General features: G+C 40.7%; 4 protein-coding genes and 2 long non-coding RNA genes across 6 annotated transcripts in view; 2 read left to right on the plus strand and 4 right to left on the minus strand.

Annotated features, from left to right (window-relative positions):
• Window positions 1-5,322: 5,322 nt before the first annotated feature.
• LOC105197317 lies at window positions 5,323-9,180 on the minus strand. The gene has a single exon (XM_039454821.1). The coding sequence runs from the start codon at window positions 9,178-9,180 to the stop codon at window positions 5,323-5,325; it is 3,858 nt and encodes a 1,285-aa protein (XP_039310755.1).
• Window positions 9,181-18,993: 9,813 nt separating this feature from the next.
• On the plus strand, window positions 18,994-20,241 carry LOC113004435. The gene has a single exon (XM_026137700.1). It carries the CDS (start codon window positions 18,994-18,996, stop codon window positions 20,239-20,241), a length of 1,248 nt encoding a protein of 415 aa, XP_025993485.1.
• A 134-nt stretch (window positions 20,242-20,375) lies between these two features.
• LOC120358936 lies at window positions 20,376-21,236 on the plus strand. Its single transcript, XM_039454822.1, has 3 exons — window positions 20,376-20,439; window positions 20,571-20,762; window positions 20,806-21,236. Exons 1-3 carry the CDS (start codon window positions 20,376-20,378, stop codon window positions 21,234-21,236), a joined length of 687 nt encoding a protein of 228 aa, XP_039310756.1.
• A 224-nt stretch (window positions 21,237-21,460) lies between these two features.
• On the minus strand, window positions 21,461-23,842 carry LOC113004438. The gene is made up of 6 exons (XR_003269037.2): window positions 23,619-23,842; window positions 23,133-23,347; window positions 22,720-22,908; window positions 22,001-22,222; window positions 21,830-21,911; window positions 21,461-21,741 (listed from the first exon to the last, which is right to left on the minus strand). It is a non-coding gene; the product is annotated as an uncharacterized LOC113004438 (long non-coding RNA).
• Window positions 23,843-36,393: 12,551 nt separating this feature from the next.
• LOC105202970 lies at window positions 36,394-37,557 on the minus strand. Its single transcript, XM_011171666.1, has one exon. It carries the CDS (start codon window positions 37,555-37,557, stop codon window positions 36,394-36,396), a length of 1,164 nt encoding a protein of 387 aa, XP_011169968.1.
• A 31,887-nt stretch (window positions 37,558-69,444) lies between these two features.
• Window positions 69,445-72,089, minus strand: part of LOC120358993 — a 3,118-nt gene continuing 473 nt past the window's right edge. Inside the window, exons 1-2 of the long non-coding RNA XR_005575896.1 lie at window positions 71,624-72,089; window positions 69,445-71,504 (exon numbers count right to left, since the gene is read on the minus strand). The exon at window positions 71,624-72,089 is cut by the window's right edge and continues 473 nt beyond it. This is a non-coding gene — a long non-coding RNA (uncharacterized LOC120358993). The remainder of the gene's footprint in view (window positions 71,505-71,623) is intronic.

Here is a 72,089-nt window from a genome sequence, read left to right on the forward strand (position 1 = left end):
AAATATACATACAAGGATAGAAAGAGAAACTAACATGTGTGAAACAAAGAAGGTAGATCCAGCATACCAACAGACTGACACTAAAGGCCTAGCTCTTGGAAAAGGCATCGTAAACCTTACATCAAGCTCTGCTCTGTGAGTATTCCGATAGAGCTCAGGTCTCGGAGTACACCTACTCTCCCTCGCATCGAGCCTAGCTCTGCGAGCAGTGTTGTTAGACGGGCTCGGTTTTTCGCGCATGCGTGACTACAGTCAGCGCTGTAACCGGTGTACCGAGAAATGGGCGCGTGGCGGGCTCGTCATATGATTAGGATTGGTTAAAGTAAATATACATCGGTTTGTTCACGTTGCTTGCACTCAATATCTTTTTTTTCGCACTCAATATCTTTGTTGTCTCCCTCTCCTATATATCTCTCTTATTTGCTTCAATATATATTTATTTTATTTTAAGTACAAGAATTTTTAAAGATTGCAACGCGAACAAACCTACTTATTTTAATATAGATTTATAAAATTTAGAGACAAAAGAAGTAATCAAAAAACGTCAGTTTGGAGACTTCCAAAATTTGTATGCGCTACCAAAGATCTCCTTTGTGTCACTAAGATATACTTTACTGAAGCCTCATTTGACGCGCATGCGCAAAAAACTGGGCCCGTCTAACAACATTGTCTGCGAGCGCGAGAGTCTTTTGGAACCGGCGGCTAGCCCGGCTCCGTGGAAGAAGCCAAAGACAAGCACGGCCGTGTTGAGCTCGACTTCACTAACTGGACCTCTAGGACTGCGTGGAAATTAATTGCGATACATCTACCTCCGGTGAGGCAAAACAAACCGCTGACCCCCTTCTTGGAGGAAAACGACCCAAGGCACGCACGACCAATTTCACCTTCCTGGTTGGTGCATTTTTCGGAGCAACCTCTTTCACCATTGGCCAACTCACCACTGTTTTCACCTCCAACAGTTCCAAATCACGAGCCGAAACTCGACAGGGCTACGCAGACCGACATCCACTACGCCACACGGGGTTGCCAAACTCCGGTAGAGTGGAACCAAACAGGGAAACACAACATCCGGGAGAATCGGCCTCCTAGAAGGAAGAGGCAACGAACAAGGAAACGCGGCCACCTCCTTGGATCCCTGAACCGTTGACCCGAAGTAACCGAAACTTGAAGAAACCAAACGGCCCTTTTCAGGACCCCCTCACTAAAAAACCTAACTGGAATCAAAACCGGAGACTCTATAACGACAATCTAAATTAGTGACTTTACAACTCAATCCTAAAATAACTAAGTGTTCTTTAAAAAATGCGTTTCTTAAAGGACTATTAGTTATCTTAAAGTTATTTGATGTGCCGTTTTAGATAATCTGTTGATTGGAAATGCAGAGAAACCGAAGAAAAAAGCAGTATTGCCATTTCTCTGTAATTTCTCTATTAATTTTTCTGCGATTTTATCACACATTTGTCTGTAATTTCTCTGTTAATTTTTCTGCAATTTTATCACACATTTGTTTGCAATTTCTGCGCAAAGCGGCCCAATTTTAGAACTTACAGTAGAAAAATATGCAGAGAAATTGTATAGAAATTTGCGTAGAAACAACAGAGAAATATTTTTGCCAGGAAAGGTATGGAATGTGTGAGTAATAATTTTTTGTAATCCAAGTCTTCTTATTTGTAAAATGTTGAAAAGAACAAATATTCTAGTCAAATCATGTAAACCAGTAAATAAATGTTTAACTTATATTAATTACATATTATTTTCTAAACAAAAAATTAATGTCTTACAACACCGTAATTGTTGTTATTCTTCAGTGTAGTGTCATTTTATTTTGTAGTAACCAAGAGAAATATTATCGCAAAGAAATTAAATGTCAAGGTAAAGAAGATATGAAAAATGTTCGAAGTAAGGTTAGTACATAATATAAACATATATCGTTAGAACAGTGAATAAAATGCTGTCGCTTTGCGAGCGTCAGTTTAGTATACTTAATGATTTTGTTGTGTATTAATTGCTACGAATTTGTAAGTATAATAATATTTTTAATATTTTTAATTTTTAAAAATTAAATAATTATTTTATTTCTTTAAATACTATCTATTACTTTCACAATACTTACTTTTTCATTAATTGGGATATTCACCTCATCTTTATTTGATATATTTTTATTACAGCTTTGCAGAGAAATATCTTGTGGAACTCTAATCTAACAGAATTTTTCTTTTCTGACAAAGAAAAACAATTTCAAAGTGTGTACAATATATACGATGTTTTATTACTTTAAGAGTGTAAATTAACTAAATGATCTTTAATATAAATAATATAATGTAAATTAATCAAGAAAATAGAGTGCGTAATTACCTTTTAAATGTAATTATTAGTTTTACTTTATGCACATATATGTTTATTATTTTTAGGTAAATTGCAATTCAATTCGAGAAACGTAATAATGCTACTAATAAGTGCTTCATTTTTAAATATGCCTTTAACTACTACTACCAAAAAAGAAATAGAAGTACAACGGAAAATAGAAAATTTGTTACAAAATATTTATGAAAATAAATTAGAAGTAGAAGAAGAAGAGTCTCTGGATTTTGAAAATTCATTTGACATTTCGGAAACAAACTTAATAACAGACAAAGAATGGAATGAAGCAGATCAACCTACGTACAATGTAAAGGAAATGACATGTGAAAATGACATGATTCCAATAAAATACAAAAGAAGAGCTGTTGAGTTTTGGAGACCTGATAGTTCAGTTAGGCCAAAATCATAAAATAATATCATTAACTGCTCTTTGTGTAACTCCGATAAAGTTAAAAAATTTAAATCCACCATTTTGAGTCCGCTATTTTGAATTTATAAATATTGAGTTCTGATTCAAAATCAGCGTCTCCAAAAACTTCTATGCGCGAGTGGAGTTGTAGGGAGAACGAGTGGCGGTAATAAGGAAGAGCGGCGGGAGGAGACAAAACCGTAGGCCCGAAATAAAACGTCGTGTTACTGAAGAACAAAGTTATTTTATTTTTACACTCCCCAATAGTGTAACAGTACAAATATAACGAGTCAGGAACGTTAACCGAAATCTTTGACCGAGAGAAGAATGCCGATTTGAATATAAACTCGTGTACGCGTTAGATACGCGTTAGATACGCGTCGATTAGAAGTCAGCTCTAAGTTACCTCGGAATGCGACTGCGAAGCGTGCGCGATAGTTGTGCCTTATATAAGCAACGATCCCCCTCGAAAGATCCGGGCAGGAATTCGGTAAATATCGACGGTTACCGATTTCCATAGATCTCTCGAGAAGGCTCGCTGTTATTGTTTGCCGAAAATGGAATTTGGCTACTTGGCAATAGCATAGATTTCCCGCTTGCAAGCAACGTTTCGCCGCGCGAGCGGGAAGAACGCGATCACGCGTTATAAGCGTGATGCGCTGGAATTCTGGTGATCTCGAACAACTTCTAAATACCAAATTTAACAGCAATTAAAGCATTTTTAGCATTTTTGTCCGCCTTGTTGAATTCGCCATTTTGAATTTCTAAATTTTGAGTTCGGATTTGAAATCAGTGACCTCAAAAACCCTTAGACACCGAGTTTTATGCCAATCCATCAACGTTTTGAATTTTGGCCAAGATTTCGGGTCGTCTGGCCCACTGTGGATTGGAGAAACTGAAAAAAATTTTATTGTATACGTTAAATAAATTCGAAGAAGCAGTACAGAACGGCATTATTATTCATGACATTGATATTGCTCGAAAGCACAACAGGAGGTTAACTGTTCAGGATTTACAGCATCATTTCAATGGGTATATAGATTTAAGATAGCACATCGTATTGTATCCCAAAAAGTTACAAAATTTATAACGAAGAGAACTCTACAATCAAAAGATAATCTAGAGGCAGAAGGTAATAGATTTATTGAAAACGTTAAATATTATATTAGGCGCTACGGATTCGAAAATATTTACAATTCGGACCAAAGCGGATTCTAATTAGAATTGCATGCCGGTCGTTTATTGGCAGTTGAAGGTACAAAAGAAATTGACCGCGTAGTACAATCGGTGTCTGCAACAACGCGTAGTTATACAATTCAACTAATAATTTCAGGCAATGGTAATTATCTCCTCTTTTTATAGTTTAAAAAAAACCAACCAGAACATTTGGTCCTAGAGTACAGGAAACAATGTTTAGAGAGAACAATATTTTTGTTTTGGCTTCTAAATTTGGCAAGTTAACATCATATCATTTTTAGATATGGTTAAGAGAAGTTTATTTTTCCAATGTTGGTCCAAAATCGGTTTTATAATTGAATTTGTGGACTGGCCATTGTCCTGATGTAATTGCAAGAAATAGGCCAAAAAATGCTGAGGATATTGTTTTTCTAACAATACCAGCGAAAACAACAGGTCAGAGACAACCAGACGTATATGGTTTCTGCTTATGGAAGAACTTTGTAAAACGTTTTTCGGATGTTGTCATGCTTCTGGATTTAGGAGTTAAACTACATTCACGAGATTCTATTTTAAAATTGCAATCACAAACACATTTCTAATTTTCATCACCAAGGCTTAGGAATTTGTTTAAATAGGCATGGTATAAAAGTGGATATATAGATATAAGGCCAGATGAATTTGAAACACCAGACTTTTGTTTCAAAACACATTCAAAAGCAACATGTGATATTTGCCGCGGGATTGTTGTAATAACTTGCGCGTGGTGTAAAAAGACCCTGTGTTTAAAACATTTTTTTCATGATCATCACCTTTGTTATAGTTATAAACCCTAAATTGTATAAATTGTATGAACCCTAAATTGTATCTTTATTTATGTAAATTTATTACATTAATGTATTATTACAAAATTTATCTTATAACTACATCTTATAACTAATAAAGAGATTTAATATAATGTTTATTTTGATTTAATAGAATAAATTTGTGTAAATGTTAAATCTTTTTTTCCTTCTTATTTTCCTCGTCCTTTGATATTTGAGCCAAATATTTCGGCACTGCAACGGCACGCGGAGTAGTGAGATAAGGCGAACTGAATACTGCTTGACTTGAATTTAGTTCTTTATTGAGGCCTTCAAAAAATTCGGCGATTTTACTTCGCCCGAAACAGCGCAACAACGCTGGCCTAGTTCTTCACGGCCTAATGAACACAACTTATTATAACTAACGCTACTATAGGACTAAGTACTATTATTATTATATGCAACGAGCTGCACAACTCTCTCAACAGGCGCGGTGCGAACAGAGGAGGGACCTTAAACAGGAGCGCACAATACAGCGAGCCTCCTCCGAATGCGACCTCTGAGTGAGCTCAGCTAAGCATGGCGCTGCGTACTCTCCTCGTCCGTCGGAAGAGGGACGAGCTTGATAACTGGCCGCCGAAGCTCCCCTGTAACTCCCCGAACGGTCACGACCCGCACCTCGCCATCATCACCCGGGTGGAGACGCGTGACACACACCAAGGGCCACCGCGTCGGTGGCGTTGTTTCCTGCTTCAGCAGGCAAAGCTGGCCCTCCTTCAAGCCACCCTCCGCACGCCACCACCTTGGTCGAGGGGTCAGCGTCTGGAGGTATTGCGACCATCGCTGCCAAAGATGGTCCCTCATTTGCTGGAGTAGCTTCCAGCGTGTCAGCTTACTGGGAGAAATCCCCGTCAGTGCTGGTTCGGGGATAGCCTTCAACGGAGCGCCAACGAGAAAATGACCCGGTGTCAACACATCCAACTCGTCGACGTCGTCCGAAAGCGCCTGTAACGGTCGAGAGTTGAGACACGCCTCTACTTCGGCCAAAAATGTAGCCATCTCCTCGTAAGTCAGTGTTGACTCGCCGATGACTCGGCGCAGATGGTATTTGAAGGCCTTGACCGCAGCTTCCCAGAGGCCCCCAAAGTGAGGGGCAGCGGGAGGGTTGAAGTGCCACTCCACACCCTCCTCCGCTAGCTTTCCTACGATACTCCGGCTACTTTCGCTCGCCATTCCCAAAAGACCGCGCAGCTGTCGATCCGCGCCCACGAAGTTAGTCCCGTAGTCACTGTACAGGTGCAAGCACAATCCTCTGCGGGACACGAAGCGCCGGAACGCTGCAAGAAAGGCATCAGCTGTGTAGTCGCTAACGACTTCGAGGTGGACGGCTTGCGAACTGAAACAAACAAAGACTGCCACAAAGGCCTTGTAGGCCCTGTGACCTCGACCCTTCGTGGTGCGCAGGAGGATCGGTCCAGCGTAGTCCAAGCCCGTATGAGTGAACGGTCGACTCGGAACGACTCTGGCTCGTGGGAGGCTGCCCATCCGTGGTTGGGGATTCGCCGCCCGCCATCGCAAGCATGGAAGACAACGATGAATGTAGTGCTTCACCAATTGCCGACCTCGCAATACCCAGTACCTCCTACGCAACGATGCGAGAGTTAATTGGGTGCCTCCATGAAGAACACGGTCGTGCTCGTCAGCGACCACCAGATAGGTGAGATGAGAACCCTGCGGAAGTATTATGGGATGACGCTGGTCCACACTCAACAGCGCGTGCTTCAGTCGACCACCCACGCGCAGCAGTCCCCTATCGTCGAGAAACGGACTCAACAACCGGAGTGGACCCCGAGAGCGCCCGATACGCCCCCTCGACAGAGCCTTAATCTCGTCCCTGAAGGCAATCCTCTGCGCGCATCGGATCCACATGGCCCGAGCGTCAGTCAGCTCAGTAGCCGAGAGCACTGCCCCCCGCGTCAAGTCGGCACGCGAAGTTGCCAACGTCAACCAGCGGCGCATCCAGGCGGTCACCCGAAGCAAACGGCGCAACGAGGAGAAGCGAGTCAGCTCCTCCGGTTCTTGCCCCTCGCAAGCGATGTGGACCCGAGCAGCTCGCTGCTCAGGCAGCCCACGACTCAAGGCCACCGCTGTCTCGGCCAGCCAAGCCGCAGAGCTCGCCCACAGGTACTGAGATCCTCGCCACCAGAGCTCGTGCGCTCGCAGCTCCAGGGGTGACATTCCCCGTGACGCACAATCGGCCGGATTGATCCGCCCCGGCACGTGATGCCAGTGCGCGTCCGGCAGTGTTCCTTGAACCTCGGCGACCCTGTTTGCCACGAAGGTTGTCCATCGCGTGGGATGTCCCTGAAGCCATCCCAGAACGACTGTGGAGTCCGTCCAAAGGTGAATCGCCGCTCCATCCAGTGCTAGGACGGAAGCGGTGTGAGCCGCGATCCGAGCCAACAGAGCAGCCGCGCAAAGCTCCAGTCGCGGAAGGGAGACCTGTCTGAGCGGCGCGACTCGCGTCTTGGCGATCAGCAGCGTCAGCCACGCCCTGCCGTCCGCGATTGTGCGGAGGTATAAAACCGCTCCGTAGGCGCGTTCCGACGCATCGGCGAAACCGTGCATCTCAATAAGCGCGCCCAGAGAATCCGCACGTGACCAGCGCGGGATGCGGATCTCCTCCAGGACGGGCAGCTCCGTCCGCAACCGTCGCCAGCACTCCACGTCTTCCGCAGCAAGGGGAGCATCCCAGTCAAGTCGCCGTAGCCAGGCCGCCTGAATGAGAAGTTTAGCATTTATTACGACCGGGGCGAGCCAGCCCAGCGGGTCGAAGAGACGCGCGGTTTGCCTCAACACCGTGCGCTTGGTGACCAGCTCCTCTGTCATGCTCTTGACAGTTGGAGCAAAGCTGTCCTCAGCGGGAAGCCAACGTATCCCCAGGACGTCGTGCTCCTCCGACGTCAACGCGACCGTCGACGGCAGCGACGACCGGTGCTCAGCGGGGATGTCGCGCAGCAGGTCTTCATGGTTGGCGACCCACTTGCGCAAGCGGAAGCCGCCCGCCAAGTACAACTGAGTCAGCTGCTCGCGCAGCTCGCAGGTCTCGAGCTGAGATGAAGCCCCAGACAGTACATCGTCCACATAGGTGTCCCGCGGCAGGGCCTCAGCGGCTCGAGGAAAGCGTTCACCCTCGTCCTCGGCAAGCTGACGCAACGTTCGAACAGCCAAGTAGGGTGCACTGGCCAGGCCGTAAGTAACCGTGTTAAGGTGGAACTCCTGGACTCGGCTGCCTATCCTCCAGTAAATCCGTTGAGGGTCACGGTCTTCCGGATGCACCCAAATCTGCCGGTATATCTTTTCGATGTCCGCAGCGAGAACAAACTGGTGTTTACGCCAGCGCATTATCACGTCGCAGAGCGTCGGCAACAAATTCGGCCCTGCAAGAAGTTCGCCATTTAAGGAGGATGTCCGTGAAGAACCGTTGAACACGACACGGATCCTAGCCTCCTCGCCGCCGCCCTTCCATACTCCGTGATGGGGCAGGTAACAGGCGCGTGAACAGTCCGCCGGTAAGGAAGACGCCGGCGTCATGTGGCCAAGCTCGAGGTACTCGGTCATGAATTGTGAGTACGCGTCGCGAAGAGCGACTTCCCTCCGGAAGCGGTGCTCGTTCGCCTGCAACACTCGCAGCGCGGTGAGTCGCGTGTCACGTAAGTCCGGCAGAGCCGAACGAGTCGCGAGTCGGACGACGTAACGTCCCGAGGCGTCCCGTGAATGCGACCGCAAGCAATGCTCCTCGCAAGCCGCGTCGCCCGGAGACAGGGGGAGTGTCGCCCGCGGCGGCTCCTCCAGTTCCCAAAATCGACGCACCAATGCGTTCAAATCGTCAACAGCGGAGCACTGCAACGAAGTCAAGGCTGTGGTCACCTGACAAGTGCTTACCGGACCCATGATGATCCATCCCAGAGCAGTCTGCTGCGCAATTGGTTCCTCATCACCTCCCAGCCGCATGCCTGATCGTGCCACCTTGGCGTAGACGTCGACACCGAGTAGCAGCTCGACTGGGTCCGTAGAACTGAAGTCAGGGTCAGCGAGATCAAGGCCGCGGATGTGCGACCATCCGCTGGAGTTAGCTTCCACGGAACCACCGTAAATCGAGAGTCTTGGCATCACCAAGGCGGAGATGGCAAATACCGCGTTTCCATTGCGCGAGGTCAGATTCATCGCGATTCGTCCCCGCGACACACCCGACCTCAACCCGCCCACTCCGTAAATTGCCACGGACGCCGGTGTCCGCGGCAGTCGCAGACGTTGGGCCAGCGATTCCGTGATCAACGAAGTCTCTGATCCCGGATCCATGAGGGCTCGAACCGCGTGTAAAGTTCCGAATTGATCCGTCACCAGAACGCGCGCGGTGGCGAGAAGCATCTGCGGAGGCTCGAAGTGAGGGTGCTGCGCGGCATGCACCGACGGCGAAGGTGCAACAACGGCTCCCGGAGCCGCCTCGTACGCGTCATGCAGGAGTGTGTTGTGGCGCGCGGCGCACCTAGCACACGCCTTCGGCGAAGAGCACGCGCTCACCTGATGTCGTCCCATGCAGTTGATGCACAGGCGATTGGCTGTCACCACCAACGCGGCTGTCCAACCGCTCCTTTGCAGGTTTCCGACGAAACTTCTCGCAGTTCATAATAAAGTGATTCTGCTTGCACACCACGCAGCTGCGCTCGGAGCCTCCGCTCTGCCTCCCGGTGTGATGAGCGGATCTTCCCGAGGAGGAGTCCCCCTTGACAGACCGCAGCGACTCGTGCGTCACAAGCTGTTCCTCGAGGAAGTTCTTGAACTCGTCAAACGACGGCGGGTCGCTTTTTTTCGCGATGGAATTTTCCCACTCGCGTCTTGTACCCGCGTCGAGCAACTCCACCATGAGATGCACGAGCAAGTGAGTGGTATTGGAAACGGGCTCACCGATACCTTCTAAAGCTTGGGTGGATGCTACCATGCCGTGGTAGATCCGTCGCAGGTCGGCTACGCAGTCCGCTTTTATTTTTGGCAACGATGTAATCGCGGACAAGTAAGCCTTGACTAACAACCTTTTTTTCTCATAATGACCTTTCAAGGTTGACCACGCGCGTTCATAATTCGCGTCCGTTGAGAGCAAGCCCCTCAGAAGCTGTTCCGCTCCTCCCTTGACCCTCGTCTTTAGATAGTGGAGCCTTTGGACGTCGGACAAATGCGGATCCTGACCGACGATGGAGTCGAACATATCACGGAATACCGGCCAGTCCTCGAACCTGCCGGAGAACGTTGGAAGCTCGAGCCGAGGAAGCGGGGCTCGCTGCGTGCTTTCGGCCCTGATCGTCGTCGAGACATTTCCTTCGGTCTTTGCCTTCAACGACCGCCCCAAGTCCATTAATGCAGCTCGTTGGCTGGTGTAGAGCATCTCTACCTCTTCGGTATGGTCGCTCGTATAGTACTCGGTTTTCCTTAACTCCTTCCCGTGAGCAAGCCCGAGCTTATCGTGGTTCTCCTCGAACTTTGCCCATCGCTTTTCCAAAATGGCCAAGGCCGCTTGGACGTGGTCGACGGTCAGGTGGTTCGCGACACCGGTCTTCTTGAGGTTTGTGACGACGCGAGAGATGCGTCCGCGGAGCTCAGATTGCTGCTCCAATAACGCCTCCATTCGGATAATTTGGAGGTCGGGCTCCACCACTCGGGCTCACTACAGCACTGGCACGTTTACTCCGCGAGAGGAAAATGTAGGCAGATATGCACCGGCCGCGACGCACGATCCGGCTCGAAGGACCAGAAAATGAGCCAAATATTTCGGCACTGCAACGGCACGCGGAGTAGTGAGATAAGGCAAACTGAATACTGCTTGACTTGAATTTAGTTCTTTATTGAGGCCTTCACAAAACGTCGACGACGCACCGAACGCGAGTACAGTCTCGAACCAAGTGCCCTTAATGGCACTGAACCGCCTATTTATAATGGGCGCAAGGAATGCTTCTAGAGGAATCCGTCGTCGTCAAAGCTGTTTTTCGACTTCTCTTGCTTATGCTTAGTCAGCAACGGCGATCCCGAATTCCTTCTAGAAGCTCGCGCAAACACCGGAAATCACGCTCTCTCCCGCTGCCGTTCACGCGTTGTCACGCCGCTGCTGGCTTGGTCGCGGCGCGAGAGCGAACAATTCGGCTTTCAAACATAGTTGGGTGCGATCCCGCACAATATTTTTATCTTTAATTAGCTACACTAGCGCCATAAAGGACACTTTCCTCTTCACAAGATAAAATTATTATTTTTTATTTTTCTTAATCTTTTTTCTTTCAAAGGTTTTTAACGATTTTTACGAGCTCGTTGACTTTCCCTCTCCCGCATATCTCGTATCGCTTAAATTGTATCCTCTTCCGTCACCGTGCCGTCTGAATTCGACAGCTGTAAGTTGATGAGTTCTTGAAGAATTTGTTTCATCGATAAGCGATCGTACCTTATTTACCGGGACACTTGCTTTACAAGTGTCGCATTTTGAAGGAGGCCACTATAGTAAATAATAAAATAAAAACAATAATAATAAAAAGTACATATAATTAATGTTATTTATGTAAATAATAAAAGAACTTACTAGAAGATTAGGTCGATAAAGCGCACCACATTTTGAACATGGTATCATCTTGCACAATTGAATAATATAATAAATTATGCAAAAAGTATTCCCCTTAATTATATAATGCAACAGAAGTTTACGTCACTTTAAATCATTTATACTTTTAATCTTCCACGTTTCGACACTATTGATATCTTTCGGCATTACAGATTCTATTTATATACTGATATGTCTAGTCGTGAAAATATTTTCCTCGATAATGCAATTCGAGGAAACTGCACATTTACATAACACTTGAGTGTGTTCATTATATTCGGATTGCATTATTCATCTAAGCTTTGCCTTTGCAAGTCAGAACCCGAAGAATGGAACTAATTATGATTAGTGTGTGTGTGTGTGTGTGTGTGTGTGCGCGCGCGTGCGCGCGCGTGCGTGCGTGCGTGCGTGCATGCGTGCGTGCGTGCGTGCGTGTGTGTGTACGCGCGCGCGCGCGTGCGCGTGCGTGAGTGCGTGTGTGCGTGCGTATGTACGTGTGTGCAAATGTGTTTCACAGGAGACATATAGACCCCGTGATTCGTCAATTCCACAGTAGTCAACGACTCCGAACCTGGTTTACTGTGTATGCGTACGTGCGTGCAAGACCGGGGGTGCGTGTAACCAACTAAGACAAGTGTCGGAAGGTTTATACAATCAATTGTTCAAAGTGTGCACCGTTAACTGTTTGACAACAGGCTATCTAATGATAAAAAGATGAAACGGCATTTTGAATATAATCATGAGGGATAAGAGCAGCTTGCTCCGGTTTCGTAATTCATTCAGATTTTGTGGTTTCGTTTCGTAAACTTTCTTTGAGGTAACTCCACAGAAAGTAGTCGAGAGGTGATAGGTCAGGCGATCTAGGCCATTCGATAGTTCCTTTCCTACCTATCCATCGCTCAGGAAACATTGTGCTAAAATAATGACATTCCGTCCGTAATGCGGCGCAGCATCTTGTTGAAACCGTGTATCTTCAAAATTGTCCTCCACGATTACCTGTATTGCTGGAATTATTTCATGTCTTAGCATATCCTTGTACTTCGCAGCTGTTAAATGTCCATCGATGAAACCAATAAGAGCATTATTGAGAATGCCTGCCCACATATTTAATTTTTGCGGATACTGTGTGTGTGTTTCTTCAATCCAGTGAAGATTTACGTTAGACCAGAATCTATAATTGTGCCAATTGACGTTGCCATTTATCTAAAATGTTGCTTTATTTGAGAAAACTTGGTTTGATAAAAAGTTAGGATCCTCGTCTATTCTTGCCATCATTAACTCACAAAATTCAATGCGTCTATAAAAATCATCTTCATTTAGCTCTTGCACAAGACGGGCTTTATAGAAAGAAAATTTATTATTTTTTAATGTTTTAAGAACAGACTATTTATCAATATTATTCTGCAGAGCTACTTTAAAACTTGAATCATGCAGATTTTCGATGATGGAACATCTAATAATTCCAGAATGTCTAATGATTTTTCTGGATTTGTTGCTGGCTTACCTAATATTAGACGATTTTTAACACTTCCAATTTTGTTGAAACGCCTAACCGTTCTATGAACTATAGATATTAAAATGGCAGTATCTTCATTGCAAAAAATTTCATTGAAAAGATGTCTCACATCATTGTATGGTCTCAATCGATTAACCCACCCTCTAATTATCAAAAGAGATATGTGTTCTCGTTCAGAAAGGCGTCATTGACTGAAAGGGTAAAAATAGGTCAAATTAAATAAACTAATACTTGAATACTCAAATGTTAAAAGTTATTGAAAAAACAGCAAAGAAATAATTACGTGATACACTAAACTGTAACAAATGTTTAATAAATTCATTCGAGAAGCAAAAATGGAATAGAACTTGAGTACGATCTAAGATTGAAATCAAACTGTCTTGTACTTGCAATGCGTATCGAGAGTAGTTGCCGCGGTTCGCGTAATTCAAGGAGCGGCATCCACCCTCTGATGATCCGTGCTCGCTTAATCGATCAACTGATAAATCAAAGCATGAATTATTCCCAAAATCTTAGAACTGCCGTTTGTCGATAGCGCACGTACTATCAGTTCTTCGTTTCCAGATTCTTGCTTGAAGTTTGGATCACAAATACGGTTGAAATTTATTTCAATGCTGCACATTGTGAAATTGATTTCATACGACCCCACATTACATTTAAGATTTTTTCGCCTCCCCCCTCTTCCCCCTCCCTAGGAATGGCAAAATGGGCATTTTTGATGTTATGTGTAGATTGTGTGATACCATTGTAACCCTATAAATTTCAATCAAAAGTTATTTTACATTAAATACTTTCCAAATTATGACGCTTGAAAGTTACAGTATACTGTAGCTTTCAAGCTTCACTGTTATTATAAAAGCTCAAACTACGATAAATCCTAAGATTTCCCAGTAAAACCTAAGATTTACCAACTTTTAATGGTAAAAATCCGAACAGTTCTGTGATTATTGTTCATTTCGAACTTTTACCACCATTTACTTAGTAAATCTTAAGATTTATCTCAAAGGTAAATGTTGAAAAAGACATGTCATAACGTATTCGGCGCATCGTCTCGTACTCGTGGGCAGTCTGCAGCCCCCCGCTTCCCGTACCAAAATAGGTAAGGATTTGATTCATTAGTAATATAAATGATTAATAATTACTCTCATATGATACATAAAAATATATAAGGTTTTGACTGATAGTTAATTGAAATAAATGATTAAGAAGCACTCATTGTTTTATTCCCAAAACCAACATTTACCAGCCGTCACTAGTAAAACCTAGCATGTACTAAATTCTAATGATAAAACCCGAAAAAATCGTCCCTTTTTTATAAATCCTTACATTTACCAACTCATGTCGGTAAATCCTAAGATTTACCAAGTGAATGCTGGTAAAAGTTCGAAATGAACGATGATCACAGAACTGTTTGGACTTTTACCATTAAGAGTTGGTAAATCTTAGGTTTTACTAGAAAATCTTAGGAGTTACCGTAGTTCGGCCTTTTACAGTAACATATATATATATACCGGGTGTCCCAGACCACCCGTCCCACCCGATTTTTTCGTAAACGCGACATTTTAAAGAAAAATGTTTCAGACAAAAGTTGTAGGGTTTTAAAAGATCTATTTACTGATTTTATCAGTTTGACCTTGGATGGCGTCGCCAAGGTCAGATCAAAATAACATTAACTTTTTTAAATAGGACACCTCATTTTTGGTTCCAGAATCTAATAGCTGGTGTCAAGACCTTTCCAAAACACTATAAGAAAGTTTATTTTTGTTGAGTACTTTCCGAGTTGTGAGGCTTGAAAGTTACGGTGTACTGTTACCTTCAAGCGTCATAAGGAAAGTCCTTAACCAAAATAAACTTATTTATAGTGTTTTGGAAAGCTCTCGAAATCGACTACAAGAAAATGCAATGAAAAATATACCTGTTTCAGACCACCCGTCCCACCCTTTTAAAACGTAGGGATGTGCTTGTACAAAAAAATGGCTCAGACAAAATTTGCATGATTTCGAGGGATCAACCTGATGATGATCTTGAATTCGACCTTGAGATCGATCTTGGGCATAAAGGTATAAGTCAAAGTAACATTTTTAAAATGTAAAAACGAAATAATCGGTGCCGCCTGTAGGTATTAGCGTTACCTAAGGTGTACCACGTGTAGGTAACAAGATCGTACTTACACCTTATCGGGGTGCTTTTTTAAGGTGGTTCCCCTCGCCGTCACCTTTGTCGGGGTGCTTTCATAAGGTGGTTCCCCTTGCCGTCACCTTTGTGCATACGCATGTTGTTCAGTCTCGATGTTCAAAATGTCCACCACGTGCATTTATACAGGCTGTTACCCTACTTTGGAAATCATCCGTCGCCCGACGAATTTCGTCAGTATCTAGAGACTGAATGACTTGTCGAATTCTGTTTTTCATATCTTCTGCAGTCGTAGGTCGTTCGCGGTATTTTATTCGTCCCCACAAATAGTAATCTAAAATTGTAAGGTCCGGTGATCGTGGTGGCCAATTATGTGGACCATGTTTACCTATCCATCGGCCGCGAAATATGCGGTTCAGTTGATGACGAGCAATGACAGACGTGTGGGCGGGACATCCATCCTGTTGAAACCACATATTTAGACGTAATTGGAGTGGAATATCTTCAAGTAAACGTGGAAGTTCGTTTTCGAGTAAATCGGCGTATAAAAAACGGTTTAAATTCTCTTGAAAGAAAAATGGTCCCACGATATGCGTATCAACAATTCCGCACCAAACATTGACTTTCCAGATACGTTGATGATCCATTTCTCGATACCAATGTGGATTCTCTTGTGCCCAATAACGAAAATTATGTGTGTTTATTTCGCCGTCACTTTTAAAGGTGCACTCATCAGAAAATAAAATACTTCTATGGAAATTAGGTAATTGTTGAGTAATCCAATTACAGAATATCAGTCTTTGTCTATGATCGTTCAATGTCATGGCCTGGTGAAGTGACATTCGATATGGATGGAATGAATTTTCACGAAAAATTCGACTGATCGTGCTTCGACTTATTCCACTATCTCCTGCTCGTCGCTTTAAAGAATCATTCGGGGTTACAAAGGCAGATGCAATTACATCAGGTGCTCTTACTGAACGAACTGATCGATGAATTTGCCTTCCCTCATTATGATCCGGCTGAACAATACCTTTTACAATTATTCGACGTTGTAAGCGACTGAAAACTTTGCGCTAATGTGGTGTATGATCGGGATATTCATTTCGCCACATTATTTCAGCTGCTCGAAAACTTCCAGCTCTACCCAAAACTGACATCATTAACGCAGCTTCTTCGTTCGGGTAAGGCATAACTACAAATTACGCTTACGACCGGGTTGCTTATTAGAAAACGTGAATTGGTGACGAGTTGCGTAATATTATGAATTCTAAGCAATGACTTTTAGGAGTGGTATGTAAGGGTGCTTTTTCGTGAAAATTACTTTATTGCTACAATAATCAACATTAAATGAAGATTAATATTAATAAATCAAGAATAAACGGCATCATAGAGCTGTACCGAATGTTAGAGATCTCGGTAATTAGGTATCTTCAAAACTCTACGCGTAGGACTATAGGTACACGCACCGGCAGAAATGGTGTCTCTCGACGCTAGCGCTCGGCTGCCGCACACACGCGGAGCCGCGCTCGTACGTGTGTCTAGGCTGCGCGGCGACGATCGGGGGGCGGGCGGAAAGTGGTGGGGGGCTTTACGATAGTGCATCCTCCTCGCTCGACGCTGGGTCGAGAGAGAAAGCATTATTCGACGTGATATCATGGGCGAAGTCGGTGTCCTCTGCTTATATTTTTCATTGCATTTTCTTGTAGTCGATTTCAAGAGCTTTCCAAAACACTATAAATAAGTTTATTTTGGTTAAGGACTTTCCTTATGACGCTTGAAGGTAACAGTACACCGTAACTTTCAAGCCTCACAACTCGGAAAGTACTCAACAAAAATAAACTTTCTTATAGTGTTTTGGAAAGGTCTTGACACCAGCTATTAGATTCTGGAACCAAAAATGAGGTGTCCTATTTAAAAAAGTTAATGTTATTTTGATCTGACCTTGGCGACGCCATCCAAGGTCAAACTGATAAAATCAGTAAATAGATCTTTTAAAACCCTACAACTTTTGTCTGAAACATTTTTCTTTAAAATGTCGCGTTTACGAAAAAATCGGGTGGGACGGGTGGTCTGGGACACCCGGTATATATATATATATATATATATATATATATATATATATATATATGTACACGCACGCACGCACGCACGCACACGTACACACACAGGGTGTCCCAGAAAACTCTTCTAAGAGCGGATTCTTTGGAACATTCTACGGAAAAAATTCTAATACAAAAATGTCGAGTGTATAATGGTTTTCAAATGATTCGCGATTAAAGCTTACGAATTATAGAGCTGATATTTCGCAAAGGCATGGTAACATGACAAGATATCACATGACTAGATACCTCTTGACATTAAGGTTGTCCTATAAATACACAGTGACATTTATATTAAGAAATTATTACTGTAGGAAACATTTGTGCATTACATTAGCATAATTAATGTTTTCAATAAAATATCAATGTAATAACAAAGTGTTACGATAGCCGTTGGATCAGCTGTTAAAGTAAATTCATTACTATGTTTATATGATGAGAAGTTTTATGGTAATATATCGATACTTTTAATATTTTATTAAAATAACCATTAAAAATGTAAATCGGTAATTTGATGTAAACGCGATAGTATCAAATAGATATCATTTGATATATCTGAATTCTACTTTATCGATATATTCAATCTTTTTCATATCATCGCATAAATTATCGATATACTATCATAAAAGTTCTTATTATATGAACATGGTAATGAATTTATTTTGACAGCTGATCCGACGGCTATCGTAACATTTTGTTATTAAATTGATATTTTGTTAAAAACATTAATTATACATATGTAATGTACAAATATGTTTTCTACAGTAATAATTTCTTAATATACACTACTCAAAAAAAAGGGGGGGAACATTTTTCAGACACCAAAAATTAGGCTATTTTCAAATGGCTCTAACTTGGTGAAAAATTACCGTAGACAAAAAATGAAGAAAGCATCTTGAAACTAGAAGTTTCAACTTTAGCACTCTCTCAACAGATTTTTAAAGTTCTTTTAACTTCCTTGTCTTATGCACTAAAAAAAGCACACTTTGTTTTGTTCCTTAAAATTTCGTATCTTTGACTCTTTGCAGCTCAACAAACGAATCTTTTTCAAACAATTCAAGTAAAGCTTTATAAACTACAACATTTTGCTTACAAAAAGCTTGTTTTAAAATTTTTCTACAATTTTTTTTTTAACTAGTTACGCAACTTTAAAGCTAAGCCTACACTTTTTACAAATGATATTTGTACTCCGTGAAAAATCATTGTAGACAAAAAATGGGAAAAGCATTTTCAAGCTCAAAGTTTCAGCTTTAATATGCTATCAATAATTTTCAAAAATTTTCTCAATTTCTCAGTCCTATGCCAAAAAAAGATGCACTGCTTTTGATCTTATAAAGTGTGACTTTTTTTTTACAAAACGCTTTTTTTTTAATTTTTTATATGATGTTTTTTGACCGAATTACAAGACTTTGAAGAAAGACATTTTTTACAGTACATTTTTCCGAAAAATAACGTTTACCGACGACTCCCGTTGCGCTCGGTGGGGGTTGAGGTGGGGAGTTTGACTTGGTCAGCCAATCGGAGCATTTTGATTGCCCGGCCGGTCAAAGGTATATAAGGATCACCACAACCGAAGGGAGCTCAATATCGGAGCTCTCAGCCCTGATGATGCAAGCTGCAATGTTTGCGAAACGTCGACAAAGTGCCCAACACGCACGTGGCATCCATCCGGAAACCCTCTCGGTTAACAATAGTAATGGCCACAAAAGCCTCACAACTGGAATAAAACGCCTTCACGGAGAGGCTATTCTAGGGTCGGTAAACTTATTTACCAAACTCAGGAAGTCCTTGCACGTCCAACTGTGCTCTTTAGCATTTCTAAAACGGTGCCGTGACCATCGAGTGGTACCTAAATGCTTTCAATTAAAAAACCCTTTGCCTACCTCCATCCAGGCAAAAGTTATCCTTCGACAGCATCTCTACGGTTAGTCAAGGAAAGGATCTCGGCAACCAAAAGAAATATAGCCAGCACTTCCCAAAAGTTTCTTGGATTACACCTCTTGCTTGCTGACTCACTAAAGCCGGAGCTGTGGCAAACACTGGACCATATTACACACGAACAGGCCGTCCGTTCTGCCAAAGTGAGAAAACAAAAACAGGAGGAGAAATACAAGAAGATCTCTTCACATGCTGGATCCCCACTTCTAACACACACAGTGAAGAACCTCAGCAGTCACGTCCTGTCCCCATCCGAAGTGTCTGTACTTTCAAAAGGACACATTTTTGCTGTCACTCCCACAAGCATTCCTACGGAAGAAATTATCAGCCAAATTGAGACGGCTATCTTCCACCTCCTACCCGAAGCAAGCAACGACATTAGACAACGAGCAGTCAACATCCTCCGCAAGGCTAAACCACCCAGCCAAAACATCAGCAGAAAAGAACGCTTGGCACTCCGGAATTTAAAACAGAACAACAACATTCTAATTCTACCGGCGGATAAAGGAAATGCCACAGTAGTAACGGACAAAGAAGATTACTGTAATAAGATCAATGTTATGCTCTCGGATTGCAGCGTTTATAGAAAACTGAAACGGAACCCAACGTCCACCATAGAGAAAAAAACATCCGTTCTGCTCAAGAATTCAGGCCTCCCTCCTGAAATTATCAAGTACCTCATCCCCCGAGAATCATCGGTTCCAAGATTCTACGGCCTCCCCAAGATTCACAAGGAATCGGTCTCCCTTCGCCCTATCGTTAACAATATTGGGGGATCCTCCTACCAGTTAGCCCGCTACCTTACCAGACCACTTCAAAAACTTACTGGTCACAATGGATCTCACATCAAGAATTCTATTGATTTTGTGAACAAAATTACAAAGATTAAAACGAAACCCAATGACATCCTGGTAAGTTTTGATGTGGTTTCATTGTTCACAAATGTCCCGGTCCAGGATACGTTGGACATTATCAAAAAGTCTGACAAACTGCCGGCCAACTTCGTCCCACTAATAGAACATTACCTAACCTTGACCTATTTCCAATTTCAAGGAGAGTTCTTTGAACAAACTTTTGGAGCAGCAATGGGATCCCCTGTTTCACCCATTATTGCGAACATTTTCATGGAACATCTCGAAGGCAAAATTCGCTGTCATCCCTGAAAAACGCACCTCTCAAACCTTCCACGTGGTTCCGATACGTAGATGACATATTTGTTATATGGAGCCACGGCAAAGAAACTCTCCCACCCTTCCTCGCTTTTCTCAACGCCCAACACCCAAACATTAAGTTTACAATGGAAGTAGAACAGGAAAACCAAATTCCCTTCCTAGACGTGTTGGTTCGAAGAAACGGAGATGGTACCTTAGGCCATCGGGTTTACCGAAAACCAACCCACACTGACCGATATCTTCACACAACCTCCCATCACCATCCTTCACAAAAGAATTCAGTTATCAGTTCATTAGTATACATTGGTATATCCTCACAGTTTCTGAACCAACGTTCCTGGATGAGGAGTTACAACATCTTAATCAGACCTTGACTGGGAATGGGTACAACAGCAAGAACATTAATCAGATAACCAAGAAATTGAAGAACAAGATCTCCAGTCCCAACGACACCAAAAATCTGGATGAAGAAAGAGAAAAGAAAATGACGGCTGTCCTTCCGTATCTTCAAGGTACAACAGAGCGCATAAGCAGAATTTTGAGTAAGCATCCGAGTAATCTTCAAACCCCAGAAGAAAATTGCTCAATTACTCCCTAACCCCAAGGATCAAAGACTAAGCCTGGAAACACCAGGTGTGTACAAGATACCTTGCGTCTGCGGAAAAGTGTACATAGGAGAAACCGGGAGAAAGATCAGTACACGGATCAAGGAACACCAGAGGTGTGCCAAATACAGCCACTTTTCACAATCAGCCTTGGCGGAACATTGGATGGAGACTGGACATGCCGTGCAGTATGATAAGTCTACCATGTTGGTCTCGTCACAAGGCTACTTCGCCAAAAAGTATCGGGAAGGTCTGGAAATCTTGAAACATCCTGACAACCTCAACCGCGACAAAGGCCTTCAAGTAAATTCTATTTGGCATACCGTTTTCCCGGGTTTTTTAATTGACCGGCCGGTCAATCAAAACGCTCCGATTGGCTGACCAAGTCAAACTCCCCATCCCAACCCCCAACGGGCGCAACGGGGATATATAAGGACCACCACAACCGAAGGGAGCTCAATATCGGAGCTCTCAGCCCTGATGATGCAAGCTGCAATGTTTGCAAAACGTCAGCAAAGTGCCCAACACGCACGTGGTATCCATCCCGAAATCCTCTCGGTTAACAAACTTGTTAGTTTTATTTTATTCAAATTAACATTTTTCAGCAAACAATACAATTATTTTATTGTTCTTAAACTAAAAACCTTATTGTCTTTAAACTTTGAATATAACAAGGAAATAAACTACATATACATAAAAGAATAAAATTCAAAAAATAATAAAATACGGACATTAAAGATTAGACTTATTTTTCAAAATTTTTTACTACTATCATTAATTCGGAATATGTTTTTTTTCTACTATTTTTTGCTTCTATGAAAGCACGCAGACATTCATTTCGATCCTTTTCATTATTTGCCATTTGTTGCATTGCTTTAGCAAACATCTGTAAAAAAAATTCAAGAACATTGAGTTATTATATAATAATAACGCGTTTTTTTTAAAACATTTTAAAAATTTCAAATAAATCTTACTTCCATACATGAAAATTGACGCTCAGCTAGAGTTGCAAAATCTGCTCTGGCATTCTGCAGTTGTGTGCCCAACGTTCAGTGTCTAAAAAATAAAGAGAACATTACCTGTTACATATAATCTGAGTTCTCGTAGGTTATAACAAATATGTAATTATGTATAGCAATATTAACTTTGTCTTGTATTTTGCGCCCCTCTTCGTTTTTTGCTAGAACCCTGCGTAACAGTCATGAGCGATTGTAGTATATCTTCATTAATTAGAAAATCTGACAGCGATTCTGTTATTTTGCAATGGTGTGGCTGTTTTGCAGTTTCCATATTTTTAATTTGTAAATTAGTTTGAATAATATTAAGAGTTGACCCTTCTCCCAAATGTTCTCCAGTAGTATCTAGCACTTCAATGAAATAAAATTGTATAAGCAATTAATGTTGTATTTATTCATTTCCAAAGCAATACTTAATTAACACTTTCATAATTCATCATGATATTAGATTATTAAGTATGAAACTTTACACATATACATACATATATATATATACATATATATATATATATATATATATGTGTAAAGTTTCATACTTAATGACCCAATATATGTAGTGTATAAAAAATGTATTAACCAATATATCAATTTACATCATGCTCCATAATAACATCATATTGTCTCGTATGGTTAAAGATTCAGGAATAATATTTAAAATTTCGTCGTCCCTCGCAGTAAGCAAATTTATTGCTTCCGCCAAAAATCAATATTTACAAATAATGTATTATAAGCATGTACTTATTATTATTTTTATGTACATCAGAAACAAAATAATTTTCCAAAATTTAACTAAAATACGTTCTATGTTAATAAAATTGTTACAGTTATGTTTATAAATTTTTCATTACCTGTTTCTCTGGAAATAAATCGGGACATTGTACGCCTTCCACATAATCAAGACCCATTAGACCCAAAATCTTTTTTTCTCGTTCCGTCAACAATTTGTCAGGAGCACCACCAACATTCCCTGTTACACTTCGATTAGCACGAATTTTTGCAATCTTTTTGAAAATTGCAGTTTTATTATCACGCCATGTCTAAAATTATCAAAGCACTATAGTTACACATTACATATAATATTTTAAGGCCGATATTCATAGTCGATTCTTATATTTAAGACTGTCTTAAGGATCATCTTAAGATGCCATCAACCAATCACAAAGCCGCATATTAGCATTTTAAGACATTACTTAAGATGCCTTAAAATAGAACTCGATTGTAAATACCGGCCCAAGTATTCTATTTTTATTAATTCACTCACTGATTTCCATGACTTTACATCTTTAGTCTTTCCTTCTTTTCCCATACTATTTAATTGACTAATTGCTCCCATGACCCTCTTCGGGGTTCTCATGTAGGCTCTGAAACTTGCCTGTTGCAACGTATGGATGTTGCACAAAATAGTCCACCATGTAATCTATTTGTCCTGATGTTGCTTTCGCCTGCCTCTTCGCCTTAGTCTCTGCTTCTTTATTTCTTCGGAAAATATAATAATCCAAAATTAAATAAAGCAATTTTGTTCGATATAAAAGTATACATAACCTAATACTAAAAACATATACTATATAACCTAATTAGTACTTGCATAACCCATACATTATTTATATTTGCATAAGATAATATAAGCAACATTTTTATGTCGTCTATAAAAGTCAATCTATAGTATATTGTCAATTAGTACACATATATTACATTATTATACTTATAATTATTTCTTTCTTAAAACTTTGTAATACAAAATATTTACTGCAATACAGAAGTCATTGCGCTTGAATCTCTGCAACAAAATTTCACGTGCGTAATTGTTTTAAGCACTTTTTAAAGCTTTTTCGAGATCTCGGACGGAGAAAGAATGGATCATTAGCATTGAAACAATTTGCCTTACTGACTAACGCAATTGGTCAGTTCTCTCTTTGTCCGAGATTTCGAGGAGTAATGGGTATTCCGCAAGGTAAATTACTAGAATGCTGCTGTATACAAAATACCAACCTACGAATTCTCCCCCAAAATCTGGTACATATACGTCAGTTCTTCTTTACTTTCACGCTAACGATAACGTTAAATAACGATACTTCGTTATCATGGTTTGTAACGTCAGAGTATCGCTATTTTGAGTTACGGAATTGCATTGTCGGTATCGGTTTCTCGTTACACATGACGAAAGTCGGTAACGTTATCGTAACGTCGTGTGTTGTTATAATTATAACGAGTTAGACAATCCCACTACAGTAGTGTTACAAAGACTGGAAACAACGCTTCCACCGATGTATAGCTGCCGGGTGGATTCCGATAGCATATCACCATTCACAGCGGCCGATGCCTAGAGTTTTTCCGTTGGTTGGGTTAGATAAGTAAAGATAATTGGTTGGTGAGCTATCGCACCGTGCACTATCGGATCCCGTCCATAGCTGCCCAAGGAAACTACTTTGAGAGAGATAACATTGATATATAAAAATAAAATAAAATTGTTGCAAAAAAAATCAGTCTCATTACTTTTCTGCCACACCTCGTTTATATGTATATTGTATGTATGTATGTATGTGTATGTATACATAAGTTCTTTTTTATAATCTTATTTGTAAGTTAAAATCATGACTTATCACAAAAAATAAATATATTGCTTAACACTACAAAAAGACGTGATATCAGTACAAAATTACCTTTTCAAAAAGAAGGTAAAAAAAAGCGCCTGATTTTGTGCGCGCGTGCCTAAAAGTCTTAATTTTTTTAAACAAAATGATATGTATTAATATTTTCTACAAAATCTCTTATTCAAACCTAAGTGGTATTTACTTAAAATAAATATCTTGAAATTGTGTAATCTAATAAAAATGTTATACGTTTGTTCAAAAAAATGTATGAAATCTTTAAAGTGCGCTTGTTATAAAGAGAATATACTTTTTCTACAAAACCCAAGTGATAGTATTTGTATTTTCAAAAAATTTTTAATGCACAAAAACATGGTGCTGCTAGATAGGAAAAGCAATGAGAAAAATTGAATAATTTTTATACAAAACCTAATTGTTACTGTCTCTAGCAGCACCATGTTTTTGTGCATTAAAAATTTTTTTACAATACAAATACTACCACTTGGGTTTTGTAGAAAAAGTATATTCTCTTTATAACAGGCGCACTTTAGAGATTCCATACATTTTTTTGAACAAACGCATAACATTTTTATTAGATTACACAATTTCAAGATATTTATTTTAAGTAAATACCACTTAGGTTTGAATAAGAGATTTTGTAGAAAATATTAATACATATCATTTTGATTAAAAAAATAAAGACTTTTAAGCGCGCGCGCACAAAAACAGGCGCGCGCCTTTTTTTATCTTTTTTTTGAAAAGGTAATTTTGTACTCATTATGACATACACGAATGCGAGCTTATGACGAGTCGTCAATTTGCTGTCAATATAATGTGTTATTATTCATAAATGTTTGTTTTTTAAATTTCATTAACTGGTGACATGTTTTTGCTCTCTTGTTGCTAACTCAATACCACGTTAAAATTCCATGATCAGTAAATTGACTACAAGTTCATAACAATACATGCAGTGTATTAATTTGCCCAATGTGCTAAAACTTGTTTGGTTATCTAGAAAGTAGCTAGGTACTTCACATCACTGTGTATCGGCATCAGAGACGTCAATAACACATTTTTAATTTTACAATTTTTTAATTTTTTTATAAAAAATGTTTTACTGCATTTTAATTGCATTGTTTATATTTTAACTCTAAAGTTATAATTTTGTATAATAAACAAAAAGATTACTTCGTATGAAAAATATCAGTTTAATCGAAAACAGATTTATCATTGAGAGGTAGCCTCAACTACGCAGATTTTTCATATTTATTAAAAATCAACACATGTTTGAATTAGGGGATACACCCGTGAATTGATCAAAGACCACTTTACCGCTATGTCCTCACAGCCCCTGTGCGAACCTTTCGTTCTTCATTACTTAAACAACTCACCCAAGTAACTGAAGTTTAACTGTACTTTTCAAATAATGACTACGTCATATTGTATATCTTTGCATTTTTATATTAACGCTTTGCATTTTTATACTAACGACTCTCTTGCTTTTAATGTTTTATAATCAACGACTACTGCACGATGAGGGTAGAAGAAAACGGTAGAAAATAAAATCCATTCATGACATGATCTTATTTGAACTATCTAATGTTGAATTGAAAATAGGCATGCTCTCATATAAAGGTTATATCATCATTCAGATTCTTTCTTACAAAATTATATTAAAAATTTACGAGTTATTTTTTTAAGAATAATACATCCTAAGTATGTTTGTTTTGAAGTTTCTACATAGACATATATTTTTTATATAAAATATTTACACATTATGTAGAATGTTTTTGTATCAACTACAATTTTTTAAATATTTCCGAGGAATTGGTGACAAAATGTTGCTGACAAAAGTTTATTAATTTTCAAAAGGAAAAATAATAGTACAATCAATTTAAAAAAATCGGTTTTTGAAAATTATATAAAGATCCTCGCTATTTTTTTATTGCGTAAGAAAGTGTATGAGAAACAGAAACATCTAGATTTGTAAGTATTCGAGATTATTGAATCGTAATAATGGCTAAATCGATATGTGAGAAGCTAGCATATTATATTTTGACTTCGCTTGAAAGATGAACAGTTCTACTTGCATACACTATAGTTCTACAGTTCTGGATAGTTTTTAGCAATAGTTCTATCGAATTAGGCAAAAAAATATTTCAAGAAATGAGAAGCTAACTTCCCATTACACCTTCCAGCATCTCACCGGATTTCAAAGGTATGCACCAATACGAATATTCAAAAAGTTTTACCGTTCGATTCGTCATACCTTACAAGGAAACACAGGGAAGTGTCCGCCTCAGATTAAAACGAGTTTTTAATATGTTGTAGTACAGATAAAAATAAGGGACACGTATTTTTTTATACGTGCCCATACGCACTTTAAGGGGGTGAAACACCCCTTTAAAGAAAATCGGTTTTTTTCTTTCGAAGTGTATGCCGTCGAAACTATAAGAGATAGAAAAAAATGTTTTAAATGAAAGTTGAATGGCTCGAAGAGTAATTTATGACAGCGGAAAAAAATTTTTTTTTTTTTTTTTTAATACTTTCCCCCACCACTTACCTATTTTTTTTCAAAATTTTTATGTTTTTATAAGCAAAATAAAGCTTATTTTATTACGAATTGAACGGTATATGATAAAGTTACGATACAACATTCCCATTTTCCAAAAATAATTAAAAATCTCTCGATACGCACGGTACGCGCACCCGTCCGCGCGTTCGTGCGCTACAAAAGTGACTCCCTTCGATTTCGACGTGCCTTTAATACGTTGTACAGATTAAAATAAGGGACACGTATTTTTTACACGTGTCCTAATACACTTTTAAGGGTGAAACACCCCTTTGAAGAAAATCGGGTTTTTTCTTTCGAAGCGTGTATCGTCGAAACTATAAGAGATAATAAAAAAAAAACTACCGACTGCTGCCAAAAATTGGTTTAATAACAAGAATTAAAAAGTTTAAGATTAAAAATTAAGTAATAACAAAAAAAATTAAAAATTTAAAAAACAATTTAAAAAATTATAAAGTTAATTAAAATTAAATAAAAATTAAAAAATTAAAAAATTAATTACAAAAATTACAAAAATAAGAAAAAACCAACAAATTAATAAAAATTAACTAAATTAACAAATTTAGTAAAAAATTGGAAATAAAAAACAAATTAACATAAAAACAGAAAATCAACAAAACTAAAAAATAATAATAAAAAGATTGCTTTAAAAAGTTCGAAATAAAAATCTATTAAACAATTAAAATAACAACAAAAAATAAAACTACAGATACTAAAAAATAGTTTTAAAAGTTTGAAATAAAAATTAATTAAAGCCAATACTAATACTTGACATTTTAAATGCTAATTATATTTTTAGCACATTATTGTACCAATTAAAAATTAAAATTGAAATTTACACTTTGTTTAATAAAATACTTCTTTTTTCAATAATAAATTGTACTTAACCAGCAGTCGGGAGACGCCACGCTGAATGTTATAACTATTCAGGATATAATGTAATGTTATATTTATTATTTAGCGTGGCGTCTCCCGACTGCTGGTTAAGTACAACTTATTATTGAAAAAAAAAGTATTTTATTAAACAAAGTGTAAATTTCAATTTTAATTTTTAATTGGTACAATAATGTGCTAAAAATATAATTAGCATTTAAAATGTCAAGTATTAGTATTTGCTTTAATTAATTTTTATTTCAAACTTTTAAAACTATTTTTTAGTATCTGTAGTTTTATTTTTTGTTGTTATTTTAATTGTTTAATTGATTTTTATTTCGAACTTTTTGAAGCAATTTTTTTATTATTATTTTTTAGTTTTGTTGATTTTCTGTTTTTATGTTAATTTATTTTTTATATCCAATTTTTTACTAAATTTGTTAATTTAGTTAATTTTTATTAATTTGTTGGTTTTTTCTTATTTTTGTAATTTTTGTAATTAACTTTTTAATTTTTTAATTTTTATTTAATTTTAATTAACTTTATAATTTCTTAAATTGTTTTTTAAATTTTTAATTTTTTTGTTATTAATTAATTTTTAATCTTAAACTTTTTAATTCTTGTTATTAAACCAACTTTTGGCAGCAGTCGGGAGTTTTTTTTTTATTATCTCTTATAGTTTCGACGATACACGCTTCGAAAGAAAAAACCCGATTTTCTTCAAAGGGGTGTTTCACCCTTAAAAGTGTATTAGGACACGTGTAAAAAATACGTGTCGCTTATTTTAATCTGTACAACATATTAAAGGCACGTCGAAATCGAAGGGAGTCACTTTTGTAGCGCACGAACGCGCGGACGGGTGCGCGTATCGTGCGTATCGAGAGATTTTTAATTATTTTTGGAAAATGGGAATGTTGTATCGTAACTTTATCATATACCGTTCAATTCGTAATAAAATAAGCTTTATTTTGTTTATAAAAACATAAAAATTTTGAAAAAAAATAGGTAAGTGGTGGGGGAAAGTATTAAAAAAAATTAAAAAAAAAAATTTTTTTTCCGCTGTCATAAATTACTCTTCGAGCCATTCAACTTTCATTTAAAACATTTTTTTCTATCTCTTATAGTTTCGACGGCATACACTTCGAAAGAAAAAAACCGATTTTCTTCAAAGGGGTGTTTCACCCCCTTAAAGTGCGTATGGGCACGTATAAAAAAATACGTGTCCCTTATTTTTATCTGTACTACAACATATTAAAAACTCGTTTTAATCTGAGGCGGACACTTCCCTGTGTTTCCTTGTTAGTCTTCATCATATCAATAGTTCTGACCATAAGAATAAAAAAATTTTTTTTATCATTATTAAATGCATTTCACACGCTGGAATGTAATATGCTAGCGTCACTACCAATAGTTCTTGGTCATAAGCAAAAATAATTTTCTAGTATCATATTCATTACAGTTTTATCCAGAAATAATCATTAAACTACTTGTTTATATTATTATGCCCGTCAAGAGTGTTTAAATATGATATGCTAACGTTCTATCAATTGGCAAGTACAAGCATTGTATCACACATATCTCCAGAAATTATTTTTTTACAGTCTTTGTTAACAGCAAATTTTGATATACTTGTTTGTAATTAGTTTGTGTAATTTTTTGTATTTTAAAAAGAATTTTACTATTCAGTAATATTTTAAAATTTATATAATTGGAAGTACTATTGTGTTTATTAATTAAGGTTATTATCTAAAATTATGATTGTATGCTTGTACAAACCCCGAACTATCGACAGTGATGGTAGCATATCATATTTAAGCAGTCCAGACGGGCTTAATAATTATAAACAGTTTAGTTATTTCTGATAGAACTGTAATGTATATGATATTAGGGACTAAGAACTATGATTTCATGCTTGTACATCAAACTCAGAACTATTGATAGCGAAGCTAGCACATCATATTTAAGACGGGCATATTAATTATGAACAAATAGTTTAATGATTATTTCTGAATAAAACTGTAATGTATATGTTACTGGAAAATTATTCTATGCTTATGCAAACCCAGAACTATTGGTGTTGACGCTAACATATTATTGTACATTCCAGCTTGTAAAATGCATTTAATAATGATAAAAAAATTTTTATCATTATCAAATTTTATATTCTTATGGCCAGAACTATTGATATGATGGATGAAAACGGTAGAACTCTTTGAATATGCGTACTTTATAGTTCATACATTCGAAATCCGGTGACGATGATGGAAGGTGTAAAGGGAAATTAGCATCTCATTTTTTGAAATACTTTTTGGGCATAATTTGATAGAACTATTGCTAAAAACTATCCAGAACTGTAGAACTATATTGTATGCGAGGAGAACTGTTCTGCGTTCAATCAATCATAGTTTACGTTTGAAATACACAAATTTACAAAATTTAGAGAAGAGGGATTCTTGTGCTTAAATTTTGAAGAATGTACAGAATTTTGATGCGCTGAAAACAACTATGTTGTTTTTTCATCAACCTCCATTTTTAAAATAATCGTAAAAGTATTTCTCAAAATTAATTTCTTTATTATTTTTTCCGGGTTGTACAAAAAATAAATAATGCTACTGCAATCCTTAGCTTAAAAAACAGTATATTTGAGCATTACTTTTCTTACAAAGGATTGTTGGCTCAACAATGTCGATGTGCATTACACGGGAGACGGCGCTGGAGAGAGAGAGCGCGTTTACTCAACGCTCGCTATATAGCTTCGCTTCCCCTAGAATCTAGGGGTGCTGGGTAACATAAAAATGGCTTCACATGCCGCGAATAATCAAAGCAGAAAATATTACTAACGCCTTTAAATAAAATAATTTGGAAATAAATGAATTTGATAATAACGAGAATATTATACATCCCGCCCGCGTTGCAAGCCGATGACTTGCAAGAAAATAAAATATAAACTTAATTAACTTGTGAATCAATTGGCAAAATACAGATTTTTGTAATGCTGCGCTCTAATATTCCGTTCGCTGTTTTTACATCAACTATCCGAATTAGTCCATCCTTTCCAGGGTGTACGTCGATAACTCTTCCTAGACGCCACTGCAAAGGAAGTGTGTTGTCATCTCGTAGCACTACCATTGTGCCCACTTTTATGTCGACCTTCGTATGTGTCCACTTTTGGCGTTGCTGAAGTTGAGTTAAATATTCTTTGGACCATCTAGTCCAAAAATGTTATCGCATCTGGATTAACAATTGATGTCTGGTTAAACGGTTAATTGGCGTGTTGGATACATCCAATTCTGGAGGCGACGTCAAAGATACTCCAATTATAAAATGACCTGGAGTCAGAACAGCCAAATCTGTGCCATCGTCGGAATCGGACACAGAGGTCTCGAGTTTAGACATGCTTCAATTTGTACTAGTATAGTATGTAATTCTTCGTAGCTAAGTGGTGTGGTTCCAATTATTTTCCGTAAGTGAACCTTTGCAGATTTGATAGATGCCTCCCAAAGACCTCCCATGTAGAGATGGAGAACTATCGATGGTACTATCGACAGTTATCGATAGTCATCACTATTGAAAACAAGCGATAATTTTTTTTACTATCGATAGTATCGATCAGGATAGCCAACTAGCCAGCAGAGAGAAGACTGAGAGCGGCCATCCCGGCGTTTTAGGTTGGACCGCAGGAATCCATTTTTAAACACTACATAGTATTATACTATGATACCTATGTAGCGTTCAAAAATGGATGTACTGGCGCTAGTGTACGGGGGATTTCTACGGTCTAACCTAAAACACCGGAATGGCCGCTCTGGCGCTCTCTTCTCTCTGCTAGCCAGTTTGCAAAACAATTTACTCTTATTGTACATGTCACGTAAAGGCTGCAGATTTACAGTATGTATATTATTAAAATTTTAAATATCGAATACGTTACCATAAAATCTTATTATAATATTATATAATATATATTAAAAATAGACAATGAAATGTATTAAGAATTATGTGATACTTTCAATTTTAGGTTAGATTAAAGTTAAGAATTAGTAACATCCTAAAACACGACGATGTCTTTACAAAGTTGCTTACGAAGGAAAAAAAATAAAAAAGATGGTATGATTATGATAAATATAATTGACAAAAATAAGAAGAAATTTAATGCTATTAATTGTTTCTTTTTATTTATGTTTTAGAAAATTCGGAAAAGGATAAATCTTATAATAGTGGATCAGATGAAACAACAGCTAGTGTTGATTCTAGCACTGATTTATCTCTACGAAAGCTTAAAAGAAAAAAAATATCTACAGTATGGAAATATTTTTCAAAGTCAAGTGATTCAAGATATGCTAAGTGTATCACTTGCGGTAAAGAGTACAAAACTAGTGGTAATACTAGTAATTTAGCGGATCACATTAAAAGATTCCATCCTATATTTAATAACGCAGATTGTGATGATGCTTCTTTACCAGACCCAGTACTAGTTCTAGTAGCAATACAAATTCACGACAAACAAGCTCTCGTTCAATTAGTCCTTTTTTAAAAAAATCTTTGCAATATGATAGCTCATCCCAAAGAAAAAAGGAATTAGACGAAGCTTTGGCTATGATGATAGCTACTGATTTTCAGCCATTTAATATTGTTAATGATGTTGGTTTTAGAAAATTTATTCACCTTCTCGATCCGAAATATGCCTTACCGAGTAAATTTACCATAAAGAAAAACATAATGAAGAATCTTTATTTTCAAGCAAAAAATAAATTAAAAGAAGTATTACATGACATCAATTATGTTGCAATTACAACGGATTGTTGGACTTCTCAAGCAACAGAATCCTATTTGACAGCAACTTGTCAGTTCATAAATAACAATTTTGAATTAAAAACTGCGTCGTTATCAACAAAACAATTATTAAAAAATCATACAGCTCAAAATTTAGCAGATACATTGGAGGATATTTTTAATGATTGGAACATTGGTAACAAAGTAGCTTGTATCGTGACGGATAACGCACAAAATATAGTGAAAATGTGCGAAATTTTGAAAAAAAATCATCTACCGTGTTATGCACACACATTGAATTTAGCAGTGCAGGAAAATTTAAAGTTAGATTGCATTAAACACATTTTAAATAAATGTAAAAATATAGTGCGATTTTTTAAAAATAGTACGCATGCAACAGGAATATTTAATGAAGAGCAGAAAAATGAATTACATAACGATACAACTTATCCATTAAAATTGGTGCAAGAAGTTATTACTCGTTGGAATAGTTCGTTGAACATGATCAGAAGAATAATAAAAACTAAAGATCCTCTTAATCGTACACTTTTGAAAGTAAAAAAAGCACCTGCTCCGATATCTGCAGAAGAGATAGTTATTTTGAGTGAAATTGAAGAATGCCTAGATAGTTTTGATGAGGCAACATTTAAAGTATCAGGAGTACCTATGTAACTATTTCTTTAATTATTCCAATCACATTTGGAATTTACAACAATCTTGATAATCTTCTCTTACGCCTAACAACAGTAGAAGGAAAAACATTTTGTTCAGGCCTTATTGAATCCATAAAAAAGAGACTGTTTATTTACGAAACTAGAACAATACCTATGATATCTACAATTCTAGACCCTAGGTTTAAAAAGGAAGGCTTCAAGGTTGCAGAAAATGCAAATCAGGCAGGAATATTTTTTGAAAAAGAAATGCATACTTTAATGAGAGCAGCACCTCAGGAATCAAATAAACAACCAATTAAAAAATCACTTAAAAAGTCACTTTTTTCATTTATAGAAGAAAGAGCTGATGAAAAATCAAAGAGTATACAGGCAGATGTCATTATATGTCAGCGACAATACTTAGAAAGACATAATTCTCCAGAAGATGCAGATCCACTTTTATTTTGGAAGGTATTTTAAATGAAATTTTAGATATTTTTATTTTATTTCGATAATATCATATACCTATTTTTAAAAATATTTTTAGGTAAATGGAGAACCTTTGAATCCTTTGCCTGAATTGTGCAAAAAATATTTTTGTATACCAGCATCTTCTGTAGACTCGGAAAGGATATTCAGCAAAGCTGGATTGATAGTATCGGACAGAAGATCAAGAATAAAAGACAAAAATGTCGACATGCTCAGTTTTTTAAACAAAAATCAGTGGTTGTTTTTATAAGTAATTTTTTAATTATTATTTCTCATATTGTGTTGCGTTTCTTTAAAAATATAAGAAAATTTTTGTATTTTTAAGAATTAAGTTTATAAATATTTACTTTAACAAGTTTCTAATTATTAAATGTATCTAACTATTAGAAATTATCGAATTTTTCATTTTAATGGTTTCTGCACACAGAATGCAGCAACGTATGCCGCACGGAAAAAGACAACGCAGTAGCCAATCAACTTACAACTTTTCCATAACAGCAAAAAATTGATGGAAAGTTGTAAGTTGATCGCGTTGTTTTTTGCCGCGCGGCAAGCGTTGTCGTATCCTGTGTGCAGAAGCAAAAGCCGTAAGCCGTAACACATATTTTGCACTATCGATAGTAATCGATAGTTATCGATAGTCTGGTAGCAAATTATCGATAACTATCGATGGTTACAACTATCGATAGTTCTCCACCTCTACTCCCATGTGTGGGGAGTGGGGGGGAATGAAAATCCATTTAATAGAATTTTCAGCTGAAAAATCTGAGATCTTCGCGTGATGCTCTGGATTCCGTAACATATCAGCAACTTCTCGCAACTCGTTGTTCCCTCCTACGAAGTTCTTCGCATTATCCGAATATATACTTGCGCATTTGCCCCGACGAGCTATAAATCTTTGTAAGGCTCTTATGAATGCTGCTGTACTTAAATCTACAACTAACTCTAAATGTTCCGCTCGAGTCGAAAAACATACAAAAATACACATATAAGCCTTGTCGGTTTTGTTTCGCGAAATTTTTATAACAAAGGGCCCGCTGTAGTCGATTCCTACATTTAAAAATAGTCTACTTGTTGTAGTACGTGTTGTCGGTAAATCACCTATTCATTGGTATAAAATAGGAGATTTTGTACGAAAATAAATCACACACTTTCGCAAGACATCCCTTACAACGCTTCGCGCGTGAATCGGCCAGAATTGAGTTCGAATTGCTGTTAAGAGGGCTTGGGGCCCTGCATGTAAATGCTTGTAATGTTCGTGTAAAACTATTAAATGTGTTAAAGGATGTTTTGATGACAAAATAATCGGATATTTCTGAGCATAAGGGTGCGTTAGAGAGCCTTCCTCCCACGCGCATAACGTTATGTTTATCTAAAAACGGGAGTAATGAACGTAATTTACTTGTTCTGCTAACTTAGCCGCAAGATTTTAAACTTTCTATCTCGTCTGCGAAATCATGCTTTTGAGCGATCAAGACTAGCATGGTCATTGCACGTTCTAGCTCCAATACCGTCAACGGCCCTACAGTCCTGGACTCATGATGCAATACGTTTTCTTTAAATCGCGAACAATATGCGATTATTCGTTTTAATTTTAATAATGATGAGAATCTCAAGAACAACTCGTTTTCTTCGTTGACTCGAGTATGAAATATCTTCGTAGTAGTAGATCTTCGTTCTTCGAGTAGACTTCCATCGGGAATGACACTCTCGTTACGTGATGGCCAATCTTTCGTCTTTAGACACTTCGATCCGTTTCACCAGAGAAGATAACTGTTTAACTGTTCAGGGTTCATTCCTCTGGATATAATATCTGCAGGGTTTTCCTTCGAGTCAACGTGATGCCACTCTATTTGATCAGTTAGTTTTTGAATTTCAGTGACTCTATTTGCCACAAATGGCACCCATCTCGAGGGTTCACCCTTTATCCATGCAAGCGTAATCGTGGAATTGCTCCATAAATGCGTTGATGTTGGCTTAATTGTCAAAGCTTTAGTTACTTGTTGATACAGTCGGGCAACCAACAATGCTGCCGAAGCTCTAGTTTTGGTAATGAAATAGACTTTTCTGGTGCTACTCTCGACTTCGCACACAATAAATTTACAGTTGCATCTCCCCGTGAGTTTTCAGTTTTGATGTAAAAGCAACAACCATAAGCAAGTTCTGAAGCGTCGCAGAAACCATGCAACTCTGAAGAAACGCAATCGTTGCTAAAAGCATATCGTGGAATTGAGATTTTAGAGATGCTCTGCAGTTGAGTACGAAAATGTGACCATTTTGATTGCAATTCAGCAGGAATGGGATCGTCCCATCCAACCGCCAAAGATTTTAAAGTAGTAGCTTGGACTGAACGGTTATTGGTCCAATCAATCCCAATGGGTCGAATATTTGCGAAGCAACTGACAATATAACTTTCTTGGTGAGTTTCGATAAATGCGGTTTTAAATTAATTCGATATTGAAAGGTATCTCGTTTTGGATTCCATATAATGCCCAGTGTGTTTACTTCTTTATTAAAGTTTACGGATTCTGAGGTTTCTTCGTTGTCCTCTTTGGAGATTAAATTCTTATTCGAATTTCACTTGTGCATCTCAAAGCCTCCACCGCGTAAAATCCTCGTGACGTCTTCTTTTAAAGTTTTCAATTGATTTAAATCATTTCCGCTTGTGATTAAATCATCGACATAAAAATTTTGTAGAATCGCCGCGCTTGCTTCAGATAACGTGTCTTTATGTTCAATTGCAAGTTGATGTAGACATCGTATCGCAAGAAATGGTGCACTGGCTAAGCCATATGTGACCGTGTTTAAGCGGTATGCTTGGATTTGCCCCGAAGTTGTCCGCCATAAAATTCGCTGCAAATCTCGTTGATCGACATTTAATAAGATCTGTCGATACATCTTATGAATATCGCCGGTGATAACATAACTATGTTGCCGGAATCGCAGCATGATATCAAATAATGAATTTTGAATCGTGGGTCCTACTGACAGTATGTCATTGAGCGATTTGCCGGACGACGTTTTGCAGGACGCATCAAAGACCACACGTACCTTAGTGGTAGTACTCGTTACTTTAACAACTGCGTGATGTGGAATATAGTTCGCATTTTTATCATCGCCTGTAGAATTCTCCACCGTGCTCATGTATCCTAATCTCTCGTATTCCTGTATGAAATTAATATATGCTTCCTTTAACTCAGGATTTTTCTCTAACTTTCTTTCAATTGATCTTAGACGCTTTTCTGCAATTTCCCGAGATTCTCCAAGTGAAGAAACCTTGTCTTTTAATGGTAGTTGCACGATGAATCGACCATCTTGATCACGTTGATGTGTGGAGACAAAATGATTCTCACAAAGTTGTTCTTCTTTTGTGTACGGAGTTGAATGCTCGATCTCTTCTAACTTCCAAAATCGTTCGAGCTGTTCTTGGATTTGTGAGTTCGTAGACAAATGACACTGTGACGTAGTGCATTGAGTCGAGGACTTACAAGGAGCAAATGGACCACCGATAATCCAACCTAATTTCGTTTCCTGTAATATCGGTTGGTTATTACCTAGCCTTACGCGTTGTTCCTGTAATAATTCATAGAATAATGTAACGCCAATTAATAAATCAATTCTCGCAGGAATATTGTATTTCAGGTCTGCTAAAAAGACATTTTTAGGAATTGTAATTTGCCGTGCATCAATTTCATCTGGTGACAGCATTCCAGTAATAGACTCTACTATAAAACAGACCATGTCTGTATGATAATTATTATATTTCGATTTTATCATCGCAATAGTTCTTCGATTTACGGAAACATTTGTCTGACTAAGAAGGAAACACAGGGAAGTGTCCGCCTCAGATTAAAACAAGTTTTTAATATGTTGTAGTACAGATAAAAATAAGGGACACGTATTTTTTTATACGTGCCCATACGCACTTTAAGGGGGTGAAACACCCCTTTGAAGAAAATCGGTTTTTTTCTTTCGAAGCGTATGCCGTCGAAACTATAAGAGATAGAAAAAAATGTTTTAAATGAAAGTTGAATGACTCGAAGAGTAATTTATAACAGCGGAAAAAAAATTTTCTTTTTTTAATTTTTTTTAATACTTTCCCCCACCACTTACCTATTTCTTTTCAAAATTTTTATTTTTTTTATAATCAAAATAAAGTTTATTTTATTACGAATTCAACGGTATATGATAAAGTTACGATACAACATTCCCATTTTCCAAAAATAATTAAAAACCTCTCAACACGCACGTTACGCGCACCCGTCCGCGCGTTTGTGCACTACGGAAGTGACTCCCTCCGATTTCGACATGCCTTTAATATGTTGTACAGTTTAAAACGTATTTTTTACACGTGTCCTAATACACTTTTAAGGGTGAAACACCCCTTTGAAGAAAATCGGGTTTTTTCTTTCGAAACGTGTATTGTCGAAACTATAAGAGATAAAGAAAAATGTTCTCAATGAAAGTTGAATGCATGTTTTTCTCGCATAAGATGACAAAAACATTTCGAGGACAGTCTGTGTCTAACATGAAAATGCAGACATTGAAAAAAATATTTACTACAAAATAAAACGACACTACACTAAAAAATAACAACAATTACGGTGTTGTAAGACATTAATTTCTTGTTTAGAAAATAATATGTATATAATTAATATAAGTTAAACATTTATTTACTGGTCTACATGATTCGACTAGAATAGTTGTTTTCTTCAACATTTTATAGATAAGGAGACTTGGATTATAAAAAATTATTACTCACACATTCCATATCTTCACTATCTAACGCCAGCTCATCAACTAACAACAAAAGAACTAACATAAAACTAATTAAAAAATTAGTTAGAAATTTCATTTTTTATACTGCGTTTATACAATTCAATTAAAGTATTTATTAAATTCCATTAGTGTAGAAATATGCATAACCACGCTACTGGCGCGTGCACTTTGGGTCATTTCCTTACATACGTAACTCTTGAATCTATACATGTCAATACAGCCGAGACGTAAACATTCTATTTCAAGATAGGAAATGACCCTAAGTGCACGCACCAGTAGCGTGGTTATGCATATTTCTACACTAATGGAATTTAATAAACACTTTAATTGAATTGTATAAATGCAGTATAAAAGATGAAATTTCTAACTAATTTTTTAATTAGTTTTATGTTAGTTCTCTTGTTGTTAGTTGATGAGCTGGCGTTAGTGAAGATATGGAATGTGTGAGTAATAATTTTGTGTAATCCAAGTCTCCTTATCTGTAAAATGTTGAAGAAAACAACTATTCTAGTCAAATCATGTAGACCAGTAAATAAATGTTTAACTTATATTAATTACATATTATTTTCTAAACAAGAAATTAATGTCTTACAACACCGTAATTGTTGTTATTCTTTAGTGTAGTGTCGTTTTATTTTGTAGTAAACGTTTTTCTCAATGTCTGCGTTTTCATATTAAACACAGACTGTCCTCGAAATGTTTTTGTCATCTTATGTGAGAAAAACATGCATTCAACTTTCATTGAGAACATTTTTCTTTATCTCTTATAGTTTCGACGATACACGTTTCGAAAGAAAAAACCCGATTTTCTTCAAAGGGGTGTTTTACCCTTAAAAGTGTATTAGGACACGTGTAAAAAATACGTGTCCCTTATTTTAATCTGTACAACATATTAAAGGCACGTCGAAATCGGAGGGAGTCACTTCCGTAGCGCACGAACGCGCGGATGGGTGCGCGTACCGTGCGTATAAAGAGGTTTTTAATTATTTTTGGAAAATGGGAATGTTGTATTGTAACTTTATCATATACCGTTGAATTCGTAATAAAATAAGCTTTATTTTGCTTATAAAAAAAATAAAAATTTTGAAAAAAATAAGTAAGTGGTGGAGGAAAGTATTAAAAAGAATTAAAAAAAAAAATTTTTTTTCCGCTCTTATAAATTACTCTTCGAGCCATTCAACTTTTATTTAAAACATTTTTTTCTATCTTTTATAGTTTCGACGGCATACGCTTCGAAAGAAAAAAACCGATTTTTTTCAAAGGGGTGTTTCACCCCCTTAAAGTGCGTATGGGCACGTATAAAAAAATACGTGTCCCTTATTTTTATCTGTACTACAACATATTAAAAACTCGTTTTAATCTGAGGCGGACACTTCCCTGTGTTTCCTTGTAAGACCATTAATTAAATGATTCGTTTTATATGTCTTTAATTGCAACCGTTGACATAAGTCCTTTGTCATAAAATGACTTTGAGACGCCAAATCAAGTAAGGCTCGACACTCTTGGTACTCACTCTTACTGTCGCGTATAAGAACAATTGGATAAACGTGGATAATAACGCGTATACTCCACTCTTGGTAGCGCAATGTGATATTGTGACTGTATTGCTTGCCTGTGACAAAACATTCACGTTCGTGGCTTGTGAAGATTCCGATTCTTCAACGTTAGTCGTGTTAACCCGTGAACTATCATTAGTATCAAAATGTAACATAGTATTGTGTCTCCGCTTGCACCGTTGACAACCACCAAACGTACATTCGCGATCGGCATGGAGCCGCAAACAATTTAAGCAGACGTTTGCTTTTCGTGCTTGCTCTTGTGGCGATAATTTCTGAAACGATGGACATGCATACAACCAATGAATATTTTTGCATAATAGACACTGCTTGTTCGTTGATTGTGCAGTTAAAGCTACGGATTTTTTATATGATTTTGTGTCGGGCAGCACGGTGTCCTTCTCTTTGTTAGATGATAATAATGTTTCCAAAATGGAACATCGTTTATTCAAGAAATAAATTCCGTCATCGTTGGTAATGAGGCAAATTCGCGTTTAAATTCCCATTCCCGTTTGGATTTGGGATCCAGTTTAGGCGTAATCAAATGAATTAACAGCGTGTCCCACGTATGTACAGGCTGCTCGAGTTTAGTTAAAGCACATAAGTGCTGTTGTACATCATCAATTAATTTTCTGAGACTTACACACGACTCTTTCAAAATTATTGGTAAATCAAGTAACGCTTGTATATGATGATGCACTATAAATCTTTTATTTTTGAAACGTGCTTTTAATAGTCTCCACGCCGCGTCGTAATTTTTGTTTGATAAACTTAGAGACTGAAAACACTGTGCTGCACGACCTTTCACCGCCGACTGTAAATAATAAAACTTCTGAATTTTCGTTAAATTCGTGTTAGAATCAATAATGGCTTCAAACGTATCGCGAAAGGTAACCCATTGGTCGTACTCACCATTGAATTTCGGAAGATCTATATTCGGCAATTTAAGTAATGAATTTGCATGTGTCGCTATATCGGTCGTGGTCGTGGTCATCGGTGCGACAGATGGTTCTCGTGACGAACTCGGTCGTAATCTAGCCGCTAATTCTCTTGCCAACGTAATGACCGTAAAGAAATTGTCTTCGAATTTTGTACGCTCATCGTTATCAACGTCGATGATTTGTTGCTCGATCTGTTGCTAAACCTCTTCAAACTCGGACAATATTTTCTCGGCGCGTTCTAACCTCAATGGTAACTCTCGAGCTTTAGACGGATCGGTTTCAGCCTTTTTCAAAAACGTATGAAATGTAGTTAACCTTGCCTTCACGGTGCCTCGTTTCTTTATTAACGCTTCCGAGGACATCGTGAACAATGATCACGTATATCGATTGAAAGTGAGGTGACAATAATTATGCACTCACAAGCTGAAGCACACGAGTTGGGTTCCGAAAAAAAGTACAATAAATTGACCTTCAATTAACGAAAAGTACAATGAATTAACTTCTAAGTAATGAGAAGTACAGTGAGTTGACTTCAAAAAACGAATAATTTTACGCTTTATACGGAACAGACTTACAGTTCGTTGTCGCAATAGTCGCATCGAAGTACATCTAACCTCATAGTTGCACACCGACGCCGTACTCGAGCCCGCAATCCTCGCAATATGCCGAAAGATCCGGCTCGAAGAACCAAAATGTACAAAAAATAAATAATGCTATTGCAATCGTTAGCTTAAAAAATAGTATATTTGAGCATTACTTTTCTTACAAAGGATTGTTGGCTCAACAATGTCGATGTGCATTACACGGGAGACGGCGCTGGAGAGAGAGAGCGCGTTCACTCAACGCTCACTATATAGCGTCGCTTCCCCTAGAATCTAGGGGTGCTGGGTAACATAAAAATGGTTTCACATGTCGCGAATAATCAAAGCAGAAAATGTTACTAACGCCTTTGAATAAAATAATATAGAAATAAATGAATTTGATAGTAATGAGAATATTATACACGGGTTAAAGAAAAAATGATAGCCAGTCTATCTTACAACACTTTACACAGAAATATATACTTATAAAAATGTTGAATGCAAACCATAAACCACAAAATTTTATTGAAATCATGTAAAAACAAAAAAAATGGTACTTTTTGAAACGTAAAATCAAATAATTCAAAAGAAGAAAACTTTAAAAAATATTTGATCGTTTAGACGTGTAACTATATGTTTTTAGTTTAAATCTTTTTTGAAAAATAAATTTTTAATCATTTATTAAAAAAACTGTTAAATTTGAAGTAAAAATGAATCCTGTGCATCATCTACGAAGCGCTATATCCTCAAGTCTGACACGCAGTCGAATAAAATTCAAGAAGTTTTAAAATTATACAAAATTGTCCAAACAGAAATTTCGTCCGTAAAAATTACCCGGCCCCAATCGCCCCAAATTGTCTTTTGCCCAAGTGAATCTTTTTTCGATGTTTTTTTTGGACATTAGCGATTTCTTCAATGCTTCAAAATTTTATTTTATAGGTCAGTAAATATCTTCTTATAGTATCACATGACATATTTAGACCCATTTTACGCAAAATCGCTTGCTTTCCACGCAATGATAGACTAGGATTCTTTTCTAATATCCATAAAATGACTTTGTCCTTCTTTTTTGTCGTTACTTGTGTAGAACCATGATCTGGCAGGTTATCGACGTTTTTTTTTACGTCGGAATAGCGTTTCACCCATTTACTTACAAATATCTTTGACTTTTTCATGTATTTTGCAGCCGATCCGTATGACATTTTTGGTCCTTTCAGATGCAAACTCAAAAGTACGGCTTCGTAACGTGATACGTACGCGGCATTCATGGTGAAATATGTCCTTCTGTAACTAAGATCAAACGACAATTTAGGTTTTCTTTTCAAAACATCTTGGAAGAGACATCTATCTATCTGATCGCATTCGAATCACCCCTCTAACGGTTTCCAGAAAAAAGTTTTACTCTTGTTAGACAGACTGTATACACCGCTCGTTATCAAGAATTTGAATGTTCTCCTAATCAAAATTATGATTATGCCCTTATGTCTCGTCCGGATGAAAATTAATAACTGTGTAATCGTGCCCGTGCACGCGCCTGGACAACAGCGTTCAAAAATCATTTTCAAAACAAAATGGGTGGCGCACCTAGTGCGCCCTAGGCGCTGTGCGCGCCTTGCCATTTCATTGTATTCTGTTCGCTTGCCGAAGACAACAGCTTGTGGTTTCTTCTTCGAGTTGACGATGTCTAAGCTTAAAAAAAAAAGCTCGAGGCATCACAGGAATAAGAGCAGGTCTCGAGGCTGTTATCCGAGTTCGGAATGATCCCAGGATCGCTCGCAAAATCGCAAAAGATCGCGAGACCAACGACGGAAGAAAAGATCGCGGTTTTCAGGATCGTCGGTGGATAGACAGTCGTCGAAGGAATCTCCTGCTCGCAGATCTTGCTCTACAGAGAAAGCGATAGAGCTGCTAGACTACGTGCGCAAATTCTTTTCTCGCCGAGGAAGCGACTTGAGCCCGCACTCGCGCAATCGACCTTTTGAGGTTAGATCATTAGTGGAGGTAGCCTGTCAATCTTTTAAGGATTCGTCAGCGGTCTCAATGGCTACGCCTTTTGCCTCAGAGCACGGAAACGAAGAACTGACAGTCGCACAAGCTGACCGGGGCGTCGTACCAGGTATATCCTCTTGTTGACCCAGACTTTGAGGTTATCTCTGGCAAAGGGAGGCATAACCGACGGTTTTGTTCTGCCTCTTCTTATTTTTTCAGCCTCACCCGTGGCCATAGAAATACGGGAGGATGAAATCCCGCCTACTAATAGCATAGATTCGAGGAATCACCTCTCAACGGCTTCTCAGAAGCACAAAACGCTACTCTAGCTTCTGAATTGCATCTCTTTGCCAACGAGTTATTTGGAGAGGCCTAGACTCCTGCGGCATCATCCTCTTGGAATCTAATCGTTTTAAATTTAATTCAAACGGAAGCTTGGAAAGGTTTAAGCGACGACTTACGCAACACCCTCCTAACCAAGTTCGAGACGAAGGACGATCTAGCAGCATTGGCCCCACCTAAGCTCAACAAGGAGCTGGCAGCGGCATTAACTCCCTCGGTCATTAAACGTGTCGAGTACCAGGCGCTGTCCCAAGCACAAGGTGCCTGTCTCAATGCTTTTGGCTCTGGCATATCACTTCTATTAAAGCCAGAAATTGTATGTGACCTCAGCAACGAGGCAAGATCAGCATTAACGCCTCTCTCTAGTCAGACGGGCTCTAACTTTTACTAAACCGTCTCTAAATATTGTTGGAAAAAATGCGGCGGACGCAGCCCCGATCGACAAATTCTTATTTGGTCAAAACTTTGCGGAAACACTTAAAGCGGCACAAACCTGTGAGAAAACAAGTTGAGAAGTAGCGAAATCCACATCGCAGGTAAGAAAGAGACTCTGCAACCGATGCGCCAGGTACCTCAGCAGCGAAATCAGCCCCATTCAACCAGGCTTCCTCCGGAAAACAGTCGAGCTCCTGTTCGCCCATCGCCGGCTTGTCGACCAGGAGTTCTTTACTACAAGAGCCGCCACAGTCGCCACAGCCATCACTATCGCTCCCAGTCTTAATCTCGGCTTTGACACCACCATTGAACTACGTAATAGCGGGTCGCCTATCTAATTACTATGCCCAATAGTCGGAAATCACAGATGATCCTCTAGTTTTACGGGCAATACAGGGCTATAGTATTCCTTTTATCTTCCCGCCACCCGCAAGAGTCCACTTTACGCAACCAGAGTTTCCTCAATCCGATTCTATTTTTTGCAATAACGAAATAGAGCGCCTGCGGCTTAAGGGAACCATAGTTCCGGTAGAGCCCTGCAAGGATCAATTTTTGAATTCTTTTTTTCTTATAGAAAAACCATCAGGTGGTAAAAGATTTATTCTAAATTTACAAGATTTAAATAAGTACATAAAACCACCACACCTTAAACTAGAAGATTGGCGGACTGTAATTAGACTTATGCTCCCAGGTATGCAAATGGCCACTATTGACCTTGAAAACGCCTATTTAATAGTTCCAATTTGCAAGGAACATAGAAAATTTCGTAGGTTTCAGTGATGTGACACAACTTATGAGTTCACGGCATTATCTTTTGGTCTTTCTACAGCGCTCTATATTTTTACCAAGGTTCTCCGGTGATCTCTTTTTTGCATAATAAGGGCTATCAGTCTGTCGTCTACTTAGACGATTTTTCTAGGTTCATCCAGCGTCAAATGTCGGTCTAATGTTATCTTTTCTGTAAATCTCCTTTAATCTTTAGGATTTGTAATCAATTTCTTTAAATCTTTTTCTCTCTAGAACTATCTTCTAGACGCAAGTACTTGGGATTTATATTCGACTCTAACGAATAATCTATCTCAATTCCACCAGACCGTCGAGCAAAATTATTAGGTCTGACGAAAATCCTGGCTCGCAAATCAAGATGTTCTATAAGAGAGTTCACCAGTTTAATTGGCTCACTCATTTCGGTCTGTCCAGTTCAATACGTTCTTCTGTATACAAAAACGATGGAAAGAGTAAAATTTTTAGCCCTCATAGAGAGTGGAGGCGACTATTCAGCAAGCATGAATATTCCTCTTCTTCTTCAGGAAGACTTTGCCTGGTGAATTTTTTCTAGCCTACATCAGTCTAATAAAATTTGTTCAGGTAAATTCAATCGCGAGATCTTTTCAAACGCCTCAATGAGCGATTGGGTCACATTCTGCGGTGAGAAACGTACGCATAGATGGTGGTCCGACTCGGATAGATTCCTGCATGTCAACACTTTAGAGCTCAAGGCAGCCTTTAACGGCTTACGATGCTTTGCAGCTGATCTCCGTGATTGCGATATCTTCCTGAGGATAGACAATACAACCGCTTTAGCCTATATTAATAGGTTCGGATCCATCCCATTCCCCCACCTTTCAGTTATATTAAGACAAATATGGCGCTGATGTGAAGAGCAAAATATCTATATTTTTGCCTCCTACATAGCGTCTTTAGATAATATCATCGCAGACGCTGAATCTCGAACCGTAGACCCGAACACGGAGTGGTCTTTGTCCGAGACGGCATTTAGCCGCATTTCTGAGACCTTCGGGTCTTTTCAAATAGACCTTTTTGCAACTTCGATTAATAACAAGTGCGATGCTTACGTCTTGGTTTCCGGATCATGATTCAATCGCCATAGATGCTTTTACCCTCTCATGGGAGGGGTTAGAGCAACGGGCATCATAGTGGTGCCCTGGTGACCTTCGCAGGCCTGGTTCCCGCTGTTCAATCGTCTCCTGATATCAGAGCTCTTGATTCTCGCTCCTAATTATGCTCTTCTCTCATCTCCTTTCAGGGATCACCATCCAGCGTGGGAAACACTTTTCCTGGGAGTCAGATAGTTATCCGGGAAGCATTCAAGAATCGCTTAGCATCCCCAGCAGCTCTTCCAGCTTTACTTGCCTCCCTATCAAATGCGACAATTATGCAATACTCGGGTTTTCTACGCTCTTGGTGGAACTTTTGCCAGCATCACCAGCTACCTCTATACTCTCCATCCGCTCCATAAATGTTGAATTTTTTAGCACAAGAATTGCCTAGAGTTTCATCCTATTCGAGCTTAAATACCATGAGATCCGCAGTTTCATTGATCTAACAACGAGATCGGTAATCATCCTGGTTAGATGCTTCTGCAAAGGGATTGCAGCACTCAAACCACCGCGACCGCGGTATGACTATGTATGGGACCCGGCACCAGTAATATCTAAGCTGGCAGCCATCTATCCATATGATTCAGCTTCTCTTCTAAAGGTCATCTCCAAGAAGTTAGTTCTTCTCCTAGCTCTTGCAACGGGTCACAGAGCTCAAACGCTTGCTTCCCTAAAAGTATCATAGATTTCGGTGAAGGAAAAGTTAATTACCCGGATCCCAGACCGGATTAAGATATCGGCTCCAGGTCGCTGTCAGTCACTTTTCTCTTTCTCTCGGTTCAATGATCATGAAGATCTTTGCACAGTTCGATTCATGGAATGCTATATGGAGAGAACAAAAAAATTATGACCATCTACATGCGATTCTCTATTTATCACTTTAACGAAACCCTTCAAGGCTGTTACGTCACAAACAATAGGACGCTGGATTAAACAGAGCTTAGAAGAATGTGATATTGACACCTCAATATTTTCAGCTCATAGCACCAGACACGCTTCAACGTCCCGAGCCGCGGAAAAAGGAATATCATTAAATTTAATTAAGCGTGCCGCGGGCTGGACTGGAGAATCCCGAGTATTTGCCAACTTTTATAAGAGACCCATGGTAGACCCCAAAGCGTTTAGCAATGCAGTGTTTCCTCTATAGAGTGAGTTTTTCATTTAGATTATAGCGCATTTTCCTTATATATGTTGTGACGTGACATCCCGTTTGGCTGTCCGTCACAGAGATCGTAAGATCTGAACGAGGAGCGCACGCTGCGGCTCTACGTCCTCTCAGCTTGGAGACGGACGTGTCAACGCGTGCGCTAATAATTCCGCGTTTTGGTTCTGTGCACTTGTGTTCGTCCGTTAATTTTAGCGACGTTTTGCGGATCGGCGGCTAGCGGATATTCATTTTTTTTGTATCGACGAAATCTCACCCGGCGAACAGATTGCAAGAAGGAGGACCTACCGTCACTTGAGATCTTTTGGACCGTGCGCAGGATTGCAGTAGCGCGCACGACAGGTGATCTCTCTTCATTTAATTACGTATCTCTTACTGTCGCGCCTGTACGCAACAGTAAGGCCGCTGAAATTGCAGGATGCAAAGAGGGAAGGTCCGGCGCAGGGGATGTCGACACTCCACGCAGATCATCGCGTAGGAGACCCCGGACGAGGATCCGCGAGAGAAAGTTCCTGACGTGGTCCCAAGCGCGGGGGCACCGGACGTCGAATAGTCCGTAGGGATAGCCGATTTCCGGCCTCGGGAAAACCGCGGGAAGAGCCGCGAGCTGCCCGAAGACACCGATCTACCTCGAATTGCGCGCCGCAGCGCGACAGCCTAATTAGAGGATCGCGATGACTGCGTTGTAAGGCGGAACCAATAGAGCAGCGCGACGAACCCCCGTGCGTGGGGCGAGAGATCCTGCGTGCCGCCTGCCGAATTTCCTCGCGCTATCGATCACTTCGCTGTGGATCGCCCGAGAAGCTGCCACGAGCTGGAACAACGGGAGCCGCTAACGACCACTTTTTCGAGCCAAACCAGCGTCGTGGTGAGACGAACGAGACTTGTGTAAAGCCACCGATTTCGCCGGTCGAATGAGTCACGCGTGCGATAGTTGCCTTGAGAGTTAACGTTTGCCGTAAAATCTTCCGCCGGAAGGGGAACACGCCTGTGATCGCGTGCTGTTCGCGTGCTCAGCCGCCGTACGCCTCATCCGATCAAGTCGCGTCTCGATTCTTTTCGGTTCCGTTTATTGAAAGCGTCGCCGACACCACAGCTAAGTCGCGCTAATTGCGTAATATTCTTGTGTGTCGTCTGTAGTAGCGTTTGTATGTGCTTCTGTGTGGCGATCGCATATTTTCAATCGCGTGTTTCGTACCAAATCGCCATATAATTTCGCGTGAAATGAGAGTGCGTATGTAGAGTTGTGAGTGTGCCCGGCGTGTTTTGTCCACGCTGATTAGAATAGAATTTCGACTCTCTCCGTTCGGTGAGCTCGTACCGACGACCGCGTGGGATTTTCCGATTGCGCCTGGATCGCGAGACATTGCTGCGGGACTCAGTGAATCGATGTCAGATATTGGCTGAAATATATTAACTTTTCTGTCACATTGGTGTGTTCTATTTAAGCTCCCTCACTCTCTACTAACGTCCCACCCGCAGCGAACTGCCCCCTCTGCCAATTCCGTGGCTGAGCTATCGGTTAAGAGAGCCCGTTATTGCCCGTGACGAAGTTGACTATTTTCGCGTTCCATCATACCGGAATTTGGAAATCGGTAACGTCGTAAAATAAGAGTGGCACGCTCGCTCGTGCCTGGCGCCCAACCGTACCGTCTAATTGCGCGCATTTGATGTGAGCGACTTTACGAACACCGTTGCAGCCTAACTAGCGTCACAAGCAATTAACGTAGTTGCACCACGCTCACGAGTGCGGTCGCAAATTTGGCGCCCAACGTGGAGCATAGAAACGTTGGAATATAAAAATTCTGCAATTAACGAAATTACGGGCGTTGAGAGCGAAAGAACTTCTGCATGTTTTCTTATTGATTCATTGCATTTTGAAATTATTTTCTTTATGTGTGATTTATGTCCGTCTTGTGATTTTTATTGTTGTGATTTCTGTGTTGCTAATCATTTTTCTTTCAGCAGTGTGTATGCTATTTTTTGCGTACTGATTTTGTGAATTCGAGTGGTCCTGGAATTTCGAGTGTTTTCCGCGTGAACGGTCCCGCGCGACGTCGCTTGTTGCCGTATGCTGTGCGTGCGCGCCGACCTTGCGGCTGTCTCTCTCTCGCACTCACGTACGCGTTCGCGCGACGACGTTGTTTACGTTTTCGAGTGCCTCTCCGTAATTGCCTACACCGTTCTAGCTTACTGAGAGTTTTCGCGCTTGGGCTGGCGGAATTTAGAAAATATTTGCGTCGAAATATTATTCGTTCCCAACATTGAGGATCGGCGTGAGCAACCGTATCTTGATTTTCGGTCGCCCCGTCCTTGCGAATTTTTTTCGTTCGCCGTAGCTTCGTGGGGTTTCGCGGCATTCTTTCGCGATGACAACTTCGGAGGGGAAATCGCGTTACGGGTGGATTTATAAGTTATCGGAAGATCGCTTGCGGGAAGAATTAGCGCGTCGTGGACAGCTGAGCGGCGGGGATCTCGCGACATTGCACGACCGCCTATTGCGTTACGAGATGGAACAGCCGATCGAGATCGCGTCATTGCACGACGCTATCGAGATGCCGCCCATCCAACGGCTATCCCCGCCCTCTCCGCCGATGCGACCGGACAGTCCGGGTGACCTCGCGATGGGCCACCTCCGTCTGGGCGAGGACGACGAGGCGATTCCCGCGCACGCTTCCTCGAGTCAGGAGATGCTGCCGCTTCGCGGGGGCGGAGGACGACCTCCACCTCCCGGCGGACCGCAGCATTCGATAACCGAGATTTTTAACATTTTGCGAAAATGGAATTTGGCGTTTTCGGGTTCTCGCGGTAGCGACGCGGAAGCATTTTTACTGCGTATTGAGGAGGGTCGCGCGTTGCTGCCCGTTTCGGACGATGACCTTTTCCGTTGCCTGCTATTCTTTTTATCGGGAACGGCGGTACATTGGTTTCGCAACCGACGCGCGGAATGGCGATCGTGGGACGACTTTGTGGTGGCGTGGCGCGCACGATTCGGCGATCCGAATTTTCAATTTGCGTTGCGCGACGAAATTCTCCGTCGTATACAGGGGGAGCACAAGACCGTTGCCGATTATTTGACGTGTATGCAGGCGCTATTCGATCGATTAAGCCCGCCGTGGACTCTCGAAGAGCAATTAAATTACGCGCATCGGAATATGTTGCCGCGATTACAGATAGCGATTCGCCGAGACGAATTTAGAAGTTTCGCGTCATTGGAATTATTGGCGTCGCGAATTGAGATGAGTCACGATGCTGCCACCCGCTATCGCGCTCCACCCGCGCTGGAGCTACCTCTTTTTCCGGAGTTAGCTTATCACTCGCCGAAGAAGGCCGCGCGCGCGCCTGCGGTCGTCGCAGCGGGGGTCGCTACTGCAAGTCCCGGGGGGCGTAAGAAAGCGAAGCCACCAAACACCGCCGCCGCCGCGCCGACGGCCGCGTCGACGAGTACCGCGCTCGCAGATCCCGCAACCGATTCTCCGCGTACCAGCACCGCTAAATGCTGGAACTGCGATAAAATCGATCACATTGCGCGCGAATGCGGCGAGAACCGGCGGATGTATTGTTACCGTTGCGGTAAAACCGGCGTGACCGTGAAATCGTGTGCCACGTGCGCGGGAAACGAGCCGGTGAGTCGCTAGATCGGGTCTGCGCGACTCCAACAGAATCGGCAGAGGCCCGATCATTAATTAACATAAGCGATTTCGAGCATTCATACGGTGCGTTTCCGATCAAGGGGCGCCCACCCCTCCGATATTTCCGTGTTCTCGTGGAGGGACACTCGCTCCTCGCGCTGGTGGACTCCGGGTCGAGCCGTACGATTTTCGGGAAAGACGGGATTTGGATAATACGACGGCTGGAAATTCCGACGCTCCGTGACCGAGACTCGCGGATACGAACCGCGAACGGTCAGATCGCCACGATCGCGGAGGAGGCCGACGTGACGGTGAAGTTGGAGGGGAGGCGTTACGCTCTCTCCGTGTGCCTCTTGCCGAATTTAGTCGTCCCGTGCGTAGCAGGTATAGATTTTCTGTGCGTTTTCGGCATTAGTCTCGATTTCACTTCCGGGGTGTGGACTTTTGCGGACGAGCCTGATCGCAAATATCCGTTCAAGCTTGGCGGGAAAAATATTACGTCCGCGATCGCCGGCGTTCCGGCCGGCGGCGGGCTTTCAGAGTTGACATCGGATCAGGAACGACGTCTAAAGGAATTCTTAGAAAAATAAGTACCAAAACAAGTCGCGAATCCGGGTATCACTACGCTTACCAAGCATCGCATTGATGTGGGACATCACCGGCCCGTGAAACAAAGGTGTTATTTAGTCTCGCCGAAGGTTCAAGACGCAATACGCAAGGAAGTCAACAAAATGTTAGAAGCGGGAATTATAGAACCGTCGTTTAGCGAATGGTCGAATCCCATTGTGATGGTGAAGAAGGCCACGGGTAAATATCGGTTTTGCCTTGACTTTCGGAAAATCAACAGTATTTCGAAGAAGGACGTGTACCCGCTACCAAACATGAACGGTATTCTCGATAAGTTGCGACCCGCCCATTACATCTTAACGATCGATCTGAGCCAAGCGTATTTTCAGATCCCGTTAGCGAAAAAGAGTAGAGAAATTACCGCGTTCAGCGTGCCGGGTAAAGGGTTGTATCACTTCACCCGCATGCCGTACGGATCGACGGGGGCGCCTGCGACTTTTCAACGACTTCTCGACTGATCGGTCCGGAGATGGAACCGCATGCGTTCGCGTATTTGGACGACATCGTCGTGGTCACGTCAACGTTTGAGGAGCATTTAGAGTGGCTCCAACGGATCTTGGATAAAATCGCCGCAGCCGGTCTCACTATCAATCCGGAAAAATGTGAGTTTTGTCGCTCGCATGTTCGCTATCTCGGGTTCATCGTGCAGAGGGAGGGGCTAACCATTGACCCCGATAAAGTGCGACCGATCCTGGAGTATCCGGCTCCGCGCAATCTAAAGCAATTACGCCGTTTGCTCGGGATGTCGTCCTGGTATTGTCGCTTTATCCCGCAATTCGCGACGCTCAGCAAACCGCTCACCCGATTACTTAGGAAAAACCAGCGGTGGAAGTGGGGGCGCGAGCAGGAGGCGGCCTTTGAACAAATTCGCGCGCGCTTAACGTCCGCTCCGACGCTGGCATGCCCTGATTTTTCGATTCGGTTTGTATTACAAACGGACGCGAGCTCCGTCGGATGGGGACTGTTCTGACACAGACTGTGGACGAAATCGAACACGTTATCGCGTTCGCGAGTCGAGCCTTATCAGATCCGGAGAAGAAGTATTCCGACAGAACAAGAGTGTCTGGCAGTCGTGTGGGCAATACAAAAATTTAGACCGTACCTAGAAGGTTACAAGTTTACTGTGGTAACCGACCATAGTAGTTTGCGTTGGCTCCACCATCTTAAGAACCCGACGGGTCGACTAACGCGGTGGGCCCTGGAATTGCTTGAGTACGACTATAAAATTGTACATTGTAAGGGTGCGCAACACCATGTTCCGGACGCCTTATCGCGAATGTTCGAGGGGGAAACCGAGCCCGCCGTGGTCGCGGTCGTCGACGCGATTGATCCGCCGAACACGCATGACCAGTGGTATCTTAAAAAATTTTCGCGAGGTGGGGGAGGCAAGGAAAAACTGTACCGACTGGAAAATCGTGGAACGGGTAACTCTATTTTCTGAAACCGCGCCCGGTGACTTCGGCGATCGTCCCCAATTTAGACCGATGGAAATTGGTATTGCCACGGGAATTGCGGGAGGAGGCTCTGCGTGAATCTCATGACAATCCGCAGTCCGGTCACTTGGGAGTCGATAAAACGCACTACAGCTTGAGTATCGCGTACTATTGGCCGAATGCGTTTCGCGATGTGGCGGGTACGTGAAAAAGTGCGAGATCTGCCAGCGGACAAAGGTCGAACAAGCCAGTCCCGTGGCAGTGATGGGTCGTCGCGTTATAAAGGCACCGTGGACGATCATCGCGGCGGACATCATGGGTTCCTTACCGCGAAGTAAGAACGGCTATTCGTATCTCCTCGTGATACAAGACTTATTCACTAAATGGGTCGAATGCCAAGCGCTGCGAATCGCAAACGGCAAAAAGATACAAGAAGCTCTCGAAGATCTTGTTTTGTCGCGGTGAGGCACGCCAACATTCCTACTGACGGATAACGGGACCGAGTTCGTGAACAAGACGTTGAGAGCTTTTGCGCAGGATTTCGGGATAACGCACACAACCGTCCCGCAAGCCAACCCCGTACCACTCGCAAGCCAACCCCGTGGAGAGGGTGAACCGAGTATTGAAAACGATGATTATTGCGTTTCTCGATCGGGATCACCGCGACTGGGACCTCCATATCTACGACTTCCATTTCGCATATAACACCGCCCACCACTCGTTCATCGGAACCTCGCCTGCATTTTTAAACCTCGGTCGTGAATTAGAGCCAATTAACTCTTGCGTCGTCGTTGCCGCAACTCTAGCGGGGTGGCGTCGGGCGATACGAGGGATTGGTCGCGACGTATGCAAGACTTGCGAGCGTTGCATGCGTGGGTATCGGAAAATCTTGAGCAAACATACCAAAAACAAGCTAAGTATTACAACCAGCACCGGCGTGATAAAGTTTTTGGGGTGGGAGAGCTCGTTTTGGAGAGATAGCATGTTCTATCGTCCGCGGCTCAAAACATCGCGGCGAAGTTGTCACCGAAATTCCATGGACCATTCCGAGTTTCGAAAGCCCTTTCGCCTGTCGTATACGAGCTCACCGAGTTAGACGGAACCGCGATAGGAAAAGTCCACGTGAAGGACCTAAAAGCATATAATAGTGCCTAGGGTGAGACGTGCTTCAATCTTTTTTTTTCTTTTTCCTTTTTTTCTGTCCCTTGCTTTGTCCCCATCCCTTTGTTTTGTCCCTGTCCCCGAAACTAAGCAGCCAAATGTCGGATGGAAGGGAATGGTACCTCCGCGCCATGGCGGCGGAGTACCGGCGTCAGCGGGAGGAGTTCCTGTTGAAGTACCGGGATCTCTATAGCATGAACTATTGGGAGTACCCGGACTTCTGGCGGGAACGCAGCGAGCTCGAGCGACTGAGGGAGCGGAGCCGTGGAGCGAGTGGGACCGCGGAGCGAAGCCAGCGGACGACCCGTAGCGTGGGAGTTCAGGTGGTCTGGGGTGGATGCCACCAATGGGAGAAGACCACCCAAACGGACCCCGTCCCCGGTCTGGAGCCCCTTGCACCGAGGGAACCGTTGGCCGAGAGGGAGGAGGAAAACGGGCGACGGCGAGTACGGCTGGAGACTGTCCCGCGTCGTAGACCAGCCGCGAGACCGAAAGCATTGAGGTTTGCGCTGCAAATCGACGTGAAGGAGGAGGAGTACCTCCTCATCTCACTGGTGGGCTGCTGGAACTGCGGTTCCAGGGTCCACCGGTACTCCCGCTGTCCAGAACCACTAGGGAGATTCTGCTACGCTTGCGGCTACGTCGGCGTCACCATCAGGGAATGCCCGCGGTGCGGCGAGAATTGGCGCCGAAGGACCGCACGCCCGGAGACACGCAGATAAGAAAAACAAGGCAGGGTCCAGCGTCAGGGGTTGCCACCCCCCCCTTCCTCGCCGAGGACGTCCGCCTCTGCGCCTGCACCACCCTGCCCCTTAGAGGCGTACTATTTTTTTCTCTTTTTCTCTCTTTTCCGTATTTTTTTCCGTTTTTTTTGTGTTTGAGCAAGATTAATTTTTTTTGTTTGTGTTTTGTGTTTTTTTTGCCCTACTGGTTGATTGGCCTGTGAGGAGTAAAGTAATTTTGTTTGGGGGAGGAAACATTTGAAAATTTTTTTTCTTTTCTTTCTCTTCCCTTTCGGGCAGTCCCCTCCCCCCCCCCTCGCAAACCCGTTGTAAAACCTAATAAAAGCTTTGTGTCTCTAGTTACTGTTTTACCTTGGTCACTACCCGTTCTCGTTGCTTTTACATAAAGCTACAGCTAGGCACTATTGAGGTTATGTCTGCCACGTGTGAACGTCTGGGTGTGCTCGTCTGGGGAGTACTGTTCCTCTGTAGGAACGGCGCGCTGAGCTGTGGAGTAGCGTCGGTCAGGAAAAGGTAATAAGGCCTCTTCTGGTGAGTACAACGTCTGGTTCCGTGTCCCCTTTAATTTCGTTTGTGTTTGCTGCCGCCCCGTAACGAGGCGTTTGAGAATTCGGCGAGCTAATGATGAGTTCGTGTTTTAGTGTTGGGCGGCGAGTGGAGCGGGCGAGCGGCGTTGGAAGTCGTCGGGAATTTTTGGGCGACATTTTAGAATAGGCATCTTGAAAGTATTAAGCGTTTTCTGCGTTTCGGGCCACCGGACTGGATGCCGCGGACCGGGATGTGGGCACGCCGCGAGGGCGCCAGATGTTCCTCCGGACCGGGCGCAGCGGAAGGCCACCTTTTTCGGCGTTTGGAGAGCCCAGAGACTGTCGGACTGGTTGATCGGCGAAGGATGGGATCCAGGACTATGGACACCTCCCTCTCGAGTCAGACAACTTGGAGGCTCCACCTCATAGGGTAATTTTTAGCGTAGGCAGCCGGACGCGGCTGAAACCGTTACTGTATTCCCGACAACTGCAACCCGCTGCAACCGACGTTCGTCGACAGCCAAGACCTCCTCGGTCCTCCCCGGGGAAGGGGGAGTTGTGACGTGACATCCCGTTCGGCTGTCCGTCACAGGGATCGTAAGATCGAGGAGCGCACACTGCGGCTCTACGTCCTCTCAGCTCGGAGACGGACGTGTCGGCGCGTGCGCTAATAATTCCGCGTTTTGGTTCTGTGCGCTTATGTTCGTCCGTTAATTTTAGCAACGTTTTGCGGATCGGCAGCTAGCGGATATTCATTTTTTTTTTGTATCGACGAAATCTCACCCAGCAAACAGACTGCAAGAAGAAGGACCTATCGCCACTTGAGATCTTTTGGACCGTGCGTAGGATCGCAGTAGCCCGCACGACAAGTGATCTCTCTTCATTTAATTACGTATCTCTTACCGTCGCGCCTGTACGCAACAGTAAGGCCGCTGAAATTGCAGGACGCAAAGAGGGAAGATCCAGCGCAGGGGATGTCGACACTCCACGCAGATCATCGAGTAGGAGACCCCAGACGAGGAGCCGCGTGAGAAAGTTCCTGACGTGGTCCGGAGCGCGGGGTCACCGGACGTCGAAGAGTCCGTAGGGATAGCCGTCCGGCCTCGGGAAAACTGCGGGAAGAGTTGCGAGCTGCCCAAAGACACCGACCTACCTCGAATTGCGCGCCGCAGCGCGACAGCCTGATTAGAGGGTCGCGAGGACCGCGTTGTAAGGCGGAACCAATAAAACGGCGCGACGAATCCCCGTGCGTGGAGCGAGAGATCCTGCGTGCCGCCTGCCGAATTTCCTCGCGCTATCGATCACTTCGCTGTGGATCACCCGAGAAGCTGCCACGAGCTGAGACGACGGGAGCCGCTAACGACCACTTTTTCGAGCCAAACCAGCGTCGTGGTGAGACGAACGAGACTTGTGTAAAGCCACCGATTTCGCCGGTCGGATGAATCGCGCGTGCGATAGTTGCCTTGAGAGTTAACGTTCGCCGTAAAATCTTCCGCCGGAAGGGGAACACGCCTGTGATCGCATGCTGTCCGCGTGCTCAGCCGCCGTACGCCTCATCCGATCAAGTCGCGTCTCGATTCTTTTCGGTTCCGTTTATTGAGAGCGTCGCCGACACCACAACTAAGTCGCGCTAATTGCGTAATATTCTTGTGTGTCGTCTGTAGTAGCGTTTGTATGTGCTTCTGTGTGGCGATCGCGTATTTTCAATCGCGTGTTTCGTACCAAATCGCCATATAATTTCGCGTGAAATGAGAGTGCGTGTGTAGAGTTGTGAGTGTGCCCGGCGTGTTTTGTCCTCCGCTGATTAGAATAGAATTTCGACTCTCTCCGTTCGGTGAGCTCGTACCGACGACCGCGTGGGATTTTCCGATCGCGCCTGGATCGCGAGACATTGTTGCGGGACTCAGTGAGTCGATGTCAGATATTGGCCGAAATATATTGTTAATTTTTCTGTCACATTGGTGTGTTCTATTTAAGCTCCCTCGCTCTCTACTAACGTCCCGCCCGCAGCGAACCGCCTCCTCTGCCAATTCCGTGGCTAAGCTATCGGTTAAGAGAGCCCGTTATTGCCCGTGACGAAGTTGAGTATTTTCGCGTTCCATCATACCGGAATTTGGAGATCGGTAACGTCGTAAAATAAGAGTGGCACGCTCGCTCGTGCCTGGCGCCCAACCGTACCGTCTAATTTCGCGCATTTGATGTGAGCGACTTTACGAACACCGTTGCAGCCTAACTAGCGTCACGAGGAATTAACGTAGTTGCACCACGCTCGCGAGTGCGGTCGCAATGTATTATTTTGCTTATCTCATCTTATATGTATCACTATTGTTTTCGATATTCGATTTTATATTCCAACTTGTAACATCTTTTTATGTTATATAATATAAGTTTAGAACAAATTTAAAAATACATTTAGTTTCTTCACCAGGTTTAATTCCGGCGTCAGAAACAAATTCTTTCTAAAGCAAATCACTGCTTTAAACAACTACACAGTTATTAATTTCTATCCGGACGAGACATAAGGGCATAATTGTTAGATTGAACGAACTTACCTGTGAAGTTTGATCCTATTTATGCCCGTTGTCTCGTCCGGATGGACTCCCCACCCTTTGATCTCCCTTCCCTAGGTCTAGTAATTTGCCTCATTTTTTGAACTTATGAGATGGCAAGGCGCGCGGAGCGCCTAGGGCGCACTAGGCGCGCCACCCATTTTGTTTTAAAAATGATTGTTGAACGCTGTTGTCCAGGCGCATTCAGGGGCACGACTACACAGTTATTAATTTCCATCCGGACGAGACAACGGGCATAATTAGGATCAAATTTCACAGGTAAGTTTGTTCAATCTAACAATTAAACTTGAACCTATGTTCAGTAATTAATGAATGATAGGCCATCTTTCATTTAATAATTTCGGTGTTTAGATATCCTAGTTTTTAGTTTTCTTCCGATTTGGTCCACATAGGGCGCATGACAATACTTTACATGAAATTTTATACATAACATTTTTCTGTGAATTTGTTGGGAAAACATGCTTATGTACTTTAACATATTTATTGAATTTATTAGTACTAAAAAATATTAATACAACATTCAATTTATTCGTTATAATCTTGGATTTTTCAAAAATTGAAGGAATATGTGATAGAACAAACCTCATACATGGAGATTGCTCTTCATTAGTACTGTTATCATCTTTCTTTTAATGTACGTTTGTCTAAAATAGCATTTTAAGACAAGTTTATCTTATTAAAAATCAATTCTGCTGAATAATTGTTATCCGAAAGAGTGTTAACAATAAACTCAATGTTTTTTCTGTGGAATCTCGCACGTGAAAATTAAAATACTCTATCAATTATCTCCATAACAGTGAAACATCTTCTTTTTGTAATATGGGATATGTCGATAAAAAATTAAAGTATCTTCCAGAAAATGTAAGTTTGTGATACAAATAAAATTTAGCTAAATTGATATTATTAAGTTAAGTTTAAAAAATTAATCTTATCCCCTCTTATTTCTATTGTAAATTGGAGTCTAGGGTGAAAAAAGTTCGGCCGGCAGCAGCAAGCGCGTGAGCAAGCTGCTGGCGGCGTGAGGGGGGGCCGTGTGCCGTGCCGCTGGGCCGTCAGGAGGCTCGATGTCGACCTCTTGATGACCGCGGCCGAGACAGCGGCCTGGTCGGCGATCCCTGATCAGGCCAATGGCCGATGTCGACGAGGGAGCGGCTGCGGGACGTCCTTACGGGCATTTGTGATGCCGCGATGCCCCACATACAAAAGGCCCCCCACCGCAAGACGAGGTTGCACTGGTGGACGCCCGAGATTGCTCAACTCAGACGTGAGTGCAATCGGGCGATTCACCGGTTCACCCATTACGCGCGCAAACGCGTCAAGGATGCGGATGTAATGGCGACGCTGAGGGACCAAAGGCGTGACGCCAAAAGGGCCCTTCAGCGAGCCATTGGTGACGCCAAGGCCAGGGCCTGGGAAGAGCTGGTCAAGACAGTTGACCGTGACCCGTGGGGGCGCCCCTATCTCATTGTGAGAAACAAGCTCAGCACGGCGGGCGTACCCCTCACGGAGAGTCTTGACCGGCGGTTCCTCGAGACAGTGGTCACCACCCTGTTTCCTCCGGGGCCGGGGGAGGTGGCCCGTCTCGGCGCCCCCTCCACCGGTGCCTGACCGGTGGGGGAACGCGCACGAGGTCTCGAGGGACGAGGTGCTGGGGATCGCCAAACGGCTCCGGGCTAAGAAAACAGCCCCGGGCCCGGACGGCATCCCCATAAAGGTCCTGGCTTTGGTGTCAGGTGTACTAGCGGACGGCCTCCGGCACTTGTTCGGGAAGTGCCTGGAGGCTGGGCGGTTCCCCACCGCGTGGAAGGAGGCGAGGATGATGCTCCTCCGGAAGGAGGGTAAGCCCAAGGGATCGCCCTCGGCCTACCGCCCCATCTGCCTGCTCAACGAGGCGAGCAAAATGCTAGAACGCATACTAGCGGCTCGCCTCCGAGAGCACCTGTCCCACGAGGACCTGGCCGACTGCCAACTTGGATTCCGAGAGGGTAGATCAACCGTCAATGCCATTCGGCGGGTCCGAGCCCTCTCGGATGAGGCTGTCTCCCGCGGGAAGGTGTTGGCGGTCTCATTAGACATAGCCAATGCCTTCAATACTCTCTCGTGGGAGTGTATACGACAGGCACTCCGCTTTCATCGGGTGCCTGCGTATATGCAGGAGGTGATCGGAGATTACCTCCGGGACAGGAGCATCAGATACCCAGGGCGGTACGGGGCGACCCGGAAACGGGGGATCCATCGTGGTGTCCCGCAGGGATCGGTCCTGGGGCCGCTCCTGTGGGACTTCGATTACGATTGGGTCCTCCGGGGTGTCCTCCTGTACGGGCTGGGACTAGTGTGTTACGCCGATGACACGCTACTCCTGGCCTGGGGGGACGATTGGAGGAGCACCATCCGCCTCGCCGAGATCAGCGTGGCACAACTGGTTGGTCGCATACGGATGCTGGACTTGCGCGTGGCCCCCCAAAAGACCGAAGTTGTCTGGTACGCCGGACCTTGGGTGAGGGGACCACAGCGCGAGGCCCAGCTGACCGTGGAGGGGGTCCGAGTCCCAATTGGGACCCAGATGAAGTATCTGGGTCTCATCCTCGATAGTAAATAGAGTTTCGTGCCGCACTTCCTGCGGTTAGTCCCCCCGAGTGCGGGTAGTGTCTGCCAGTCTCGGCAGGCTGATGCCCAACCTCGGGGGACCCGGAGGCGGAGCTCGCCGCCTATACCTGGGCGTGGTCCGGTCGATGGCGCTATACGGCGCCCCCGTGTGGTACGCCGATGTGATGGCCAGCCGTCGCTTAAGGGAGCTCTTGCAGAGCGCCCAGCGGGGGCTGGTCGTCCGTGCCGCACGGGGTTATCGGACCATCGCCACTGTGGCGGCGATGTTAATAGCCGGGGCGCTCCCGTGGGTGCTCGAGGCGCGTGTGTACGTTGATGCGTATACGGAAAGATGCGCGCGCCGTCGGGCCCCTGGGGCTCCCTGGACACACAGAGAGCAGGAAGTGTGGCGACTCCAAGCTAGGAGACGTGCTATCGAGGACTGGGGCGAGAGCCTGACCCTAGATGGGCCGGGCTCTTGTGCCGTCGGTGCCATCGGGCCCGTACTGGAGGAATGGGTGGGCCGACGGAACTTCGGACCCCTCACTTACAGGCTGGGGCAGGTGCTCACCGGACATGGTTGCTTCGGTGAGTACCTGCACCAAATAGGTCGTGAACCCACTAGGAGGTGCCACCAATGCAAGGCTCCGGTGGACTCGGCGGATCACACCTTGCTGAAATGTCCAGCATGGGAAAATGACCGTCGGGTTTTACTCGGGGCCCTAAATATCACCCAGGCGGACTTCTCCCTGGAGAGCATGGTGCGTGCCATGCTCGAAGGGGAGGAGCACTGGGCAGCCGCGCTCTCCTTCTGTGAGTCGGTTATCTCACAGAAGGAGAGCGACGAGAGACGTAGGGAGTCGGCCCCGAACGCCGCTCCCTGCCGCAAAAAAAGGCCGGGGAGGAGAGCCCAAGCATATGCTCGGGCCTCATAAAACTCCCCAAACCAGTCACGGGTTGGAGGGAGGAACGGGCGAGATGTGCCTGGCCCTCCAGCCCAAGACTGCTGGGAGCTGCAGGGATGGGGTGCGGAGGCACCCCATCCCATTGCACGCAGCTCCACGGTAGGGGAGACCGTTGCGTGGTGGTCCCGCAACGGTCTCCAGTTAGGACGTCCCTCTCCCACTCGGGAGAGGGGAAGGGGCTCGGGGGGGCGCCCGTTGAGAGTATGCCTTAGCAATCCCGGGGCGCCCCTCACGTCCCATGTAAAGGGGACCACCATGGGGTTTTAGCCGGTAAGAGTCCGGCATAACCGCCTCCCTTCCCCCCGGAAGGGAGGGGTATCCTATGAGGATTTCCCCATGTAAAAAAAAAAGGGTGAAAAAAGTTCAAAAATGTTAAGGGTCAAATTCACTAGGTCATAAGATACAGCCATTAATACATCGTATATGTATTTAAAATAAAATATTAAAGAAATTTCAATGGCCTCTAATGTTTTCATTTCCAAATTTTGACTAAATCAGCCATAATAAGGAAAAGAGGAAATCTCATAGAAATGCTGTATTATTGGTCGTCAAATTTATTGTTAAAACTAAAACATGTGTAGTCTAATACGAATTGTATTGCCTCTATCAAGTCTTGTTTTGAAATATTGCAAGCCCTTGTAACGAAGCACTTAAAAAAGTGCTCCGTATGCGCAAATTATCGTCGGCCAGTACAACTGTACTTGGTCGACTCCGGTACATTGACGCGTTAGCGCACCCGCCGGCAATGCGCCAAACAAACACTGGCTCTAATACGTATACTTGAGATTTGTTTGTTTTGTCTGTCTTGGGTTTATTTCAGAGCAGACCTAAGCAGACCTGATTATCTTTGAGTTAAGATAGAGAAATTCCGGAAGTGGATCGTAGAACAGGAAATGAACTACTGATATTATTCTGAAGTAAACTCGGGTCCACTCTAACGGCTGTAAATAAAACATAATAATATAACCTAATCTAAAAAAATATAATCTCTATGGTGAAAATTTTTCTCAGAATTTTTGATATAACTTTTTCAGATTATTTATATAATTTTATAACTTACTCAAATTTTTTATACAAATTAGAACATTTTTTAGAAATACTAGGAAGTTTATATTTTTTCTTAGAATTTTTCACACATACTAATAATAAAATATACTAAACATAAACCTAAGATTTTTCTAAAGACTTTTTGTTCTATAATTTTTGACAAAATGTTATAAAATCTCAAAGTTAAAAGTATTTCTTTTAAATTATAGAATAAAAAATTTTAAAATTTACATGTATAAAAAATTCTGAGAGATGTAAATTTTCTGAGTATTTCTGAAAAATGTTTCAATTCGTATAAAAATTATGAAAAAAATTTTCATTTGCAGGCCTGTGCATCCTATTATGTGACATTTTTTGATTTTATTTTACTTTTTGACGTATGTTTTATTTATAAGTTAATCATGAGTTTTTCGTCAACGTCATCATCATCTGATTCATCCGAAATACTTATTATCTATTGGCCAGGAAATGTTTTTCGATTCTTCATCTTTTGAAAATGAAGACAATAATAGACATTGCATAAAAAATTGTAAAGTTGTTATTTCTGACTAGTAAAATAGAATTTGTAAAGCATTGTAGATTAAGAAGAGATATTAATTAACTTATTTAACAATTTTTTCAATCAGTATATTACACGTCTACTCCCTAGCCATGCTCACTTATTTCGTTTTGCATTTTCGCGTGATACGTTTTTCAAAACATGCGAGTTGTCTTATGTAACCCAAATGGACCCGATTGGAACTGTCGTTTCGCGAAGGAGCGTTACAGGGCAACTTTGAATGGATCAGAATGGTTCACAACTGCTCTAACGGTAGGTAATAAAACAAAACCAAGTTTTCACCCCGATTGCCTTTTATATAACTTCCGCCTAAAAGAACACCAGCAAGTTCGCTGGGTTCGTTCGGAGCGACTCCGAACAGCTTCCGAGAGACAAAACAAACAATACTTTGGTGTCGAGTGGCGGGGACGCTGGCCGCCGACAGGAACCGACGTCCCTCCGAGCGTCTCCGACATCTCGGGATTTGGTTATACAGGGCGAATAACATGTTGTCCTTCAAGGGACGTATTTCGGGTCAAATTCTAAGACGACTTTTTCTTTGGAAAAAATTTGGCAGACCTTTAGATTTTGAAATATAAACCGATTAAGTTAGCGTATCACAGGTCGAATACAGATGGTGCGCAGGGGGAGCGCACTCACCGTTACGCGCGGATGCGTCGTGAGGCGCCTGCTGCGCTCAACTGATACAACACACAAGAGTCTCTCTTCTCTCTCTCTCTCTCTCTCTCTCTCTCTCTCTCTCTCTCTCTCTCTGTCACATCACAGTGCTAGCTTTAACTTAAAAATGTAATTATTTTTTGTCTTGATTTTGTAACGACCTTACTTTTCGCGTACGGGCGGTAGTCGGCCGGAGGACGAGGACGCAGGAGAGGTCGCTAAGAGAATTAGACGCGTGAATTGATGTTATGTAAAGTAACAGTTTATTTAAGAGAAAAAGAAACAAGAAGCAAATATATTTACAAGACGTGGCAAAGCCACTAACGCGCGGACAGATGAATAGAGATAACGCGCGGACGGACGACTTAAATAACGAAAATTAATTCGGAACGCTCGGACAGACAGAAAAAGAATACGCGGATACGGAACGGAAAAGATCGCGGCTATATATCCGAACAGATAATTCCGAGACTAATTTCCCCGAACTCGGAATCCCTGTTTACAAGTTCACGCCTTGTCGAAAGTCGCGGCTGCGGCGATGGGCGCGCGGGCCCGGCAGTAATGTAGTCACAGCTGTACTTATTTCTCATAGTTCTCGATCGCGGCGCGAAAATGTTAATACCGCGATGTTGTTGCGGCGATGGCAGCTACTCATGCCAAGAGCACTTAGTAGAGGCGTAGAACTCCGCACCCCTGGTCGTGAGTGGTTGCCGGCGGACGGAAAATGGATGGTGGTTTTTCTGATTGCTAAGATCGCTTGGTTGGAGCCCAAGTTGAGCCTGTGAATCGGCAGTCGTGGAGTTGGAGCGCTAACTGTTAAGATCTCTTGACAGAAACTAAGTTCTCTTAACTTCGAAGCTAGCTCGGAAGACACTTCTTTGCGGACGGAGGTTCGGACGGAAAGAAACGAATCTCGGAGAAGCAGCGGCGCTTATATACCAGTACCTCGAGAGGGGATGTTCAAAAAGCGGTCGGTATATCGGCGGAGATGGCATCCCCGCCACTCGAGATCGGCAGCGGCCGCCACTTTGGGCGCTTTCACAGCGCGTGCGCGCGGAGTGTCTCAACTTGCAGATACGTGTTTGCGCACTACGTACCTTTGAAATTATTATTGGCGCTATGCGCCTCTTTTTTGCTGTCCGGCGGGTAGTCGGCCGGACGGCACAGAGCGGTGGACGGTCCAAGGAGGAGCGGAAAGGCTCTTTGTTACAATTTTAATGATTTTAATAAAAGAAGTGCCAGGAAATTTTTTGTACAATTGAAGAATCAAACAAAGAATTACACGAAATCTATAAAAGTATTTACATCTCGAGTTTTTAGAAACAGTATTCCTCTTTTGTAACATAGAGAGAGAGAGAGAGAGAGAGAGAGAGAGAGAGAGAGAGAGAGCGTGTTTGCGTGAACAAATTTGGGCATACTTACTTACGTATTATTCTGTACAGTGATCAATTAGTTGCCTCCACGATGAGACAGATCAAAGTTTTTGAGCATTTGTTATGAAGAAAGCTTTTCGAAGAGAATTAATTTGCCCTTTTCGGGCAACAAAATGATTTATTTCAAAGAACAATCTTTTGGTTTTAACAAATTATTAAAATCTCTTGATATAAAAAAAATAACAATCTTAATAAAATAAATGGAAAAATATTTTTTCTATTAATAAATAATGAAGAAACTTAAAATTGTAATATTTTTCAATAAATTTTATTATTAAAAACAATATTAATCAATATTTTACTTTTAAATTGCTGCGTTCTACCTTCTGTTCGACCAATCTCGCATTCATATTCGATCATAACATAATCAATAAAATCAGTCGGCTCTTTGCTGTTACCGAGTAAACACGTGTTGTTTGTTCATCGCGCATAACACGTCTTTTATTGAGCTACATATTTTCACACGCCAAATGACTAATAATTATTTGCAGTGATAGTTACTCAAAGTGATTGTCAATTAGTTACTTAAGTTTTATCGATCAAGTGAATGAATTGCGTATTGTGATACTAAATTGATAATTTACGGGAGGATCAAAAAAACTTTGGTCTGTCTCATCGTGAAAGCAACTAATTGATCGCTGTACAGAATAATATGTAAGTAAACATGTCCAAACTTGTTCACGCAAACACGCTCTCTCTCTCTCTCTCTCTCTCTCTCTCTCTCTCTCTCTGTGACAACAAAAGTACTATTGTTTCTAAAAACCCGAGATGTAAATACTTTTGTAGATTTCGTGTAATTCTTTGTTTGATTCTTTGACTGTGATTCTTTGACTTTGAAAAAAGAATTTCCTCGTACCTTTTTTTAATCAAAATCTTTAAAATTAAGACGAAAAATAATTACATTTTTAAGTTAAAGCTAGCACTGTGATGTGACAGAGAGAGAGAGAGAGAGAGAGAGAGAAAGGGGGGGGGAGAGACTCTTGTGTGTTGTATCATCTAAACACAGCAGGCGTCTCACGACACATCCGCGCGTAACAATAAATGCGCCGCCCCTGTGTACCATCTGTATTTGACCCGTGATACGCTAACTTAATTGATTTATATTTCAAAATCTAAGCGTCTGCCAAATTTGTACAAAAAAAATCGTCTTAAAATTCGACCAGAATACGTCCCTTAAAGGATAATGGGTTATTCTGAATCACCCTGTATAAGTCGGCCGATCGCGAGAGTGATGACCTATTATATGTACACTTTTCAAATGTACAATTACATAAACTATTTAATTTCATAATATTATAAACATTAAAGGTTTCGGGCAGCTTTCTCTTTTCCTCATCTTCGAATATTTTTTTGTAGGCTTCCTTTTTGGTGTTATTTCAAATTTTTTTTTTTTTTACCAGTATATCTCTTTATTATTATCATTGAAATATAGTATTAAATTAGTTTATTTAATAGATTATTTAATTACACATTTAGTCTGCGACTAAAAAGCTGTTTGATTATTTTTATCTAATTCCCATGTATGTATTTTGTACTGAAAACGAAAAAAATATTGAAAAAAATCCTGAACGTCAGAATTTGCTACAAAATGCAATTCTCTTAAAATTTAGTATATTTTTCTCAATTTTTGATATTTTTTTGATCTTAGAGTTTTTAATCAAATTTAAAGTCAAAATTACTATTAATTTATTTACATCAGTGCATTCAAGATATACAATGCCAAAAAAATGTAACTTTCAAAAAAAGAACTTTCAGAGTGAGCTAATGAAACCAGCATCAACATGTTGCACACTAAACGCGCGGGTTGTGACATGCCCGGGTTTGATTCAACTTTTTTCTTGGTTTTCATTGCAGTTACAAAAATGATTTTCATGAAATATTTGTAATAAAAAATTAATTTCATAAATATATTTTTATTCATTTTGAGGTATTGCCTTAATTAACACAGTTACCTACATTGTCAGAAAACGTGATGTCCTATGACAAAACGGAGGTTATTTTTAAATTCAGCACACCTTAAAACATAAATTATGTGGAATAACCAAAATAGCTCTGAAAAATGTTTTTTGCAGATTTGTGTTATTAAAGAAATATTTTTATTTTATGTTTAATATTCTCATTCTTACTTATTTTATTTGTTGTTTTCCTCCTGGCATTCTCCTCTGCAAATATGATTTATTGCACGGACATCTTATAGCTGAAGTGGTGGAGCATCTTCAGTTATTGTGGTTTCATTGACGTTTTTCAATACTCCTTGATCTATTGACGGCTTTGTCGCATCTAAATTTGTTGGAGTTACGATATTGTTTATAACATGAAAATTTGTTCCCATTAGTACTGGAGGAATAATACCCAATAATATAATATGTATTACATACAAAATTAATAAAATTACAATAAATATTTATACGTTTACACGTATAAACATACTTTTCAAATTCAAGACACATTCGTCCTCTTCCACTTTTCTTAGGCTCTTTATTCAGTACTGTTTTTGTATGTTTTTTAAATGCTTTCATTTTATTTTTAATTTGCATGCTTGTAAATGTGTATCCGTATGTACACATTTCTTTGCTTATGCGTGCGTACATAATTTTTGGGAAATAATTTTGCGCTTATCAAGCAGACTTCTATATTTTAAATAAAAATTTAATAGGCATTTAATCGATTTGCTGTTTCAGAGTACAGACTTCGAAGACAAATCAATATCATCCAGGTCTTCATTCTCATCAACTGGAGTGTAATCATGTTCATTTTCACTCATAACTGCAGAAGTATCATTGTCGTAGAGAATTGCTATATATGTGATAAAACAAAAAATCAATCAGTTTAGCGTAATATGTATGTAAATACTTTGCAACTTTTTTCGTAGACTTCAGAAAACTTTAAAATTTTTTTATGACTTCACAGATATATGCAATGAATGTAAATTACAAAAGTTTCCGCAAGCTTACGACAATGTTGCGAACAACAGTATACGGGTTGAGTACTAGAGTTTCAGCGTCATAATACGTATTAAATTTATTAATTTTAATGGGCACTAAAAATTATATAAAAAAATTGATAAACATTTACTTGTCTTCATTACGTATTGTCCTGAAAAATATACAGTTGTATTTGGTTTTATTTTTTTTATTACATTCGTACCATATTAACTAAAACATAAATATACATAAAAGGATTATGTTATACATTTTACAAGATTATTAAAAAAAAAAACAAATTCGGATATGCAAAGGCAATTTTCGATAACTGTAAAACAATATTTCTAAATATTAAATTATTTACAAAAATTATTGTGCCATTTTTTTAAACATAAAATTCCTTTGAAGTCATAACGTTCCTTGAGCCATTCATGATATCTAATTAAATAGTAAAATTCAGTAATGTATGTGCAGAGGGTTAAGTTAATCTAATTTTAACACAACTTTTAAGTTTTTCATTGTTTTATAACTTTAATGTAACTAAATTAATTTTATAAGCCGAAAAACGTAACTGTATTTAATTAAAACTATATTAACTTAAGACGTAAATAGATTAGTTCGAAAATTAATAATTGTAGATAGGACATACCCAGTGAGAAATGATAAGTTGAAAAAATGTTTATTTGACGTCTCTGTCGTTGATAGTTGATATTAATAAGTTGAAAAGATGTCTATTTAACGTCAACGGTTGATATTAATAAATATTTTAACTACTTTTCAACCCCTCGAAAATTTCATTTCTATTAGATGTAGTTTTGCAAATATATAATTAACAAGAATAATTAACGTCACTATTTTCTTCTCTTATCCAGATAACATAAAGTTGAAAATTGGCTCATGCAAGATAACTTTTATAAACCTGACTTCCCAAAATTCTTTCATATTTAACTTAATTATTGTATTATATTGATTGTATTGTACATAATTTCTAGTTGCATTCTTATTTAAACGAATAACAGAAAAGTTATTTCAGATTCTATTCCGCATTTGTAAAAATAGTAAAAAAAAACAATAATTTTATATATCTTTTTATAAGTAATATCCTTTAATTATACATGTTTCATCTTTTCGATAACATATATTGATCTGATCTACCAGTTATTTACACATATGACTACAAAGTATTTACAGATCATCATGAGGGATCAGTTCGCAGTAATCACGGAAGTCAAGCAACGTTCACCGGAGTTGCGACTTGGATGGGTGGTCGCTCGGGAATTTCTGAAAACAAATACCATGAAAACAATTTTTTTTACGAAAAATGTTTTTTAAAATATTACAAAAACATTGGTTTGTTCATTGAGATCATGTGGTGCAATAATATAATAGTTATGGATATTTCAAAGAAAATATTTATAAAGAGTTTTTGTAAAACGTCTAATAGTCGTTCAATTTTGATGACACAAAGACGTCTAATCGGCCAAATTTTAAACGTCTGTATCAATTGGTTTATTAAACGTTGATTAGACGTTTTTTTAACCTGTCATTTCTCACTGGTATGCTTTAGCATATCTATTAATTTATACATAATATTGAGTGTTTTGTATACGTACAAAAAAATATATAATATATAATAGAAATTTGTTCTTTACACATCCTAACTTATTTATACAACTTTAAACAATACGCCGATTTTAACATAAAATTCTTTATTCAAGCATGTGAAGAGTAAGATTTTTAATTCCTTGAAGATAATAATTAATGCTAGACAAGAATGATAATTATTTAGAATACAGATTTTGCCTCAAATAAAAATATACTTAATAAAAATATACTCATTCCATGTGTTTTGGTACAAAACAACAGAATCTAGCACAAAAACCGTATTCTAGATCTGTATTCTAAATAATTATCTTCATTACACGAATGAAGAATATTATTTATGTATTACTTATTGGTCTATCTCCGTTGTCTATTGTAAGGCAATGAATCCTATACGAAGGCCAAGTGGACAACAAAAATGCTGGGCTAATTGTTAAATACTGCTACAGAGCATCAGCATTAGATTAAAGATAAGTTATAAGCCTTTTGTACAGTACTGCACATTGGGTGCTTTTTATTTACGACACAAGTTGACACTGTGTGTAACACTGCAGTGTACAATCCGTTGCTTTTCATGATACAAGTCGACACAAATCGTACACAGCTAAAATGCTGTGTAGCTAATTTTGTGTCACTCATAAATACCAGATTTTTACATTTGATACCACTAAAACGGATACCGTTTTATCTAACGAACATTCTTAACCTCAGTTTTTGCGCAATTTTGAAAACGATGTCAAATGATCGACATTTATCAGTGGGATACACTCAGCTGCGAATCTCACGATAGAGAAAAATCTGAGAGCGACCTAAGATAGTTACACAAAAAGTTTACAAATATTAAAAATATTTTATATTATATTTATATTGTGTTTTTGTTATATTTACCTATATAAAATATAAACATATAAAATATAAATTTAACATAATTGGAAATTTTAGATTTGTGACACTAATTGATAAACTATGTCTATAAATATTATATACTTTCTCTTTACAGAAAGAGAAGATATATAATATTTCTATTATCTTACCGATTTTTCAACGGCTTGTCGCATGTAACAACGATGTCATTAATTTTAATCACACATGATTCCTTTAAGCCAATGTTACCTTAGTGGGCTATAACATTTAAAACGTTTTTAACAAATTTTGTCTCATAAAATATACAAACATAAAAATGTGCAAAAAATTAATAATTGATCAATAAATTATTTTAAGAAATAAATAATTGAAGTCATTTACAAATTTACAGCCGCAAAGCCTTTACAACACCGGCAACAAAAGACGCAGTACAGTTCAAACTTCCCTTATCTTTGGATACCAACACAAATTTGTTTACCAGAGATTCTTCCTCGATGATGTAGTTTATACATTATCGTTAGCATGTTCCAACTTATCAGCCTCTCGGATGAACAAAAATTTCCTTACTTTTCACGAGCAGCAGCACATTTTATTTCACATTTGCCATCCTTTTCTCATGGTAGCAGATCTGTTATTCTGTAATCGACTTTTACTTCAATCTCTGCCAATCTAGTAGCAAGAAATATAATGTAAACTTTGAGTGAGCATGAAAATACTAAATTTAACAGTAAAGAACAATTAGTGTTCCTTACTTCTTCAGACATTAAAATACATTTTTCTTTTCTCACCTAGAAAAAGTTCATATACAAGATCTGTCCATTTTGAATTAATTTAATGTTCGTTGTAATAAATTCACTTCAGATACATCTGAAAAATACAATAAAAGTCCACAAAGCAATTGTTTTTTATTTAATGCAATCCAAGAAACTTTAAAAAAAAAAGAAAACTTATCTGAAATGGCATAATATTAGTCTCCTGAGTTGCTCCTTTAAGTAAATAATATTTGTCTTTCTTGCACTCCACGCCAAGATCCTATTCCGTCTTTCCTAGAGATATGAGAGAAAAGACATAGAAATAAACAATCACACAAATAATTCATCATATTAAACAATATTTAAATATAACATAATAAATTTTACAATAATATAATTATATTATCACTTTTATGCTATATTTTAGTGAAACATTAAAATATAAACAATGTTTTTACAACTCATCATATTCTGCATGCTGTAGACAAAATTGCTTGCACAT

This window comes from Solenopsis invicta, chromosome 11 (genome assembly GCF_016802725.1).
Source record: "Solenopsis invicta isolate M01_SB chromosome 11, UNIL_Sinv_3.0, whole genome shotgun sequence".
NCBI lineage: Eukaryota > Metazoa > Arthropoda > Insecta > Hymenoptera > Formicidae > Solenopsis > Solenopsis invicta.

Excerpts from the sequence above, each read along its gene's own strand:
- LOC105197317 (XM_039454821.1), bottom strand. The coding sequence starts at position 9,180 with ATGCTTCTCGCCACCGCGCGCGTTCTGGTGACGGATCAATTCGGAACT.
- LOC113004435 (XM_026137700.1), top strand. The coding sequence starts at position 18,994 with ATGCTTTCAATTAAAAAACCCTTTGCCTACCTCCATCCAGGCAAAAGT.
- LOC120358936 (XM_039454822.1), top strand. The coding sequence starts at position 20,376 with ATGGAAGTAGAACAGGAAAACCAAATTCCCTTCCTAGACGTGTTGGTT. Across the intron at positions 20,440-20,570 it reads GGTTCGAAGAAACGGAGATG|TTTCTGAACCAACGTTCCTG; the intron begins GTACCTTAGGCC and ends ATATCCTCACAG. Across the intron at positions 20,763-20,805 it reads TGTCCTTCCGTATCTTCAAG|TAATCTTCAAACCCCAGAAG; the intron begins GTACAACAGAGC and ends TAAGCATCCGAG.
- LOC105202970 (XM_011171666.1), bottom strand. The coding sequence starts at position 37,557 with ATGGTCTGTTTTATAGTAGAGTCTATTACTGGAATGCTGTCACCAGAT.